Below are 71695 nucleotides of genomic sequence, written 5' to 3'. Positions count from 1 at the left end.
ATCCACAGGAGCTGGAGGTACAGGAGAACTGGCAGGGGGGGCTTGGGAGAAACAAGCGGAAGCTGCTCAGAAGATTGTGTTTCAGCACTGCCAGGACTGTCAGTGTATCTATTAAAGATGGAAAGAATGAAAAATTAAATACTAGATTAATTTAACTCATCAAGTTGAAATAAACTTGATCTGGATCTGAAGAGAAGCTGGAGAATGATCAGGAACTGTAGGATGGATGGATGGATGGATGGATGGATGTGGAAGTGTTATATCTATAGATGCATCCCAACTACAAAACAAACACTTCAGCATCCAGACAGCGGGAATCTGGGGTAGAGCTTCAGCTGCCAGACTTGTCTGAGAATCTGGGAGATGCACATGAAGCTCCCTGGCAAAAGGTAAAAACTGAGGCATCTAAAATAGGAGAAAATTCTGTTTAAGAAACTCCTTAAAGAAGCAGTAAAAATTATAAAAAACAGCATTGAAACATGAGCTGTGACTTACAAACCCCCAGTATCATTCTGCTTTAACATCTTCTTTCCTGCCTTCCTACTTATTTAACAAGTTTTCCATGTATAATAGTGCCTTTATACAAAGTTTCAATTCTTTTGCAGCAAGTGTTACTGACTTAATATAAAGATGCTCTTTGATAGAAGTTACTTTCATTTTCAGCACTTCTAAATAGTTCTGTTTTGACTTTGTGTGCTCCTTTCCCCCCAAAATCTGAGTCACAAAACTACTTCCTTCAGTCCCCAGTGGAAGCTTGTTTGTATTGGCTTTGATGTGAGCAGTGTTAGCTGCTTGGTTTAGTTTGTCCTTTCAGGTTTAATTTTAACCCTTTAAGAGTTTATTCAAAAATAATTACACAGCATGAAATCTTAAAAGGCACAGTGAGATGCTCATGGTAAAAATGTATAACAGGTCTGGTTGAGGAAAAATGTTACAGAACTGGTGTTCTCCTTGTCTAAAAAAGGAAGGTACAGATAGTATCTTTGTCAGTCTCCCCAGTGGAAATAATAGGCAAGATTTTAAAAGCTGGTTAACTGCTGCAGCTAAAGAAACTGGACTCTTATAGTCACACAAAAATCAAAAATACCAAAATAGTCTTAATTAAGAGCTGTATGTTCTTTAAAATTATAAAAATTAACATCATTTGGCTTCCCAAGAAGGTGCTAGAGACTTGAGGAGATAAAACCTCTGGGGCATCTACAGTGTGTGGGTAAATTAGGAAGCCCAGATGTAATGTTCAGAAATATGAGATGGATAGGTAAAGCCACTGGCCAGCTGGCTGCCACTGATCAGAAATGTCCTAAGCAGCAGAGAAGTAGAAAAAAACCTCGACTGCTTTGGCTCATACCAACAGAGAGAAACTGCAGCAGCAAGGAACTTGCAAAAGGAAATTAAAAGCTGTCAAGATTCCTTGACAGGGTCCATCCAGTATTCTAAATTTTCTTTTACTTTGGATACAGATGTCAGTTTTTATAGACCCCAAATTACTGCCATAAGAAAGAATGGAAGGCCATTACTATAAACGTCTAAATTTTCTAGAAGCACATCATCACTTGAGACTGAAGAATGATCTTGCTGCTCTTGCTTTGGGAACAATAAACTACAATACACCTCAAACATAAAGAGTTGGAGTGGGGATAGGAAAGATGGAAGCAATTGCTTTACCTTAAAATAGCTAAAAAAGGCAAATATTAGCTGTAGAGGAAAATGTCTTATTTCAGCATATAAGCAAAAGCCTTCCCTGAAGTTATAATCCCTGCCTTGCTACCAGCCAGATGTTCTCTATAAAGGAAAATTCACTAGCTCTTCAAGTACCACAGGTATATGAAAAGCCACTAATTTTATACTGGCTGATTAAGTTAAAATCATTCCATGAAGTCACTGTAATTTAACTCATCAATGCTCTAAAATGGCTGGGATGAGTAGGAGTACCAGTGCCAGATAAAACCCAGGAAGAAGGATGGAGACACTGAGTTTCTGTGCTTGTAAAGCCAGCCCCAGCCCACCAGATGGTGGCAGGAGAAGCTTCTGGAGTTGGTCACCATGTACAGTTTTTTTACTCTCCCTTATACAATGCAGTGCAACAGGTGATGATGTTTTAGGTTTCACTGGAGGCATCTATGGAGAGAAACTACATTGGGCTGAATATAATAATGAAAAACAGCACAATGTCTCCATGGGTCAGAACACATGGAAAAAAGTGCAATTTGTTGAACTGCAGTAACATGTCAGCTTTTTCTGAGAAGGCTGCAAAGATATGTAAAATTCAAACAGTAGGACAGTAGAATTAATTTGCTTTATAGTCAACATAAAGCCTCATGAGACAGGCAACCGAGAAAGGCTGGTTTAGTGCAAGGAGGGAGATTTGACAGCCTGTGCAGGAAGGAGTCTCTCAAATTGTGGTGGGTTTTTTGTGAAAAGCTGTGCATGGAGGAGGTTCTCAGAAGTGGCTGAATCCAAGCATTTGGAAATTTGTCTGTGAGGGGATGCCCCTTTGGCCTGAGTGCACAAGGGAATACCTGTGGTGTGGGCACCTGGCTCAAGGGCTGCCTCCCCTGGCCCCACGTAGTGTTTTGAGATGCAGGTGAGATGTCATCGCTGCTGTGGCTTTCAGTGGGACACATGTGTGTGCTCTAGGCATCCTCAGGGCTTTGGGGCTGCTGGTGATAGGGAGCTCAAACCCCTCTGGGCTCACACCACCTCTTTGTACACCCCTAAAAAACCCCAAATACTCCTGCAGCTGCAAGGATTGCTCAGTGTTACCTCGCCAGTAACACACAAGGCACATCCTCATTGACTTAAACTTATGCTCCAACCAGTATAAATATTTGCTAATCCAGGGCCCTTTCAGAGCTGTGTTACAGCTTTACCTGTGATCCTCATTGGGCAGAACTGCAGTTTGTGTCTGCTGTAACATCTGAAGCCCGCATTTTCCTGGAACATCTGTTTTCAGCTGGACAGGAGGGCGGGAGAAGAACACTGACTGACATTACTGTGCAGCTCAAACACTCTTCTGGCTCTCAGTGTCAGGGAAATGACAGTCCTCTGCCAGCCCGTGGCCTCTGGACTATGGGGCATGGGCTTGATCACAGGCTGCAGTCAGCTGCAAATTAATAGAAAAAATAATACTTTTTGTCCTGTGAACCACATTAGCCACAGAATTATGCCATTATTTCTTTCTTCAACTGCTTTTCTGGTTCAGTTCCAGTTCAGCTCTGCCTCAGCAGAATCCCAGCCAGGCTGAATATGAATTTCAGCTGAACCAGAATCTCTGCTGGTTACAATGTTCCTTTCTTGTTATGATACACAAATTAACTAGGAACCAGAATGCAATTAAGATTGATGAGTACAAGGATTTTTTTTTTTTTTACTTTCACAGCCATATCTGTTCCAGCTTCTGTCTTCCTGTCTATAGCAGCAAGAATGAGGGATGAGCAGAACATGTATTCTATATCAGCAAGTTACAACATCAGAAAGAGAGTAAACAACCCCTGCAAGCACCTCCTGCAAATCTAGGAAATGGATATTGCCCGTACCAGAGGCATGTGTAGAGACAAGAGTAGACACTACCAACTTTGGGTGTTTTAAAGCCAAAACACTACAATCTGACTGGAGCTCTGTGACTCAGATCTTCCTCTACCAAAGACAGGATTCATTTTGAAAATCTAACATGAGCTGAACCCCAATTTCAATTTACAAAAGGTGAATTTAGTTTTTCAACTACCATCCTGTCACACCAATAAAACTGGGAACAAATTAGCAATTACTAAAACACATAATGAAGTATCTTTTGAACAGGAAGAGGTCAACTTATGTTTTCCCAAGGGTCATTATACAACTTTATGGCACCAGACTATATATGATTTGAACACTGTATTTCTAAATGAAATGGTTTTGGAGTTCTCACATTTTATGTGGCTGTTTTTCTGCGAGAGAAAATGAACTGTAATGCTGATTTCCTCTCAGCTCTCTCAGTTTTCCATACACACACACCTGTACATATATACACACTGTAGTGTTAGTTCTTGGTACGTTAATGAAATGCCTAAGCCATAACAGCCTGTTTTAGTAAATTTGACCAGCAAGTCTACATTGGAGGATCTCTGCCCTGTAACTTTCCTTGGCATTTAACACTATCTGCAAAGTTAGTGAATAAATTCTGACAAAATCCTGTGGTGCAGAGGCAGGTATTGTTACTACTGCTATTAACATACTCTTCAGAACAAGGCAAAAGGAATTCACTTTGGTCAACCTGTACTACAGGAGTTACAGCACAGAGAGATTTGGGCCCACATTCTCCTCCATCCTTTGGACCTTGAAGCCTTTCTGCATGTAGTAATTTAGCAAAGGTTGTGATTCTGTGCTGTTGTCTGACTTCTGGGTCACCTGTGCCTGGACACGGCCAGCACGTGGCTGGATGAGAACCAGGCAGCCAACAGTGCCACAGTGTTCCTGGTGTAAATCCTCAGGCAGGGCATCGCTGCTCCCTGGGGAGGATGGCAGAGTATTTTGGACTGGGGTAAATTACAACCATGAACTTTGCTTGTGCCAACTAAAACAGCACAAAAAAATAAAATTCCCCCCCGCCCCCCCCCCGCACCCAGCAGTGGCGAGGCTTTCACCAGAGCTAGCACAGCCATCCAACTATAAATAGCAACTTCCCTAAAATTAGATGGAACTGGCAGGCTCTGGGCCATGAATGGGAGCACTGTTAATATGCTCATCAGGTACTGGAAGGGCTCCAAATCTGACAAGGCCTGCTACGGCACAAACGTTCTGTGCCTGGAAAAATGAGCAGGAACGGCTGAATGAATGGGGCCAGGGATGTTTTCCTAACTGGATAATAATGTCACAGACTGCCTGACGATGCTGGTTACATTTAAGGGAGTACTGCAAGTAGGGATATTTCTCCATATTTCTTACTGCTTTGCTTATGCTAACAGAAAATGCTGTTAAATCTAATGAATAAAGAAAGGTGGGAAGTCATTTAGGGGGACATTAATACTGAGATACTCACTGAAGTTACACCAAGCCTGGTAACAGTGTAAATTTTAGTATGTAGCTGCTTTTGGCTGTTTTCTTTCAGAAATGGCTAGGTCTTCTCTGCACTCCTCCATGGTGATTTTCTGAATAGTGGATAAAAACATGAGTCGATGGTACACCAGGTACTTGGTACTAATTGGCTGCTCCCCTGCTATGGAAACATCAAAAATGCTGTTTGGCTTTCTGCAGTCCAAAGCAGACCCCATAGCATAGAAGGTGCCATTGTGGTCCCAAAATGGCAGAGAAACTTCAACTGCACAGATGATGTATGCTGACCTTTTCTCTAGCGTAGCGCCACTGAAATCCAATCACTTCTGCACCTGCCATCAATCAGCCCACACTTCCCTATATAGTCTTTTTTTTGCCCCCTAAAAAAATTAAGTTACCTCATACAAAGGCACCTTGAGGGCACATTGCATTTCCACAAGAGAAGTTAGAGCACAGCAGCTGATGAATTGTGAATTTACACCGAGCTTATTGTACAGTGTCTCTCCCATGTTGATAAAACATTAGTTCACTTCAGTTTAATTCATTTTGAGCATGAATTAAGTTAAGGTAATTATGGCCAGCTGACTCCTAAATGAGTGTCCATAGAGAAATTATATATGCTCGAGTTATACTCACTTTAAATTCACATCTTTTTTTGTTAATTCACATTGACATCTTGTGCAGAACAAGTCATTGGGTATCTTGGGCTTCTGCCAGAGCACCTTGAAGGTAAGAAAGGAGATTTTGAACCAGTCAAAACAAAGGGCAGAAAAATCAGATTTTCAGAGTAGAAAAATATAGCAAAATTTTTTTGTTAAATAGAAAACATATAAGTGGCTCAAACATAATAAGATTTTTGCACATAACTATGATAATTTCGTGGTTTTTATGAGAAACATTAAAATTAAACAGCATAGCACCGTTTCTATGTCCTTCTCTACTCAGCACTTGTCAGCCATAAGGAAACCCCAAATTTACCCCACCATGCCACAGTTAATGTGATCATTTAAATGGGCTAAAGTATTTGCACAGCTTGTTGGTTTGGGGTTTTTTCTGAAATCAGCTCTTCATATCGCTGTATTGACTTGTTACTGATGTACAGAATTCTTTGAGTTTTACGTAGATTCATTTTCACCATGGCTTCAGGAAATGAGAGTGAAGTTACTCTAACTCCAGCTGGAAAATAATGATGCCATTGCTCCAGTCCTCCTGCAGCTTTGCCACTGTCACATTAGCAGGCTGTATTGGTGGCCTGAAGGCCTCACACAGCTGCAATGAAAAGTAGGTTTAACCACAGCTTCCAGACAACGGTTTTTGCTTAGGAGAAATTTTGTGTAAGCCAGCACTTTGAAATTTAATTCTACAGAGGCTAAAAACAACACTGTTTTTTCTCCATGAGGGGATTTAATATTTGGGTTAACCACTTGATTAGCAAGGTTATGACCTTTGTTTATGGAATAGCTGCTGTATTTTTAGCCCAATGGGAAGGAAAGCTTTGATGTCCAGAGTGCTGATAGTGAAGTGTGTATTTTCACTGGGGAAATGTTCTGTATCAGTGAGAAGCAGGAATGAAGTCTAATGAGGACTCAGATGGGCTTCTAGAATAATTGTGTGTGCATGGGGGGGAAACAACCAAAGTGACAAACTTACCAAAAGCTTTCTATATGAAGGTATTAAACCTGTTAGGATATTGCTGTAATTCTTCTGGAATACTGTGCACAGATTTCTTAAATGTAGTGATAAATGTGAAGAAAAGCTTCAGAAAGAGAAATGCCCTGGATTCTGAACCGAGATTTCAGTAGAAAAGATAATGAAACAAAAACTGACAAAGCAACTAATGGAAGTTCAGGCTCTACTTCATAGTTCTAGTTTACTCCATAATCCCTTTTTTCCTCGCATTTCCAGCTCTCTCCCTTCCCACCGAGCCCGGAGAGCTGCCACTAGAGGTCAGGTGTTTATCGCTCTCCTCACTGCCATCAATCACCTCTCTCTCGTGCTGCTTGGTTAGAAACCAGCCTGCCTGAAGACAAACTAGAAATCACAGCGAGGATGAACTGTGAATTTACACCACGGTTATATGTTCTTCACAAATCACAACATTTAAAATCTAGTTACGATTTCCTGTGAGAAATCTGCAGTACAAAGATGGGATTTCCCAACAGGCAAAGAAAACATTCATTGATTCAGGTGCTGCACAAAACCAATGGAAAAGCTATCAGTAATGGTGATGAAAATAATGGTTAGGTACAGTACATGTAGGTTTGGAATGGTATAGAGCAGGTTCTGCTGTGATTTTTACCAGTAATGATTATTCTTCTCATGCAATTAGTGTTTGCCTGACCGATTTTTTGGTCTCTGCAAAAGTGAGTGCCAGCTGGACAGGCAGCACGAGCTGGGGGGCAAATCAGCTACTTTGCCCCAAAACGAAGGATGCTGGGGGATATGTAGGGCTGGGTGCTCTTTTCAGTCTAGGGCTGAAAACAAAGGATGTGCGGCTAAAGGAACTGGGGGAGAGCTGAAGTTCCCATCACACAAAATGCTTGGGAAATCAGGTTTTGTTTGTTTCCTGGCACACATGCAATGTGTGTATTGCTAGGAATAGTTCTATTAATTTTTCCAACTTGCTCTCAAGCTCTTTAGTAACTACACAGTCAATATTACTGCCTTGTACCAAAATACAAATGTAAAATTTTATTGGGTTGAGTCTTTCCCAGTGAATGTAGTGAATAGTTATAGAAACTAACACAAGTAGAGCAATCATTCCAGGTCCAAATGTAGGCCCATTTCATCAATACTTATTTTTTTTATGGAGGATCATGATGATTTTCTGAGCAAGAGCCTAAGAAACAAGAGCCTAAGAAAAACCAAGAATTTAATTGCTTAAAATGAGGTGTTATTTAAATTAACTAAGCCAGCACAGGGTGGTGACATCAGAGAACCCCACTTAAGCTATTGCCTCCCAACTCCACATACCCACAGGGATGATGCATTAAATGAATTTATGGGGATGGATCCACAGGCCAAAGGCATGTGCAAAGGTATTTATCAAGCAGCAGTTGCAGTCTCCTGAAAACACAGCTCCAGAAACTCCAGCTCATTCATGGTGCTTCTGAAAGGCCCAAACCCAGCCCAGTCCGAGGAAGGAAACTTCCCCCTTATCCTTCTCTTTCACAAAGATGTTCCCATTACATGCCCCTGTTCCACAGATCCAAGCAAGAGTAGGGATTTTGCTTTCTGTAGAAGAGATAAAAAATCATCTGCTATCCTTCCTTTGTTAAATAAAAGAGTTGGGTTCAGTCTTCTGCCAGAAACCATTCAGTAGCAAAGAAATAGCTCTAGGCTATGTGGATGCAGCCCTGATCAGCCCCAAGCATCACAGCACTTGAAACTTCTGGTTTTGTAAGTTTTTCACTTGAGACACCTCCACAGAAAAGCCTGGAGAGTATCCAACTTCACTTTAAAATGTATTTCACCTGAGATACAGAACAGCTTGTGTAAGCCTCACTGGGATGATCTTCAAAGCCTGTTCTTCACTGCCTCTTTCAGAGTACAGCAAATTCTCTTACACAGATTTCTCTTTGGTACCCACAATCATTACATATGTCCCAGAGCACAGTCTTTTATTCATTGGCATCACTATGTTTTCAAAATATTTTCCAGGTGTGTTTGAAATAACTAATTTGAATTTGCTATTTAATCTGTCCCTCCGTGCCAAATTGCAGGGGACCTTCAGTCTTAATGTCTTAAAACTGTGACAGGGTGAGAGGTGGTATAAAATTTCATCATTGAAAAACTCAAAGCACATAAATTCCAAATTTTTTGAGAGATTTAACTTTATCAACAGCTGGAAAAACAAAATAATCTAAAATAAATAAGAGTAAAAATCTTGAAGTACCAGTCATACATTAGGAATAAGGAACAACTGTGTTTATTTAGGCTTGGGAGGGTAAGCTTTGGGGTTTTTTGGTAGAAGAAGTCTTTTTATCTTTGTTCAGAGGGTGAGTGGCTACTGTTCTAAGCAGCAGTATGGCAAGGGAACAAGTAGTTTTGCCTCAGGTGTTTTCTATTCTCTCCACCTTGTTTTTACACAGTGCAATCACCGGTACAGAAGTCCACAGTTACTCAATGTCCATTTACTGCATGCAAATATTTTTGTTGTGATAGAAACATTATTTTGGAGGATGGCACAATGGCCGTGTTACTATTTTAAACCAGCTGCTGGTAATATGAAACTACTTCCAGAGTACTTTAAACTGCTACTGTATGGTTTGCTAAAACTGCATTTAGGGTTTGTTTTGTGGCTTTGATGACTACATTTGCTCAGATCCTACTGTGCCTTGTGCTTTGTCTGCTCAGTAGACGGACTACAGCTTTTCTTTTCAACCAGAGAGAAATTTAAACAGCAAATATTTAATTTTTAGGCTTAAGTAATTTCCAGAGGGATATTCTTTATTATTTGTAGATACAAGGTTTTATAAGGATTAAAAAAAAAAAAAAAAGTTTATGGAAATGACCTATTTGTGTTCTTGTAATGCCATAAGACAAATGCAAGGAGAAATGTTTTTGAATGAGACAGGAATGGTTCTATCAAGCAAATGTGAAAATAAATTCAATAAGTAGGCCTTCATCCTCATTTTGCAGAGAAGTCATGTATATACCTTGAGTGTTAAAAGGTCAATCTAAAAGATCATCTGTTTTATCAAACTTTCACTAATTTGAGGGCAAAAGATCTGCACTCAGGTTGCAGCTGTTTTCTGCAGGGCTGAATTCTTACCAAATCTGATGATTCTACAGGGCCTGCACAGCTCTGGGTGCAGCCCTGCGAGGTTTCTGTGCCTGCTGACAAATAGGAAGAATAACTTTGTTAACACTGAGTGACTGCACTTTGTAAAGCTAAGCCACTGCAGGGGGTTATGAGGCCTTTCTTTTCTGAAAAGCAATGCTTTTAAAATGCATTTAATGCTGGAAGAGTTAGCATGCAGCAAGGTGTTCTCTGCTGCTGCCTTCATCTCTCTGCAAGTTCTGGCCCAGGTGTTTGGATTCACATCAGTCAAAGGTGAATATATACAAGGAATACATGCATCCATCCACTCCTGACAGAGGGATAATGTGACTGGTATATGTGCAGTGCAGGAGAACTGGCCTCCTATCAGATGCACTCTTGCTGTGTTGACCACTTACACTTTTTGTAGCAATACAAGAGGAAAGCAAGAATGCAATTTTGCTGTTTGTTAGGATTTTATTAAATAACTTTCTGGATGTGTCTCTCTTCTACACCAGTGAATCTGGCAAGACAAAAATAACCACATTATTCTCTCACAGCACCCCCCAAAAATAGGTAAAATGTGCTCACAAAGTGTGGGGTAGACAGGGCGCAGGATACTGATAGAGACAAAAGGGTGGAAACGTCAATAGCCATCCTGCCTCCCAGCTCCTCTCAGAGTTCTTCACCGTCAAAAAGTACAATTTGAAGGCCTCTGTTTCTTTCCTCCTCAATGTCTCTGCATTGGGTATGTCTCAGCAGTCCATTATTTTCCTTTTTTTAATACCAGCTTCCCACTCCTGAGCCTCAGAGTACCACCCATAAAAATTGATGAAGGTGCCAAGTCCAGCGTGGCATTTACAGAACAGAGATGCCACATAAGGCTTTCATTGTGACCTTTATTGTGACCCGTGTGTCCTCAGGTTCTCCCTGAGAGTTGGCTGCTGCTGTAGCACAAGCACCTCTGGAGGAGCTGGCCCTTTTTTTGCTGCAGAGCACTCTGCTCTCCATGAGGAACGAAAAATAACAGTGGTGGGTTCCAGTATGCACGGCATGAAGGATGTGGCTGCCAAGAACAAAGGCTTGATCCTCATGTTCCACAAAAAGAACAGCTCAGTATACTTAGCACATTGCTCCAAGTGATTAATCCAGGGAATAGAGGTGGGTTTTTTTCCTGAGGCACATGAATATTTTTTAAAAGTACAGTTTTATTCTCTTGGAGCAGCAGAGCATTAGAATGGAATAGCCTAGTTTCTACTAGTGCTATCATGACTTGTGATAAGAAATGGAAAAACAATATAAAATAGTAGCCTACTGTATCAAACATATTCGTTCAATAATCTTTTTGATATCCAGGAGCTTATCAGAAACCTTGTATCAGGTACAGACTGCACTGGGTACAACCTGCTGTTCTGCTGGAGCAGATGAAGGCAGATCAGCTATGCAAATTCAGAAAACTGCACATATTGCATGAAGCATTAGGTATTTTGATACATTTGTATTATCAACCTTTTCTTTTAATGTGGGGTTTGTCCCTTCACTCTGAAGTAACTCTACCTAGAGGCTATTTAGTGAAGAGCCTTGCTGGATTCAGGTCCACTGGAAACTATTTATCACTGTTTACAGAAGAGAAAAGCAGGGCCGCCAGATTAGCAACCAAATCTAAAACTGACTTTAAAGTACATTCTCCGATAGACCAATACACATCTTTCAAATTTATGGACATGAGTGGATAGCTGAGAAAAACATGAAATCATCATTTATCCAAAGACAGCCTGACTTTCATGAACCATGGGTACAAATAAAATGTGCATACCTTCCAGAAGCAAACGCTGTAGCCAGGTCTCAAAGGTAACTCAAATCTGCCTAGATTAATTTAACATCTGTTACTTGTATTTCTAAATCAAAGCATCATTAGTGTAATATACATACCAGCTGTAAAGTTTTTATTTCTGGAGTGAAAAACCAATGTAAGAACTAGAGACAGAAAAAACAACAAAACATAGTTGGTTGCTCTACTTGGACTCTCCAAGGATTTACAGAGTTTAGGAGAAAAAAAAATCATCATTGTATTTTATCAGAGATTCACTGGGTCTGGATTAAGTACATTTTGATACCAGTATTCCACTCTGTTTTTTTAATGTCTAGTTCACCTTTATTTGGGTAATAAATCATATTTTTCTGCATAGAGTTAGTGGGATTGATAGTGGGGTAATGACTGACTTGAGTCTTTCCTCTAAGAGCAAATCAAAGTTGCTAAAATGTCTTAGGATCTTTAGCTATGTACAGGCAAACAGCACTTTACAAAATTAAGAGGAATGGTAAGATTTAGCCCCAAAGAACTGAATAGTCAGGTAAACAGGAGCAAGAATTTAGTATAATTATGTTAGAAGTAGTCAATGAAGAGTTGGTCAATTGGAAAAAAAAGTTTGCAAAAGAAATAGGGCTTGAAGGACAGATGCAAGGAGAGTGGGCAAGGACAGTGTGTGCTTGTGGAGAGGGGCATTGACCCAATCAAGGGGTTTGAAGATGGGAGAAAGAAAAGAGGAATAAAACTGATACTGGTGCAATAGGAAACCAAACAACCCACCAGGGATTTCAACCACTCTTTGATCTGTTTTTTAATATCCAGAGAAAGTGGATATGGCCTTTACCACCTTCTTCCTAGGTATGGTTTAACAAACAAGTGAACTGGTGTAACACCTTACAGCTGCAGGGGGGAAGATCTCTCTTCCTTCTGCCCTCTCCCAGTGTCCTCTCCTCACCCTTGTGCCTGCTCTGGTGTTCTGTGGCTCCCAGCTGAGGCAACCAGGTCCCTAACCTACAGACAACTAGCCAGTCTTTTGGGGGGGTTGAAAAATGCCACGAATATTAAAGCCCAAAGAGGGTAAATGGTGGAGCCTATGCCTGAAAGAAGGGGTAGGAGAAGGGAGTGTGGTTTTCCATTTTCAGCAGCGCTGCATTGATATTACCCCAGAAGGCTCCTCTGCTGCTAGAACACTGTGGAATGCAGTTGTGTGACACCTGGCTTTGAGGATTTCTTCCTGACTCAGTTTCCAGTCAGAACACTTGCCTATGGCATTGAGCTTGACTAAAAAAAAAAAATATGCACTTTTTCACTTTGTGTTGTAATTAGAGTTTTACTGGGTCAAATAAAAAAAAAAAAAAAAAAGGAGGCTTGTGTTTGTTTTTACTTACAGCTCGTGCTGGAGCACAGTCATAGGTAATAGCTAATCTAACTGTAAAATCTGAGTGGAGACACAGCTCCTGGTAATTGCACAGCCAAGTAATCAGGTGATGTCAGCACACTCACACCCTGGGTTCGTCTAACCTCACTTACCCTGTGATAACATAACAGTGCTTGCCTGCCCCGTTTGCAGTGCTATGGGTGCCTCGCTCTGCACAGGGCATCTGAGGCTTTCTGTGCGTGTCCATGTGCCGTGACAAACCTGGTGACATGTGGGACAGTGACAGGGCACTTTACCTGCTGCACAGCTCCAAAAGGCAAACTCCCAGAATGTAAACATGAATGAGATGTACAGGGCAGGTATATTGACAAGATCTTTTTTCTTTCCAGATTAAATAGAAATAAATTGGAGGTATACTTAGATATCAGAAGCATTTGAAAATCCCAGCCTGGACATTAAACAAACATTTGTAATGCTGAACCCCAGGATAAACAGCAAATATTTTGTGTTCTCTAACAAATATTTGCAGAGTTGCACACAGATGAATTAGGTAATCAGAGCAACTGCTGTCAGATAGCAACTCAAAATGGGTGCAAAACTCTATGATACAGCTCTAATTAACCACTCTTGTATGATGGTTCTTGTTCTCAGAGGCTCCCAGAATGGCATAAGTGATCTGCCTGTCCTGTTGTCAGCATTTTCCAGAGGCTTGGGAATTTCTGGGGTCTTCAGCTATGGCTGTAGAAAGGGTGAAGCCAGACACTCAGTGTGTGTGCACCCTGAGAGGCAGGCAGCTGGCAGGAGACCATCTTTGGTGTATTTGCTGCTCTACATTCAAACCTTATGGATTTTGTCTGCCAGTTTCTAGACACAAAAGTACCTCAAGACATAAACAGGAGGTAAAAAGGGAGAAAGGGAGAAAATTATATTAAGATATGCAAAAGATAGTAACAATTTTTTTTTTAAATGGGGGAAGACCTATGAAATAATTCAGGAAGACCTATGAAAAAAACTAAATATCTGATAACACTAGTACACAGAAAAGCAGACTTCACAGGCTGCTCCTTAGACAAGTTCTTGTTCTTTCCTCTTTTAAACCATATATCCAAATTTTTCTTTAGCTCTTGCTACGTTTGTAGTGAATTAACTTATACGAGAAAGACAGTTTCTTCACATTTTTGGGGTTTTTTTTTAACTGGAAAGACATTAGCTTAGGGATTATTATGAGAAAAAAACTGTTTGGAAAATATGCTGGATATTGCAAATGTATAGCTTAGAAAACATGCTGGATTTTCGTCTAGTTCTGAACACAATTTCTATTTCTTGCAGGTTCAGCATCAAATCGTTTCCACAAGGTCATGAGGTTTTCAGAAGCAAATGGAGCATTTCAGGCTCAGTTTCACTAAAGAGAGATGGGTCTTGCTACACAAGGATCTGTCATGTGCAATTTTGTTTACTTGGGACTATTTGCTAACCTCCAGCTTCAATGAGTCACGGTATTTTTACTACCATGCTGTCCATTCCATAGGCTTTAACACACTCCTCCACTTAATTATTAACAAAGTCCAAAGGTATCCACCCCTCTCCCACACAGATCTTCCAGCTAAACACAGCTTTGAAACCTCTTCTTATTTAAAATTGTTCTTTACGGTTTGGATAAATACAGTGTTAACAGTTGATGCTTTCGTGTTGCTGCAATGACGTCCTTCCCCACGAAGGCTCCTGCTGCTGTTTACATTCCTGATGTCCAAACAAACCAGACTTGCCCACACTCCAACAGATATCCTCTGGACTGGCTCCTCGTGATCCAGCTGAAAATCACCTCCTTTCCCAGGGTTCCCTGAGTCACTGAAAGAAGCTCTTCCCTCTATTTCCTTATCCCTTATGTTCCCTGCCACAGTCACCTTTTCCATGTCCTTGGTGAGGGTTTGATGCCAGGCTGATTTCCAGGGTAGTGCAGAGGGCAGGAATTCAGCCAGTGCTCCTCCCAGATGTGAGGCACATGCCATGAATTAGATAATTAAATTATTCTATTTTCTCCTGCTATTTTATATTATTTTTCAGTGGAGCAGGCTCCCTGATCTGATTCACAGCAAAATAGTCCTGCAAAAAGCTGGAATTGAGAAGATTGAGGAGTGATGCAGCATGGCATGAGGACAATAAGGTGGTACTGGATGTTGGGATGTTTCTGAGGCCACAGGATCAGAAACCTGTGACCTTTCTCTTGCTGGCCTGGGGTAAGCCTCAATTTCTAGCCAATAATAAGCTTGTTAATCTGTTTTATAACAATGTGTTTTCAAGTCTCGTCTGACCTCCCTCTTCTACGGTTTTTAACATCCTGTTTACATATTATTTTAACAAACACTTTAAATAATTTTAGAAGTACAGTCTTGCTTTAAAAAAACCTGTCTAGGACTTAGTTACAAGCAGCTCCTATTCACACAGCAAAGCTGGTCAGTGTGAAGAGCAGTGAGAAGTACTTGAACAAGAATGTGCACAGTCAAAGTTTAAAGAAAAAACTGCTACCTACAAAGCATCAGCTCCATGTGCTTTTGTTTTGAAGTCTGACTTTTAGATGTGCAACAATTGAGCAGAGAGTCCCAAAATGAGCTGTGTGATTGTTCATCCCAAGGCAGCTGTGGCTGAGGCTCGGTCTATCTGTTGTGAGTGCTGGAAAAGGCTGGGTGTGTATCACAGAGGGTGTTAATCACGACCTGGAAACAGGGTAGGAAAACAATTTAAGCTCAATGGTTACTCAGCTAATTGCTTTGACTAAGTTTCACATTTACACACCCAAAGCACCCAAACTCAACATTTTTACTTGACAGTAGAAATACTTTCTTCCTCCGGGGGAGATAAGTACAAGCGGTACAAGGGAAAGAAACTGCTTGCATTAAGGAGAACTGCAAATCTGTGATTAGATGAGCTCCGGGAAATGCACTGGTGTGGACACACAGCACCACTACCATCCGGGAAATATCCTGCTGTGTGCCACACGCTGCCAGCTCCGGAAACGGCAGCAGCCTGTACTTTCCCTTTAATTGCCTCAGCTAAAACCGAACAAACCCAAATCAGCTTAGCTTTGAGCTCCCCTTCAGGAGCCACCGGACTTTGCACCAAAACAAGCACACATGCACGATTGGCGCCGCATCTCCTCAGGTGCTCTGGAAGTCGTACAATGTGTGCACAACCACTGCATCTCCTTGGGTGCTCCGGCAGCAGTACAACCTGTACAACCACCACATCTCCTTGCTAAAGGTGTGCTTACACCTCTGGTGCATGAGGTGTCATGGGTATGGAGGCAAACAGAAGCTGCAACTTCAGTTTTAATTTCTGCACTTGGACTGAATTATTTACAAAGTAAAGTTATTTAGGGCAAGCTGATATTTTCACACCAATTCCTTCTTGAAATCCGCATAAAACACGAGTGAAGGCCCAGAAACTTCTGCAACTTACATTAAGGCTACAACTAAAGCTAGACAAGGATAGATAAGCACTGATGCTGGGAAAATTGACCAGTGACAGCATAAGCTGATTGAGGCATGCAAGGGAATAAATACACACTGCAGAGGTGCATAGGAGGACACATTAAAAAGAAAACCAAGTAGCAATTGCTAATAATTGTATTAGGAAACACAATCCACCAAACATTCTGTCTTGTTTCTTTTTGTGCCGTGTCATGCTCATGTACAGACTGTGCAGGGAAGGAGCAGGTTTCCTGCAGGATTGGTAAAGGACAGTAGAGAGTGCACTGGAAATTACAGGAAAGAGGAGTTGGGAATTGGAAGCAGACATCAAAGGGGGTACAGAGCTGACGTAAATAGAAAAGAGACTTGAGAGGGGACAGTGAAAGTTAGCTTTAGCTGGAGACAGGGGAGAACGAGGGCCAAAAGATGTGTTGCAATAGCCACTGGTGAGTAAGATTTGAATCATAGTTATGGGGGGACAACAGGGACAGATTTTAAGTATATCACCCAAGAAGGGAATCTCAGTGAAATGGATAAAACACCGACTGGAAAACTGAGACTGGGGAACAGGGGGCAAGAAAGGCTTCACTGAGGCAACAATACAAAAGTAGGAACAAGTGGGAAACCTGGATCAGAAAGAAACTCTTTCCTTGAAACAGGAAACATTCAAATAGTGTTCAGTTCAAAGGACTGAAAATACAGGGATAAATAAATAAAAATGCATTGAACAACTAAATTAACAGTACAATTATTGCCAAGGATAATAGGAAAAAATCTGCCAAAAAAGGAGGAAACTTTTTCCCTGTCACACTGAGGGAAAGTACAACATTCATCAAAGAAAGGAAGGAGCAATCCACCCCAGAATGAGAACAACAAAACTTCTCCCCAGTTCAAGATACCAAGCAGTTATTTGTTTTCTAAAAATGTATACGTTTATTATATTAAGCTTAGGTGATTTTTAGCAGTTCTCAGAGACCAAAAACAAAATACACAAACAAACCTGCTAAATCCTGCTGAATCTGGTAATGCTGTGTCCAGCACAAAAATAAATGTATAGAAAAGGAATATTACACCGGAGAAAGAAATTATTCAGAGGAGAAGGTAGGGCAAATTTGGGAAAGAATAGCCACGGCTGAGTTTTAAGAGTAATTGCTCATTGCCATAAGGTGTTTTCAAGTCAGTAATTTTCCCTCTGCTTCCTCCCATCCAGCACAGACTCCCCCTCAGAATAAAGATTTGGGACATCCTATTTTATTGTAAGAAAGGTGCTTTCTCTGCTAATAGTTTTCTTTAAAGAACTTTTTTTTTATTAAAACAAAGAAATAAAACACACTAGCTGTAATAATAATGAGGGCATAAACACTAAAAAAAATTTAATTTACCAGTTCTCAACCTGGCTAGAAATCTTGTAGTGAAAACCCATAGCAACAATGACAGCACCAGCATAAAGAGTAATGAGAGGAATTCTAAACATTTTGGCTTAAGAAGGGTTAATAAGTTTAAAGCACCATGATCTTACTTGCAACTGTTCTGAAGTCTTTTTGACACAGGAAGAGATGTATGGATACTTGCAATGTTTGGTCTTGATGCTCTGACAAGTTATGAATTGTTTTAGTAAGTGAAGAGTAATGAGCAAAGTAACTTTCAAACATGAAAAGAAATTATCTGAATGACCAAGGCTATATCTTATATAGATGGGGTGGCATGGTAAACATCTCTAACGTACATTAAATGTAAGTAACAGCTTCATTGCTTATTTTGATGGGAAATATAATCTCATCTTAGATTTTTTAAATTGAATTTCTGAATAGTTTTATGGAAGAGTAGGCTTGTGTAAACGTGTAAGTTGCATCCTGCTTCCACCTGTCATAGTAAAATGAGGCAGATAAGTCTCATGTGACTTATCTAAATGTTTTAATTTATCACCTTTAGCCTTAGAGCTTTGTTCTAATCCAGGAGAGAGACATGCATCTAATAACAACCAGCCCTCAAATCCAGCCTGACCTAAAACCAACAGCAAAACAAAGCAGCACAGATATTTCTGTACCCGGAATGCTATGCTGAGAGAGAGCTTCATAAGGAAAGCTCAGGGTGGATACATCTCACTGTCTCCTCTGCTTCACCAGTTTTCTTGGCTGTTGTTTGGGTTTTTTTAAGGGGTTTGATTTAATGAGAGAGAATTGTACTTCTAACAATGATTAGCATACTGTATATGTTAAATAAATCAGATATAATCCTCTCCTATTCATTAGCATGTGGGACTTTTGGCTTTGACATATTTTGACCAGGCACAAAGAGACAGGATCCAGCATGCACAAAGTTATACAGAAAAAGAATCAAATTACACTCTGACAGTTTTCTAGAGTTCTGCTAGTGACCTCTGCTCATAAAACTTATTGCTTTGTGATTGTCCAGCCTCTTCTATTCTTTTAATAAGAATGATCCAAAGATTAATGTAATTAATTTTCCATTAGTACATGTTAGTTCTGTAAGGCTTCAGTCGGCACTCACAGAAAAACAGAAGCCTATGTATGCTATTTCAGCTGATAAAGTGCTGGCTCTGATACCGGGTCTCTGCAGTTCCCACTTCAAATAAATACTCAAATGGGAAGGCTCCATGGCTCTATCGACTTTGTAGTGGAAGTATTTCACCATGACCCAGCAAAAACAAGGCCCATTGTCTGTTAAAATCTCTACCATCAAATCAGCAAGAGAAACCACAGCAAATACTTGAGTGCAGGATCAGCCCACTTCCTGCATTCTATGCGTAGCTGGAGGAGGTGGTGAAGACGCTGCCAATTTTCCCTGGTATGGTCTGTCCTCCCAGACTTGTGAATGAGTCTGTGCTCACTGGGAGCTGCTCATCTGCTCCCACAGAATTGTTATGAGAGACTCCATATCTGGCTTTTAAATAAATGAAAAGGCATTTCTCTTTTGCAAATGAAAATGTTTTGTGATAGAAATGCTGCGCATGGCTGTGCAGGCCTCTGACAAAGCCAGCTGGCTACTGGAAAGATGGAAAATCAACAACTGCACAAATCTGGCTGCTTCTTCCACAACTGTCGAGCTGTTAGGCAATTGTAATAAGGTTATTGCATATTAATAGAATATAACACTAATTGAAGGTTATTCCAGCTAAAACCTAGTAAATAATCTAACTTTTGATTTCTAAAAGCTTGCACATTTAAATAGCTAATGGATTTTTATATTTAGTATGGGATTAAGATTTTAACTGTGATACAAATCTACACAATCCAATCAGTAATCTACACTTTAAAAACTCTTTCAGTAGAAAAGGAATTGCTACAGTCTCCTGTGCAAATATTTTAAGCGTGGAATAGATGCTTCTCCTTTACCACTTTCTGCAACACCAGTCATTTTTGTGAACAAAATGTTTCCAAGTTCTTCAAATGAATCATTTCCAGAACAGGGGTTAAGAGAGCTCTCCTCCATGCCTGGAGTAACACAGCCCTCCTTGCTGCAGACGGAGCTTGCTACGTTTGGTGTGGGCTGAGGAGCCCGCAGCTCACAAACAGGAAACAACCCACAACTCATTTTGAATTCCAATAAATATTTTGTGTTTGACTGCTTTTGGGACAGCGCTTGTGCGTGAGTCAGGACAAGATGAGGTGCGGATAAAAGCTGAGTCAGCCTGGCATGCCTCTCACTGGCAGTGTGGCAAGTCCCTCAAAACGTGCACGTTCCCCGGGCAAAAGCCTGCATCCATTCCAACATCTTACTCTAGAAAATTGTACTGCAGCACCTGCATCATGTCACCTCACCTGTGGTGAAATGTGTGGGTGTTAAACCTGGGAATTAACCTGCTAAATCAACTGATTCTTGTGGCATTGGGTGTTGGCCCAGCTTGGGACAGAATGTGGAGCAGCTCTAGTGGTTGAGAAGTTGAACTGTGACCGGAACCAGTCCGAAATGCTTTAAATCAATATAAGGCTTTTAATTAGCTTCTGTTTTCCATGGTCAATATTGCCTTTTGCTGGCTGGTCCTCAGCCATTCCTTTGGGGGCTTTTCAGCCTCTGCTGTTGCTGTTGTTTCTGCACTGAGGGCTCTGGTGTCTAGGGCCATGTCCTAAACCCAAATGTATGAGAAATTTATGGAATTAAGTGTAATGCTCACCGAGGTATGGACCAAACCCCCAAAACAGTGTTCTCTTCCCTTTCTAGGCCTTATTTAACTTCCCATTGGAAACAACTGAAGTGAGTCTTGTTTTATCATCCCGGTACTATGCCATTGACTACTAGCTCAGTAATTAAGTGGGTTTCCTGATTAAATTTTGTGGTTGGTTGGTTGGTTGGTTGGTTGGGATTTTTTTTCCCCGCATGGAATGCAAACGTGAAGGCAAACGCGCATTTATATGATTTCGAGAAGTTTCGTAGAGCGATGGATGGGCACAGTCACGGCCCCTCCTCGCCGGCCCTCAGGCAGGCGGCGCTCACCGTGCCCGCGGCAGCCGGGCCGCCCCTCCTGCCGGCGGGCTTTATGCGCCCCTGACCGAACGTCCCGGGGTCTCAGGCTCGAACCCTCAGCCCCGTGTCCCGGTAAAAATGCGGGTGCACGGAGGGAACCGAGGCCGGGGGGTTGTGAAGGGAGTGAGAATTCTGAAGCGTGTGAAGGGAGTGAAGGCAATGAGGAGTTTGAGGGCAATGAGGAATGTGAGGGCAGTGAACGGAGTGAAGGCAGTGAAGAGTGCGAAGGAAATGAGGAGTGTGGGGAGTGTGAGGGGTGTGAGGGGCATGAGGGCAATGAACAGAATGAAAGCAATGAAGAGTGCGAAGGCAGTGAGGGGTGTGAGGGCAGTGGACGGAGTGAAGGCAACGAAGAGTGCGAAGGAAATGAGGAGTGCGGGGGGTGTGAGGGCAGTGAGGGGTGTGAGGGGAGCGGGGCCGCCCCCGCCCCGCCAATGGCGCGCGGCCGCGGCGGGAGGTGTGTGCCGACCTCACTTCCGGGACCTGTCACCGGCCGCTCCCGCCCCGCTCCCGCTCCCGTTCCCTCCCCGCTCCTTCCCCGCTCCCGTTCCTTCCCCGCCGGCAGCCGGGGACGCGGCTCGGCCCGGCCCTGCCCTGCGCAGCCCGTGGCAGCGATGCACGGTACTGCCTCAGGGGCGGCCTCTGCCCACGCGGTGACCGTGTCCCGGCCGGGGCGCCGGCAGGAGGCGGGAGCGCCCGCCCGGGGTTGGGTGACGCCCCCGGCTCGCTAACGCGGCGGCGGCTTTGCTAATGACCTGTCCTTTCTTCTCCTCCCCTCCCTTGCTATTCGCTATTACTTATCTCTCCGGCCCCGCGGTGTGAAGCCCTCGGCGGAGCGGCGGCAGGAGGAGGAAGCCGGCCCGGGGAGATGCTGTAGCGGCTCCCGCTGCTCGCTCGGAGCGGCGCCCGCCAACGGCTGCGGGAACGGGGCCGAGGGGCTGCGGGACGGGCAGAGCCGGCCCGGCGCAGGTAAAGAGAAGCCCCGGGGGAGCGGGATTTCAGGGCGCTGAGGTGGGAAGAGAGAAGGGGGTGAAGCCGGGGGCTGTCACACGAGGGGCTGGTTGGCAGCTGTCATGTGTCCTAAATGGAACATCTGGATTGCCCTTAACCTGGAATGAACTCGGGCACCGGGCAGAAAGAGCGTGCTTGGAGGCTGCCGCTGTTGGCTTGGCTCAGTCGGGCGGGTTGTGCTGTTCCCGGGCGGCTGGTCAGAGGAGGGTCCTCTGTCCCGAGAGCGAGGAGCAGGTCACCGGGAACGCCTCCGGGGCTTGCTTTTGTGGTTTGCCGCCTTCTTGGTTGTCCCCGTGGGGCTGGATACTTGGTTTTCCAAAAGCATTCCAGAAGTAACAAAGGAAAGGAGTGCGAAAAGGTGTTGCCTTGTATTCATATTAAGATTGGCCCAGTCTCACTCAATAACACGGGAAGCTGTCCTGAGCTCTCTGATGGAAGTAGTATGAGCACAGGATTCGTCACACAGGATTATCTGGAATGATAATGTTTGGCACTTTTGGCATTGGGTGTCTTAGTAGTACTTAGTAGCACTAATAAAGGTGTTGCATAAGTTTTGTTGTGAAGGAAAATCGTGGTCAAACTCCTTGTATTACAGAACATGCACAGACTTTCTCATTGGCAACTGGCACTGCTCACCTATTAAAATTTGCTTTGCAGGCAGCAAAATGGATCAGCTGTAAAAACGATTTCCTTTGTAAATCCTGAATCATTGACTTAGCATTGAGGCTGCTACCTGGTCTCGTGCTGGAACTGAGGCACTTGTGGTTCATGTGATGTGGTCACACGTCTGCTAAACCTAAACCAGTATCAAAACTTTTGTTGGCTGGCTTGAGCTACTGAGCAGCCATCAACTCGTAGTGACTTTGAGTGGCAACTTTGGGAATTTCAAGTAATACAATGTAGTGTGTTGGAAGGATGAGAGTATGCAGACCTTATCAGAACTCCCAGACATCATGCTTGCTGTCTTTTCCCATGTTTGGAAGGAACTCTTAGCATGGTCCAAAAAAACATTCTTATGAAGCTGTTGGTGCCTTATATTGACTGTCATCCTCTACAGTCAGGTGCATGGGGAGTTTTGGCTACCTATTGGAAACACCTTGTGGGTTTGTCACTTGCTTTTCAGTACTGCTTTAGTGTCCTCATTTTCTGTTAATACTGTAGTCTTCATAAAGGGTGTAATGAATTTTAAACCATGGAGAGAGGGTTACACTTCAGTTGTGATTTTGTGTTGTTATGCTTTTAATATTTCATGTGCAGAGTGTTATAAAAATATAAGGGACAACAATGTCCTACAGGAGAGTAGGATATATGGCCTAAGATACTAATCTTGTTCTAAAAAATGGATTATAATGCTCACTGTTGTCCCAAAGTGGGCAAGGAAACATAACTTTTCTCATTTTTTCAGAAGCAGCTTGTACTTCAAAATTGAAAACATCTCTATTCGTGTCCTTACTTTTCCATAGTTTCCTGATGAGATTTGGGTTCTGACTTCTGCTTCTATTGCACATGTCATATTTTTGCAAGGGAGAAAAGCAGAGAACACCATACTTATCTTGGAAAATAAATGAAGTTGAATTCATATTTATTAAATGTACAACCATATTTTCTTAATAATTCTGGAATTTAAACTTTTTTTAATCCACTTTTTCAAAATCTCTCTGCATCTCTAATTTGTTTGATATTTTTTAGCTATGTATGCTTTTTTAATATATGTAGGCCTTATAAAGTATATAAAACCAAAATCTCTACTTTTGAGATTTAAATCCTCAAAATAAAGGTCAGTTGCAAAGACATCTCATGGGGCTGTGTGTGCACCTCGGAAACTATAACTATTCTAAAAGTGTCCACAGAAAGACTTTGTGAGAATGCTCTTTAGGAGTAAATTATTTTACGCTATAACAGATAATTGAAATAGCACAGGGCTGTCACTACAGTGTTCTCAGTTGAATGGTTTTGAATTCTTTCAGTATGAAGGAAAAAGATCCAAATTATATTGGGATATACCAGTTATATTTCCTAGTTAGCTAGATGTCAGTGTGGTCCTGCTGTAAAACTAGAGACATAGTAAAAAATTCAGTCATTTAAAAAATTATCTTAGCCCAAGTGAAATGAAAGCTTTTTATTTTTTCAGAAGAAGCATAAAGAAATATTTTTCTTAAGTTATATTACATCATAGCTATGTAAAATAAGTATTATAAGCCCTGGGAAATTTGGGAAATTTGATTGATTTTTTTTTTTTTTTTTTTTTTTTTTTTTTTAGAATGTCAGCAGCTTTTTATTGATGAAGAACTGCTTGTTATCACCAATCTGCACATGAAATGGAAGGGGAAGAGATTCTGGAAAACTACTTCTGTTTCAGCCTTGCAAGATGCTGCTTGAAGGGGTAAGTACCTACATGGACTGGGCATAGAATCTCTGTGAAGAGTGATTAATGTATAGTCAAATGACAAGGAAAGAAATCTGAGCGTGTAATAGCAAAAAAATAATTGATAAACAGAAAATAGTAGCACAATCAGGAGAACAAAGTAAAACTTCCTTATAGTTTGTTATCTACTGCTGTCTTAGGTGCTAGTCAGTAGAATTCTGAATTCTTAATATTTTAGAAGTAGAGTGCACAGCATTTCAAAGGACCAGGTCTTTTAAATTAAATATTGAATGACGTTTTATGAAGTAGAAGGCTGAATTTTTCACTGAAGTAGAAAGCCTGGTAAGGTTAGGCTCTTAATCATCACAACCCTCAAAACTAAAATCTTTCCAGGAGTGTGATATTTGACATGTTTTAAAGATACTCAAGTAATATGAGGAGACTGTTGTGTGACCAGATTGCATGTGGCATTGAGATGTTGCCAAATCTGACTCCACTTCCTCATACCACTTCTCATAGTTTCTGCTTATGAAACAATATTTATTTATAAGTGCATTGCATGTGTCTTTAAATATCTAAGAAGTGTAATTTCTGTGTCCAGTGAAGGACTTCTCATGCACAGATTACTATAAATTATAAACCACAACTCATTGGCACTCTAATCCTGACTGAGGCTTGAGTTGTTACGTGACTGCTTTGTGTGCATCTTTGCTAAGTCTTAAAATGTGTGTATGGTGTTAAAATATTTTATACTTTGGAAAGATGTAAACTACCAAAGAGGCATAGTTTGTTCTGTGGTGCTGTATTTATCTAAATTTATTGTTTTAAGTTCAAGTTGGCTCGTGCCTGTGGAACACTAAGAGTGGGAGAGGTTGGCAAGCATTTGGCAGATTACCTATCCCTTTCTAAAAATAGATACAGTGATAGTACACTGTCATGGTTTTTAAAATATGCATAAACTGAGAAATTATTCACTAAATCTTTCCAAATAGTAAAAGAAACTTGTTCCAAAATGTGTCTGCCTTGAGGAACTTAGAGCAGTGAGCTGAAGTTGTACTGAGGTAGTACAGCTCTTTGGCCTGTTTCCAGGCAGATGAAATACATGTGAAAGAAAGTTAGTCCAATATTTTCATATTTCATATTTTTGTATCTCATTAGTTTGTTTTCATTTTGTTGAGAAGTACACAGAAGGAAACCAGAGCTGCTGTTTGGGGTGTTTGGTTGAACAAATCCTTACCCATTTTTGGGTGTGTAACATCCTGGAGCTGAGAGAAGTTCTCGTGGTGAATGGTTTAGAGTTTGATGTATTATAAATGGAAAAATAAGACTGCAGTGACTTAATATTATTTACATTTAACAACAACAAAAAATCATAAAAGTGGATCATTTGATACTATTCTACAGCCTGTGATTAAGATTTGGAGGCAGGTCTTACTGTTTTGTTGTATATCCATGTATATTTTGTTGTATATCCATGCATCCAGCACTGTTTTGCTAAGTTCTATTACCTGAATATAGGCTGGTATTGCTATTCTTTGTTTTGTTTTGTTACGCAAATAAGTGCCACACGCCTGTTTTGTTTTAAAAATTATTTACAGGAAATTATTGATATAACAAATCACAGAACAAACCACTGAACATGAATGTTCAGGAGGTAAGAACAGCTCATGTCTTATTTGCAAAACCTTACTTGAAAGTGAAGACTTGACTTACTGATGATTGCTAACCTGCTGTCAGTGTTACTGCTTCAGGAAGAATGGTACAAAGTACCTGACACTGGAGTCATGGGGCAGGCTCCCATTAAACAAAAACCAAACAAAGCCAAACCAAACTCTCTGGCATCTTTATTCAACACATATGGAAAATGTTCCCTGGAGTAGTAAGGCTGAAGAATATAATGTGGAACCAATTGGATCTGCAGGGGAGGAGGAGGGAGAAGGTGGGTGTTGTGTCAGGAGACTGCTTTGGAGCTCTTGTTTATTAGTGCCTGGTGGCATTCTGTCCAACAGAGCAGAGGAATCCTCCAGTACAGCTGTCAATTAATTCCTACTCTCTGATGTTAAAATACAATTAATTGCAGCCCACGGGTCATGGTGAGTGCTGTTGCCTCGTTGACAGTTTTCAGTGGAAGATTACAAAATAGCTGTATATATGTGTGTATATAAAACAAGTGAAGTTTTACATTCTTGCCCACCTCAAGGTAAAGGACATGCTGTGTGCAGTTAAGCAGGCCAGTGTGATCAAATCAGGCAGCAGCTTTGGTACCCATGTAAGTAAGAGACAAGCTTTAGTGCCTGGATAAGTAAGAGACAAGCAGCACAGGGTTACTGCCTCGGAACAAAGCAGCAGTTGTACCTGTTGTTCTGTGCTGGAGATGTACAGATGAAACTGTGCATAAACAGGCCAGTATTTTCAAACAGCTGTCAAATTTTCAGCATAAATGTATGTTCTGGGCATCTGATTTTCAGCATAGTGAGCTGCTGTCATTCTAACCAAATTTACAAGGAATTGCATTTTCTCAAGATTATAAATCCTGTAATAAATCCCTTGGAAATGTAATAGTGATTATCCTCTATGAACATAGAATTGTTCCGTTTGCAGCTATCATTCCTTTTATTTCTCTTTTACATGGCAAGGGGGAGTGTGTGTGTATGACTGAACACATAAATGCAAAAAAGAAAGGGATGTCCTCTGTCAGTGGTGCCCGACAGCCCTGCATAGACAGGCTACAGCAAGAAGTGTGGCTACACATCAGGGCTGGGTCTGATCTGGGTTCCTTCTTTCCCTCTCCCATCCATACTCCTCTATCCATCCTGTTTGCTGCCCTCAGTGGGTCTGTCCATCTCTCTGTAGCTGTCTGTGGTTTTCCTGTGTTACCGATTCAGTGAATGGAATTGTTTCACCGAGGCTGTGTCTGCGATGGGGAGTAAAACTGGCCAGGGCCTGTTCCCGGGAGCTGGCTCGGAGTGTCGGGATCGCAGGGAGGCAGAGCAGCCTGCAGTGCCCTGGGCTGGACGCTCTCCTGGGAGCCTGTCAGGCTGCCCCGGGCCAGAGCTGTGTCGGGGAGACTCCGGGGCAGCTCTGGCCCGGGTCAGTCACGGTGCCAGAGGTGGCCAGCGGGATCCGGCAGCGCCAGAGCCAGCGCAGGCACCGAGGAGCAGCGTGGCTGGAAGGACAGACGGAGAGGGAAGGTGCGGGGCCGGCAGTGCCAGGGAGCTACTGGCATCCTTTTGGTGCATGTTACTTAAGCTGACTCCTCTAGATACCCTTAAGGTAACGTTATTTCGCAACCAGTAACTCAGCTGTGCTTCAGAGAGGGACTGTGCTGTGTCCCCATAACTGCTCTTTCAATGTCTGATTGAAGGCAGCTGAAATGCCTTACAAAGTGAAGTAAAACTGGAATATGAAAGTACATATGTGGCTTTTTAAAGAGGTTATCTTTTCCTGGTTGTTTCACTGGACTCATATTCTTCCTCCACCTTTCTGCAGTTCAGAAACTTTCTTGGTTAAAAGGAGTGGGGTGGCAGGTGTGCAGCAGTGCTGGTATTGCTGTTAAACTGGGCACAAGATACCCTTCACGTCATAGAGGATGAGCAGGGAAAACATGGCAGGAAAATAATTGGTTATAGTTTGTCACTTTTGATCACACAGGAGTGTGAGGCTTGTGATCTGTATACTGTAGTGAGTGACCTGATTTAGAGCTGTGAAGTCATGTGTCCCAAGTATATCCTCTATCTGACACGTCAGGAGCTTGCAAGTACAAGTACTTGATGTCCATTTGCCAAAAAATGTAGATTAATTGCATTCATGCCTGTTGCCAAGGCTCCTGTCAGTAACACTAACTCAGTGTAAACTTTGTTTTTGTGTGATACATCTATCACAGAGAAAAACTTTTAAAGGTAGGGATGTCTGAATTGTCAGAATAAAACTGAAGGCCTTTTTCTTAACAGAAAAAAGATAAAAACGGAAAACCAAACCAACACCAACAAAAAAACCCAGCAATAAAAAGTGAAAGAATTTTGTTTCGCATTCCACTCTGAGTTGTGGCATGACATTAAATTGAAGTTAGTTTATTTTTAGCAGGTTTCATTTGTTTATTTACTTAAACGTAATAGCTGAGCAACAAGAGCCTGTAAAAACATTTCTAATGAATGAGTAAAATTGTGGCACAATAAAGAAGAACTAAACTGCACAACTTCAGGTGCTAGTTACAGAAGACATTGGATTTTTATGTGCAGGTAGAAGAGTATAAAAACTGGCCCATTGGAATTACTCAATTTTCAAAAATACACTTGCAAGCAGAAGAGGCCTAAATCTGTAATATTTTGCCTGAAGGTCATTATTTTTTAAAGGATATAAATCTCTCTGTTTAGCTGAATTTAATTTATCAAATAAGTCATGTTGTTATGCCTGCACAAGGGAATAAAGTTTATCAGTGAAATAAAACCACTGAAAATACACAGTGGTGGTGTTCTCTGCTAAGAAGGCGAATTCAGGCTTCTTGAATGTCTTCCAGAAACAGATGTAAATTCCACTGTAGCTTTTCAAACAGTGAATAATCCTGGTCTGTTATGTTTGGTGATGAATCATGCGAGGAGTTGCAGATGGTGAGGCGGGTGCAGCTGTGCACATGCTGGAGGAACTGAGATAGGAGACTGGAGGACCAAGGGGGTGAAGGAGGTGATTTGGGGCTGGGTTGATATGGGTGATAGAGGAGATGGATAAGAGCTGAAAGAATATTAAGAATATTGAAAAGGACTGTAACCTGAGATTTGGGATAGGGAGTGAGCTGGTGACTGAAAAGAGGTATTCTTGAGGAAGAAACATATTTTTTGTTGTTATTGATCTTGGAAGCAAAAATTGCAGTATCAGATACTAAAGCAACTGGTCTTTTGTCCTGAGCCAAAACAATAAGGAGCCCAAGGTAGAAGTTTAAACTATAAATGGAAAGAGAAAACTAAGAGACTTCATGTCTCTTTTAAAGGAATACTGGTCTTAAGTAGGAGAGCTTTTGTAGGAAAAGGTACAAAGTTGTGGGCTTTTTTTATTTCTACTTTTCTGAGCAGGACATGTGTAATGAAATCAGTGTGGCAAAATTTGGGAGTTTGTCAGATGGAGAAGTTGTATCTGTCTAAGTCAAAATCCAGTCAAAATTTAGTCCCACTAAAAATGGGAGGTTGCAAGGCCTAATCATTAAATGGCAGGTAAGACTCAAATGTAACTTTTCACAGTCTTAAATCAATATGCTAAACACGACTTTCAAATTTTGCATTAAGTAATTTTAATTTATCTTTTTCTTTTTTCCTTCTCCTTTTAGATTGACGGTTTTGTTCCAAAACAATAGCTCTTTATTCAGGAAGAATGTTGCCATTAAGATGTCTGCAAGAATTAGGGGGTAGTGCAGGCAAATGTCCAGATCAGTCTTGGAAGAGAGTTTTGCTCCAAAACTGAGAGCAATTTTCAGGATTGTTTTCTCACATTTTCTGGTCTAGTTACCTGTCAGGTATATGCAGTATATACCTGGGGTCAGGTCTGCTGTCCTGTGACCCCAGCCAAGTAATTCTGAACCTGCAAATCTTCTCAAAGTAGAGAGAGCAGTAATGGCTGCAAAGGCGTTAAAGTTCTGTCATTTTCATGGAAGTTGGTGGGAAGAGGAAAGGAAAACACATTATTGACCCTGCTGAGGAAGTGATGCAATATGAATTCAGCAATTGTGTGTTCTGTTTGGCCTGTCAGTTTCCTGCCAGCACAGGAGGACAAGCGAGCTCAGGCTGAAGCGGCCACAGTGTGTTTGTGATGTTTTGGGGGTGCCATGTGGGCAGGGGGCAATAGTAAACACCTGTGTGAATGGTAGTTCTCAAATCTGGGTACTGCCTCTTTTATTGTGCTATTTAAAATCACAAAACCATATGCAGCTGCAAAAATTTCCTTGCCAGTCAATAAACTCAAAATTAATCAGTATCTGTCAATTATGATGTGTGGCCTTGAATGAGGTTGCGTGCAGCTGGAGTATTTATGTCATAGGAGCAATCCTTTGCTCTTCTACTGAAGAATAAGCAAGGTTGAAATACTGCAAGAAGGTTAAATATGCTCAGAAAACAAAAGATTATGTCATTATTTCTTATCCTTCTTTTATGACATTTCAGCTAAAGACAAGTATTTTTATTTGTAACACAGCATGGATTCTAATTTCTAAAGAGTATGTTACTGCTATATGTTATGTTATAATATATATATATGATATATATATTATGATAACATACTAAAGAATATGTTATTCTCAAGAATATATACCACTTGCTATCACACATAGAGGTCTGCAGTTAGAAAAAAAAGGAATTCCTATATCCTGTTTTCTAAGAACACATTTGAAGTTATCTGTACTTACACATCAACCTTAGATATTGTTGAAATACCATCAGTTTCAGAAAGTGAATGCAAGTGATTTTTTGACTTTAAGTCAGTGGCAATTGGCTTTTTCTTTTCATAAATATAGTATGTCTGAATTTTCACCTTTGCAAGGTAGAGTTACTAGACAGTTATGCTTGCAAAAGTCATGATGTTTTTCTTGACAAAACAGTCATGTATGTTATGTCTTTGTGGGTTTATTTGGTTTTGGGTGTTTTTATCAAGCATGTGAGCAAGTAAATCTTCTGATTGGGAGTTTTACGTAGCAGCACCATCAATATGCCAAAAATTTTGCTTTGCACTGCATCTGTGTGTATTAGATTATAATTTTAATTGACAATTTCAGTTGCACAGATGTCTTTAATTTGTTACCTTATGAAGTTTATTTTTACCATATGTAGTGAAAATGTATTCTGCAGGAGACTTAGCAAGGGGCTTACATTTTATTTACTTCAGGAATTGATTATATTGGAGATAATCATTTAGGCACCACTCTAAAATGCAATTTCTATTTGCCTGTTGCCCTCTGATGTCTGTGTCCTTCAACAAATGAGGTCTCTGTGGAATATCAGGGTATAGTTAGAAAATTGTTGAGCACGCGCTTTTCATAATCTGAGATGCAGTAATCACATGTATAAGGAAACAATTGCAGCATTCCAATTTGGTCCTAAGGATCTGGTTCCCAGTGAGCAGCATGTTGGGGCAAATGCATGGGCTGTTTGTAAGTGCTGTACATGTTGTAATCAACTTCACCACTCAAACTTACTGTTACCTATTAATTTTAGAAAAAAAAAAAAAACACCTGACAATGGCTTAGGACGTCTAATCTATGCCTGCAGTTCATAAGATGCAGTTTTTGTGGGATTTTTGCTTTGTTTCTTTTTCTTAATTCTCTTAATTCCAGCCATACCATGCAACCGGATTTAGCCTCAATCTGAGCTCTGATCTCTGAAATTAAGGTGTCCCTAATTGTTAATCAATTCAAAACCCTGGCTTATGTAATTAGCTCATCAGATATTTATATAGTATTGCAAAACTTAGAAAAACCTGGCAACTTCCAAGTAAATGGGCAAGGAGTTTTTGGGACACACCAAATAAATGGGTAAGGAGTTTTTGGGACACATGAAGAAAGTAAAATAACTTTAAGTTGATCAACGGGGTAATAAAAATAAAGCAAATACTCAGATGACAAATTTGTGTGAACGTGACCTTGGCTCTTGGATCAAATAGCAAATATATGTATGTGGTGTTTGAATGTGACCTCTCCTTGGTTCAAATGTCAATCATAAATCAAACCCCAGCTTTTGATGTACATGCAGCAGGAGCAGCCTCTTAGATGATGCACCACATCTCCATTTCTCAGCAGTTGTGGTCTCCACATGTCAGTGTTCAGCACACACAACCCAGCATGTGTGTCAGTGTGTTCTGTCAGCTTCATGGCCTGCCAGGTGTTGTCACACAGGCTTTAGAATCTGTAGAACTTTGAAGCACAAACTGTTGTGGTTAGCACATGTAATCTTTTGAATCTTCCTCAAGCATGGAATAATTTGACTGGAATGTGGCAGTGACTTGAAGAGAAACTGACATTGAAATGGATTGGATAAAGAGCAAAACCTGGGGATTCATTTGGGAGAGTAAAGGAAAAGGGGTAGTGTGTTGCAAGTGCAAAGCTGTAAATGGAACAGTGGAGAGGGATTTTCATTAGAAGTTCTGGTGAGCTGTGGGCAGTATTGGTGGAACTGTACTGAAACTAAGAGACAGCACGTGGCACAGACTATAACATAGAGGTGACTAAGATGATGCCATGGCTTAGTTTCTTGCAGAAAATAAATTCTTAATGTCCTTTTGAATCTCTTGTTAATAAAATATACTTTCTTCAGTGGTTGTGCCTCAAAATACTGGATATTATGAACTGCAATATGAATATTTGCTTTAAGTGCATTAACAGCTAGTGTAATAAACTGGATAATCTTCCCTCATACTGCTTTACAGGCTGATTTTTTTTGAAACCATATTAACCATCAAGTAGTATCTTGATTCTATAGATTAGGCTGATGGTTTGATTATAAAAATGGAAACAGGTGCTATTACGAATGGAGAAGTTTTCAGGTCTTCCACATACCTGGACTATGAAAGTTGAAGCAAGACAAGACTTTTTTAACACAAAATTTTTCACTTGAGTCTTTGGCAGTGCCTGCTTGGGCTTGGTACTGTCTAAATTTCAGACTGAATTATAATGTAGTTAAAAAATACAAAAACCTAGGAACTCAAAATACGCAAAGCAACCAACCAAAAAAAATCCTCAAAGCCCCACAAACAAACAAAAACCCCAAAGCAACAAAGACCCCTCCAAAAACACTTCTTGAAGAAAACAGTAAATTGAAGGAAAACATTACAGGTTTTTCAATAACCCTGAGTATAGTAATATATGGTTTGTTAATTTATATTACTCTTGACTTATTCTGAAGTCCTGAGTAGACAGCTTTTTAAAGGATTCAGCAGACACAGATTTAAAAGAGATTTGAAAGCTTTACTTTGACATACAGCTATTTCTGACTTCAGTTTCAGTTCAGCATTCACTAGACAGAAAAGTCAAGTCTTCCTATTCCCAGTTACTTAAATCTCCAAAGCATTTACTTTTTGGATGTGAAAACTCACATTTAGAAGACAAAAAAACCAAACCAAACAACCAAAAAAATCTCAGTCATGCTGGCATTCTATGCAGACTTGAACCTCTTTGAGCTTGAAGGCAGTTCAAACAACACCTCAATCTCCACTCTTTGCAGTATGGGATTTTCCTTTTATCAGAAGGGCCTTGATGCAAATTTGATTAATGCCATGTTTGATACATCCATTTATGTGGAAGAAAGCAAGCATGATTGCAGATAGGTGTAAACTTGAGGTGATAGACCTGTAAGTCTTGTCTTTGGAGCCTGGAGGCAAAGGTTGCAAAACCTTCCTGTCCTGTTGCTGATGAAACCAAATCTGGCTCCTGCTGCCAAGGGGATTGCAGGGGCTCCTTTAAACACAGGCTTCAGATCTCACTGCGCCCATACCCGCGAGCTGCGGTCTTTCCTTACGTCTGCAGCTGAGCTGTCTGATGCAGGCTGACTGGTCTCATGGTGTGGATGAAATATGGTGAAATTTTCTTGTCTAATGTGAAGTCAGTGTAAATATGAAGTGTTCTGAACAGAGTTCCTAGTTACCAGGATCTTGAGGGGCTTGTTGAATTCAAAATTCTCCTTTAGAAAGCCGTTTTGTGCTAGGATGTTGCTTTATTCTTTACAAGCAGCTGAAGTCTTTCTTTCAGCTAGATTCTACTCTCAGCTTGAGTTTCCAGCATTGGAACTTTAATTTCAGTTTTGTTGTTTATTTATTGGAGCATGTTGTGTCACCTCAGAGTAAATGCCTGGATCTTCAGGCATTACTGGATTTCAGTGGCAATTTTACTGCTGGAAGGTGAGTATCTATGGGATGTGCACATAGCAGCCTGCATGACAGTTCCATAGCCCTGCCAAAAGATGGTAATACCCCTTAATCTAATAGAGGTGCTGTCTGATGTGTAAAGCAGTTTTCACCTCCCACAGGAGACCAAAGAGGCATTGGCTTCTTCACCTCAGGCAGTGCAAGTGCCTGGTCTGCAGACCCAGCCTATCCACACAGTCACTGGATTCTGCAGAGGAGATTCAGGCTGCACATGCAGTTATATTTTGGCCATGCAGCACGTGTATCCCTCTTCCCAGCTGCTTATTTCTACTCTCTCCATTGAGCCAGCACTAATATTTGTAAGGCTTTGCAGTGAACTGTATCAGGGAGGTGGTTGGATTGAGAAGTACCATGTTTTTAGTGTGTAATCATGGCCTCGAAGATCAGTCATGGCTCTGGAAATTCCATTGAGCTCCATTCACCCCAAACATGTTAAGTGAGCTGTTTGACGTTAGGTGAGATGAATTGCCTCTCTTATTTCTGTTTGCTGAAAATTAATTTCCTCTTTGTAGTTTTTTCTCCATTAGTGACTGCATCTGTTGTGTAAAAGTGAAAGAGTATGATATTTGAAAGAAATAGTTTCATTATCTCCTGAATAATTTTGTTGCTGCCCTGTTATTAGTTACTTCTTAAACAGTAATCTTGGCAAAACAAACTTTTAAAACTATTTAGTGTATAATAAATATGTTATATAAGTGAAAAAGCATTGGGGGAAATAGTGGATATATAGTCTTGAAAGTCTAGAAAGCAGCTGAATTGTTTAAAGCAGGACAGTCAGTCACATTGAAAAGGAGGAAAGGAGGGTTGAATGGTCCTGTTCAGAGACACTGATCTGTAACATACACTAGCCAATGTAATTTAAAGTCCAGTGGGACAGAAAATCCTGTGTCCAAAGAAACACAGCTTCCTAGCTCACTAAGTTCTCCTTAAGTTTGGCTGAGCAATATAAACCAAAAAAAAAAAAAAAAAAAAAAAAAAATCCATTTTGTTTTTGTTATTTTGTCTGGGCTTAACCCCAGGAGGCAACCAAGCCCCACTTGCTCACTCACCTGCCATGGGGCTGGGGAAAGAATTCAAATCAAGGTTGCATAGAATTTTTCCTTATGTGACTTTTAAGATCCTGACTTTACAACTTTGCTGTCATTTTTCAAAATTAGAGTATGTGAATTTTGATTTTTTTTAAAGGCAAGGATACCTATAAGTTGTGTATGGTATCTTGGAGTACAGCTGAGTAAAGGGAAGAAAGATGACATTTTTCTGGGTGAGTTTTTGGAGAGGGGGTGTGCAACTGTCAGTCTTGATGAAGGGGTAGCTTATGAAATTTTTTCATCACATGCATAGAAAATGTTCTGTGACTTATTAATACTTTTTAAAATAAAAAATAATACAAGTATGTAAAGTTACAAACTATGAAAACGGAATCAATTGTCACATGATAAATTAGCAAATATGCATCCTTTGCCATGTGGAAGTCTGGGTGTCACACTGTAGGTACCAAATCCTGTTTTCCATTCTTTTTTGTGTTGAATCAGGATTTTGGAAATATTTTACAGCTTACATATTCAAGGCTCTTCCTATCCAGGGAAGTTTTCTAAAAATACCTATTGCAATCACGAGTTTACGTGTGCTGTTTTCAGCCCCAGGATTCTCAAAATGACCTAGAGGTAATGCCTGTTTCAACTTTAACCCTGGTATTTGCAAGCAAGCCCTTTACACGATCAATTTGTTTATGCAGTAAGATCAGACTTTGTTACTGCTTCCCAGAGACCTTTGCATCTCAGAGACCTGTTTCCTTACAGAGATTGTCCCTGGTGTGGCAAGTATTAAATGGGGAAGGGCTGGAGGTTTAGTATCCCTCCATCCCTTGCCAAAAATGAAGTGAGTAACTGATAGCTGCATGTTGAGGTGTTTTTCTTTAATAATCTGACTGATTTCTTTGGGACTGATTTCAAGTTTATAGGTAAGTTACTCAGTGGGTATTCACAGTGAGGTGGTGGGAAAAGAATTCTTGTGAAAATAGACATATTTCAGAGATAACAGGATGTGAGAGAGTAAAACCTGTTTGACCTTAAAACCATAATTACATTAAATGGTGTCCTTATTCTTCTATGTTCTAGTCACTTTTTTTCAGTTTGTGTGTGTTGGTACTTGGGGATAAGAAAGGGGTTATGGAGACTAAAGTATTGTATGGGAAACTGAAAAAATCCTCTGCCAATGTCTTTGTGGCACAGAATTTTTGTAAATACTTAGAAGACACAGATCTTTGAGTGGAATCATCATGCTGCATCTACTACAGCTGCTGTTGTAACATGTACAGGGCTTTTTGTAAAGCAAAATTCTCTCTGTGAATATTAAATGAGCTTCATACTCATTACCCTTTTAAATTTAGGAGCTTTTTTTCATTCAAGCAAGGATCAATGCGAATATTATGGCAGTGAAAGCACATGCATGTGTAAACATGCACGGAACACAAGAGAAGCCAGAAGGCAGCTTACTGCTTAAATACTAGGAATATTACTTATAGATTTTCTGTGCTTATAAAAAAAAAATTGTCAGTATTGTGAATATTAGTATGAGTCTTCAGAAATTATGTTGTTGCCATGCTTGCTTAAGTACCAGTTAATCATTGACAAGAGTGCTAATGATTAAGCAGCTGTAATTTAATTGTAGTGTTTGAAAGTACAAAAGGGTATGTAATTTAATAGGTAAAACAAGAAGCACTCCGTTTATGTTTCACTAGCTGTTGGGTTGTTTTTACAGAAATTTAGCTAAAAAGGCTGCTGAATTTTATGTATTTATTGTAAACGTGGAAAGGTATGGTGTGGTTTGGGCGATACCAGGCAGCTGTTGCCGTGTTCAGAGGTCAGCTCTCAAGCCTTTCTTGAGAGATTTGCTTTCCTGACAGATAATGCCTATTTTGGTTGAGGATAGACTTTAATATTCACTTAATCTTTTAAAAGTATGTGTGCTTGATGAAGAAGTGGTACTTGGAGAGATGTATATGTGATTCAGCAGGGACCAGTGGGTGCAAGAAGCTCGGTGCCTACTGGAACCTCCCCAGCTATCCTGGGGCTGAGTGTCTGCAGAGGAATACAGTCCTTCTGCGCTGGGAACAACTGGTTTAGCCCAGGAGAGCTTCATGGAGAGCGCACTGGAGGAGCAGTGCCAATCATATGCTCTGCCATTCCTCTCTTCTTTTTGCTAATGGCTCCTTAGGGAGACAAATTTGGTAGTCTCTTTTGGGTTGCTGGAGGTTTCTCTATACTTTTCCCCCACCACCAAATAGATATATCACAGAGATAGGATTTTAACTTTATTTTCACAAATTACATACAAGGGATTTCTCTTTTCTGGGTCTGAGTATGTACTGGTTATGTCAGGGACGTGAGTAGATAACTAAGAGCAAACAGCACAGTTAGTTGCAGGTGTTACTGGGCTTATCCCTGCTGTGTGTCCAGCTCTCACCCACCAGCACAGTGGGTACAGTAAAGTCCCTGTTGTCTGTAACTGGAAATCATGGATAAATTCCCATACTTACTATCCTACATATTCCTGCTTGCTGCACTCTGTGACATCGAAATTATTTTCCTTTTCTGGTTAAAACTATCCTGTTTCAGAGAAATTGGGCAAATAGATCTGTACTAATGGTATTTGTAGAATGAGATGGCAACTTAGTGACAGCATCACCTTTATTTTTCCTGCTCAAGAAGAGTCAGTAGAATATTGATGTTTGTTATAAGTTTTGGTGGGAAGTGCATAATTCCTTCTGTAGAAACACTTTTCTCAGCAATGGAGAGAAAACAACCATCTACAGATTGACCGTGTCATAACTTTCATTCATCTTGAAGCCTTTTGGGCAATTTTCCCCACCCTGTGCTCTTGATGATTCATGTTGCATAAAGCTTCCAGAGCAATAGAATGTTGTATAATATTTCACTTTTGGATTAGAAATCCTGTATTCAGTGTGCTGCAACTGGTTCAAAAATTTTTTTTTAATATCTGATTTTTTTTTATTATTCTTTCACCAGTATAAAGAAGTTTAAGTGACTGCTCTACTTGATCAAAATGGTGGACACTGAAAATCAGCTCTATCCCCTTACTCCCTTGGAGGAGGAGGATATAGACAGCCCTTTGTCTGGAGAGTTCCTGCAAGATATGGAGAACATTCAAGACCTGTCCCAGTCTCTAGGTGATGATAGTTCTGGAGCTTTAAGTTTAACAGAATTCCAGTCACTGGGAAATGGTCCAGGATCTGATGGATCAGTTATAACAGGTAAGAGTTTGGTTTACCATAAAACTTTCTTTTATAAATAGAATGGTAGAAATTAATAACTACTTTAATGCAATAATTATTGTTTATGATGACGTGACACTAGAAATATATAAGCTCATTATGGCATGGTCTTAAAATACTTGAGGCTAAAGTTAATATATTAGACAAATGTTACTGAAGAATGACTGTAATGTGGAATTACATAGTCTTTAGTCAGAGGCTTTGGGAGATCAGAATGGGAATCATTGCAGTGCTGTGGGACACTGGAGTCCTCAATAAAGTTTTCCTGTTGAATCTGTGTGTTTGCAAGTCTTTTAGCAGGAGAGGCATTTGAAGTAGTTTACTGTTAACCTTTTGCTTGGTTTGCATTATGTTTTATTTTGGGGGGTTCTTCCTTTAGATCAATTCCCAGTTTGTGATCCCTATTTCACCTTGGAATAATAGAACTGAGGCAGTTGAAATGAACAGTGTGGGTTTGAAGGGAATGGGGAGAGCTGCCTTCTGGCACTATGGACTGAAGGAATGTTTCTAGAACTATGATTTTGTTCCCTTTTGGTTGCAGATCTTCTCATGAGAGAGATGCTTTATACAGGAAAAGTTATGATGTGCTTTATGTATCTGTGTACTTGTTTATAACGTGGTCCTTCAGAGGCAGGAGGCTTTACAATTATTTGAGTGTAGGTGTGTACAAGGCCTACAATAATTTAGATCGGCTTCTACTGTCACCTTCTCATGGAGTATTCAGTGCTCACTGCAAAATGTTCTGGTTTCGCGGCCAGAGAACATGCAAAATGTAAACTTGCAAGGCTCAAATTCCATAAGGCAAGTAAAATGAAATAGCTTTTAAAAAATCCTGGGGTTTAGGCTGTTCTTGATGACTCTGATGCCTGTGGGCTTGGCAGCACTGGCAATGGAGACTCTGAGTTCCGTGCCAAGTTTTTTTTCCAACATAATACTTGCTGACCTACATTCATGAGTGTTTCTTAATCTGTCTGTTAAAAAAACACACCCATTAATTTGCTGAAGTCTTGTGGTGCAAGTTGCAAGATGGAAGATAAAAGAAATTCTGGCCTCAGAAAATATTTTCCTCAAACAAGGTGGAAATATTAATTGAAATAATTAAGGTTGGAACGTGTTAGTTTTGTAATGTGTTCATCTGCTGGTGGCACGTCTGGCAATTTTATTTCGTTGTACAATTCAGAAATGCTTTGCCCATTAGAAGAAAAACACAAAATATCTGAGCCAGGCTGTCTTAGAGGCAGGCATTTATGTTACCTTCCTTTTAACATCTGTTCAGCCTTTCTGCTGATGTGCAGGACTCATCCATATGCTTTTCAGCCCTGAGTTTAGATTCTCATTTAAAATTATGATTAGCTTTTCAAAGGTCAGGGGTCCTTATATGTATCTGAAGTGTATCTCTGTGAGGTAAGAATGTGTCTCTTGTGGTGCTGCAACGAGAGATGCCCTGCTCATCCCTGCAGCTCAAGAGATGGAAGATGCAAAGCCAAGATGAGCTGTTCACAACCTTTCTGCAAAGAGCAGTAGTGTGGTGTGTATTTATTGGGTCCATTATCACCCAAAAAGTTCTTGTTGCCAGAGTCATTTCAGTAAGGCCTTTTCCTTCTTGACATCCCATGTCACATCAGAATTAGCAAGGTACACCCTGTATTTTGTGTGTGTTTGCACTGGAAATATGAATTATTTTTCAAAGAGTTATGATCAAACTGTTAGTTCACTTAATGACTATTAACCCAAGATTTTTTTTAGATTAAGCTAATTTTTGTGTGGTTGTTAGTATAGAAACTGTATCAATCTTGATAGTATAGTATTTATGAAGTGTTCCTTTTTTTTTTTAGACACCCTTTCACCAGCATCCAGTCCTTCATCCATTAATTTTGCCACGGCTCCAGGTAGCATAGATGAATCACCCAGTGGAGCACTAAACATTGAATGTAGAATTTGTGGGGATAAAGCCTCAGGCTACCATTACGGAGTACATGCTTGTGAAGGTTGTAAGGTACAGTCATAATTTTCTTCTTAAGAACATAAATCATGTTACTTTACTTATGGGGTAATATGAAGATAAACATTTGCTGCATAAATGTTTCATTGCTATAGCTCTAGCCATTACAGTTCTATCTGTGGTCTTTTTTCTGAAGTAAGTCATCCAGATACCATAACTCAGACCTTCATCAAGCAGGAGCAATTCACAGTGATAATTTTAATACTGCCTTTCTGCATGTAGTTAGGGAAATACTAAAACAAAACACTAAACTGTGATAAAAAAAAATAAAATCAAAGCCTTCTTGCTCCACTAGCATTTTATTTGTGTTGGGAGGATGCCTAGGAGGAGTACGCCACATTCCTGTTACAACAGCAACAAATCCCAAATTTCTCACCTCCCCCACATGCTGCCTGAATCCCTTAGTCCTGTACCTCTTGCAGTTTTGGGGCCAGGGCATGTCTCTGGCACAAATTACTCTTATAATTAATGCATAATTCTTGAGATTATATGACCCATGAACTATAAGATTATTTTCTTTTTCCTCTAAATTTTTAGATTTCAATCTTTTTTCTATATTAGAAGGTAACAGGAGAGACATAACACTCTTTGTGTACAGCTTTCTTTCATGCATCATGTCAGTAATGATCATTTGAATGTAAATCTTATGGAATAATGCAGAATATCTATTAGAGAGGGGGAACCTGTTCCTGGCCAGGTGTGTCCCACAGCCTAAATGACATGTTGCTCTGTGATGTGACACAGAATGTTGAGATGGCTCTGGATTTGCTGTCCCTGTGGTTGGGCAGTGTGTGAGCAACCTTGCATTGCAGACTGGAGACATCCTGGAAAGAGCAGCTGAGCTAGAGGCTGTTCTACAATAAATGGTAAAAGAAAAAAAAAAATTGCCTGTATGATTGAAGCTTAGTAGTCAACATTCATTAACATTATGTATTGTTTTTTTCAAACTTTTTATAGGGCTTTTTTAGAAGAACAATTCGTTTAAAACTCATCTATGATAAATGTGATCGCAACTGCAAAATTCAGAAAAAAAATCGTAATAAGTGCCAATACTGTCGTTTTCAAAAGTGCCTTTCAGTTGGAATGTCACATAATGGTAGGTAAGAGTGCCCTTAATTTGTTTGTTCCTAGCCAGAGTCTGCTGCTGGAGGCAGGCACTTGGATAGCATTTTTACTCACACACATGAATTGAACCTCAGATTTTTTACAGGATAGGTCGCTGTGGGGGATGCCAGTTTCCCTGGTGGGTTCATGTGGTTGATACAGAGCTGCCAAATGTGCTGTTATGAGCTTTACACAGTCCTGCTACATCTCACTTTGTCCATATGAATGCTCATTTATTTGCTTTCTTCACCCCAGAACTTTGGCACCTGTACTCCCATTGAAACAAATTTCAATACTGGAAGAATTCTGATTGAGGATTTTGTAGAAGAGTAGGAGGAGAACAACTGCTTTCATTGTGAGGGGGAGTGATGTAGGATAGAAATCTTTAGGAAAGCAGCCTTCATTATTTTTCAGGTTACAGTGCAACAGCTCTTGGGCAGATGATTCAGAAAGTGGGGAGGGAGGGCAAAGGTCTATGCTGACTGTGCAACAGGAATCTGGTAGGTTGTTTGTTAAACAGAATGGTTTAAAATTCAGAGCATTTAGATATCCAGTTTAAAAGTTATGTTGTTGTTTGTGCTAGTGATTTAAGATAAGGATGGTAAGCTTGTGGCTTACAGACCAATTTCAGCCCACGAGGCAGTTCTCTGTGCAGGACACAGCTTGCTGAGCAGCACTGGTGAAGAGGGAGAGGTCAAACCATGAGAAAGCACATCTCATCTGGCCAGATGACAATAGATTTCCCTGCTTGGTTCAGGCTGAACTTGGGGGCAGGCACAATGTGAAAGTAGGTAAAAACAATGGGATAAGTGAAAAGCTGTGGGTTAGGAGACAAATTTCCTAAGGAAACTATGCAGTCAGGATAAACAGAATGGGAATGTGACTGGGAAAGCTGCATTGTAGTCTAGAGTCCCAACAGGAGGCATTGTGAAAGTTTACCTTCTGGTTCTGCAGAAGAACCAGAAAGAAAGAAAGAAACCAGAGTTTACTTTCTGGTTCTGCAGAAGCCTGGCTCTCTTTAGTGAGCCTTGATTGAGGTGCATTGGGAGTGGGTTGGTAGTCTCTGCAAAACTGGGGATAACCATCCTCAAAAAGTGTGCTGGACAACAAGGTGACATCTCAGGTTGGGAGCTGAGCAGGGAGCCATGCTGGTTGGCAGGAACTGACATCCATGTGAAGCTGTTTCATCCTACTAAAAACACTGTGGCCACCTGTGCTGCAGTTGAAGGGAATAGCCACAGTTTTATTGCAGCAAACGTGTGGGAGGCAGCCGGGGAAAGGGATGACTGCTAACTTGCTGGCAATACTTCTCAGGAAAAGTGCTACAACTAAATTTACACCCATGATCTTAAAACTGTAAGTTTTAGTTTAGAGCAGGTATTCTTCCACTTTTTTCATAGGTTGGTGTGACCACCCACCCTTAAGGGGAAGGCAGTACCTAAGGCAGATTCCAAACAGGCTTTCCTTGTTGGACTTCCACTGAAGTGCACAACTGTATTTCAGATCATGCCTAGAGTCACCTCCTTATGTCATGAGAAGACCCCTGGGCACGTTGAAGGGCTGATGGTGTTCATGCCTTGAATTGCTCAGTGCAGGCAGTGAGGTCCTGTCCTCATGGGTTGGATGCTGAAATGCAGTACAAGCACCTGACTGTATGAGCCATCTCAAACCCTTGCACACCTCCCAAGGGTAAAATGGGGCTGGCTTAGCTTGAAACTGAAACTGAAGAAGGATGTGGATGTGCCCATGAATGTCAAGACCACTTGCCCAAAAACCAGGAGACCTCCATACCCAGAGGGGTTTCACACTTGCATCTTCTGCCTCTCAGAAGAATATCCCAATGGCTAGATTAGGTATTCAGACTGTTCTCCTCTCCAGTCTTCAAGGGCTAGTCTGTTGAGAAAGCAGTATGGAGTGCTGGGGGTAGAGGAGATTTTGTTGCCTCCAGCCTTTGAGCTGTAAATGCAGGTCTTTGGGCTGGGGTTCCCACTGGCATTACAGATGTGCTGAATGGAGAGCTGGATGCCCCTGCAGGTTCTGAGGCAGCAGTGGGATTCAGGCCTGACTCTGCTGCAGCTCTCCAGCTTGTGTGTGTGGTTTCTGCCAAGCTCCTGTCATGAGTTTATTTAGTGTTTTAAGAGCTCCCAAGGTGGACTTTGAGTTTCACACTGGCAGCTATAGAACTCAGTAAGGAGAAAACAAAATACAAGTATATTTAGGTAATACAGAAGGGAAAAGGAATGTGTTCTAGCCCACTGCAGATAACACTTTGTGTTCTGAAACACCTGATTTCCTTCAGTCTAGCATATTAGTCACTGACTGTGTTGGGAAGGGGGCGATGTCTTCACCTCTACCTCAGTTTTTCTCGACAGAAAAATCTTACTGCTCTGATCAGCAATGGTAAAAGGCTTAAGTTCTTGTATAATTTGTGTTTGTTTTACAATTATGTCTTCCCATCAGCAATACGTTTTGGACGAATGCCGAGGTCTGAGAAGGCCAAGCTCAAAGCAGAAATTCTAACAGGTGAAAATTATGTAGAAGATTCAGAAATGGCAGATCTCAAATCACTTGCCAAAAGAATTCATGATGCCTACCTGAAAAACTTCAATATGAACAAAGTTAAAGCCAGAATCATCCTTGCAGGGAAAACCAATAACAATCCAGTAAGTACTTTTTCTGTTACTTTAAAATAAAACTAACAGGTATGTAAGGTGATTGTAATAATTTGGTAGACACTTTAGCAAATCTTTTAGAAAATAAATATCATGGTAATGCAGATGTGAAATATTCAAAGCAAATATCTGTAGCAAATATGGTTGCTTTTAACCACTATCAGAATAGTAAGAAGCTTTAGGAAAATCAGGTGATTACCTTGTGAATGGAAACTCATAACCCAAATTATTGTTCTTAAGCAAAAATGAAGTGATATCTGAATGTGAATACCTCTTGATATGGGGAAAACAGTTCAAAATTATTTCCCTAAATAGTTCAAAATTATTTCCCTAAACAGTTCAAAATTATTATGACAGTGAAAAAAAATGCATTTTTCTGTCAAAAATGCCAGGATAAGTACTATTAGTTTGTAGGGTGTATAGGTGCTCTGCATGACTTTTCCTTTAATCAGAATAATATTTATACCAGGAGGGGAAAGAAAACTTGAGTTTGTAATTTTTTGTTTACAGTGCTGGCCATTTCTCCACCCAGTCTTCCTGGTCTTTTCTGTATGGTTCCTTTGAAAGGCAGAAGCAAGCAAGGTTGTGAAGACACATTTGCTGTAGAAGTTATTTTTCTTTCAGGGTAATTTAGCCAAGGTCTACCTAATTTGATCAACTGCTTTTCTTTAGTAGCACATGGGAGAGTATAATCGATGTAAGGACTCACTTGTTTCACTTTATGCATATTTATTTAAGCTGTGATTTTTGTTACTTTTATGTAGAAGATAAGTATCTTATTTTATCAGCAACTTCAGTTTCAGTAAAAATTTGCAGGGAAGAAACTCTACATGTGCCATAATGAAATAAGTGTGGGGATGAGTGTTATCAAAATGGTAAGCAAGCTGTCTTCTGCATGATGGAATTTGGCATATAATAGTCTCGTCTAGTCTAGTCCAGCTTTCTGAATTAGAAGAGAGACACATGAATTATCCCAGTCTTTTTCATTGCACTAAAGAGGTGTGTAAAATGAGGCACAGGCTTAAACATTTTAGGAGTACAGGCTGATGTGAGCCTACAGTAAATACCACCTTTAGCTTCCCAGTGAGTTGGCTTCTGCAGAAAATCAATTTTGTGCTTGTTACCCTGTGTCAGAACCATAAGCCACAGCTTGTGTCACATGCAGGGATGGATCCCAGAGCACTTAATCCCAGTTCTTGGATTTGAATGTGTCCCACAGCCACGGGACTGACCAGCCAACAGTGACCAGCACGTGTGTGCCTGGCTGAATATGCACATGAAAATTAATGAAGAATCAGCCCTAGCATATTGCAAACAGGCTGCTATCATTTTTTTCCATATGCAGGGAAGAACAAAGGGGTTTTAGGCTATTTCATCATCTCTTAAGAAAAGAAACATTTTAATTTTCTTTTGACTTTTCAGCAGAAAAGCAAATTTTTAAAAAAGGGATTTTTTGATTGTAATCAGCAACCCACCTGTTTCAGAACTGTGTATTAACAGCTAATTTCAGTGAATCCTAATTTTTGGCACCACTACAATTAATTTCAGAATGAATGAGCATTTTTCATGATGACACAGTGTTACTTTTTAATTTAGCTCCCAAGTCCTTAGCCATGCCTCTTTTCTGCATGCTGAAATGATGTTAATTTTTTTTTTTTTTTAAAGTGCATAAGATAGTGTACATTTTTTAAAGGTTTAGACATGTGTTGTGTTTCTTGCTTTGCCACTTTCCACTCATCCACCTTCCCATGGAAAGTTCTTCTCTTTGTAACTGTGCTGGAGTGAGATGGAATGTGCAGTAGCCATAAACATTTTAAAATGGAAAACCATGGGAACCTGACCTGTTGGACAGTTTTCTGAAGGAAGCAATTGAATCCTATGAGTTCCTGACAGAACACTCTGTGTTCCCCATGCTATTTAATCTGAGCTGAGCAAAGCAGCACAAGGAAGGTGCTTGGTGTGTATGGAACTAAGTTTCTGTTCAAGGTCAGTTGCTGTGAGTTTGCTAGGCTGGGAAGCACTGGGGTTTGTTGTTTTTCTTTAGTGGATTGTACTTCATTTTGGTTGTTGACCTGCAGGTATGTATCAAAATATTTTTTACTTCTGATTGTTCATAAGAAAGTCTGAATGCTGCTTTTGATAAGTATGTTTTAAAAGAGCTGCTCATTTGTTTGTAAAACATGTACCTTTCAAAACAAATGGGATTATGGAAAAGACCAAATTTTGTGCTTGGCATTCTAGTGGAATTCTCTGTTTAGAGATGACTCAGCACCAAATGCAGCTAGAAAGTTGGGACAGCTGGGGCATTGTCTATGACAATCTGATAATAAAACACAAGAGAAGTGCAGGGTTCACATTCTTATGCAAATATGCTGCCCTGTATTGAAATTACTGTCTGTATTCCCCCTAGGGTACTTCAGGAAAGCATCTTGATGTGCATCAAGTGTAGTTAGTTTAGGAATCAATAGGAGAGTAGGCAGAATAACCTGGACTTCTGGAGAAGGTAACACAAGTCTTTTGTGAACCCTCTGGGACTGGCTCTGAGATGGATTTGTGCATCCCAAGCACAGGAGTGCTGGAGCTTTGCTGTAACTATTAGATAAAATTAAATTAAAGATATGCCGTACATCTTTACATCTGACTATTTGCATTGCTGTTTGCAGAGCAGACTTGTTAGGTATTGCAGTTTGTCAAACACTGTTTGTCTTGATGAGAAGTATGGAAGAACTCAGGATTTATTGATAGTTGAGGACTGATTAGCATGGAAGTTAAAGTTTAGCAAAATTCTTATTTTTTAGGAAGAGAACTATTAATAACCATTATTTAGTGACTGAACTAGTGGGTTTTTTTCTCTGTAGCCATTTGTTATACATGATATGGATACCTTATGTATGGCAGAGAAGACCCTGGTGGCAAAACTGGTAGCCAATGGGATTCAGAACAAGGAAGCAGAAGTTCGAATCTTCCACTGCTGCCAGTGCACGTCTGTGGAGACTGTCACAGAACTCACGGAATTTGCCAAATCCATCCCTGGCTTCTCCAACCTGGACTTGAACGATCAGGTGACACTACTGAAGTATGGGGTGTATGAAGCCATATTTGCCATGCTGGCCTCTGTGATGAACAAGGACGGGATGCTGGTGGCTTATGGGAATGGATTCATTACCCGGGAGTTCCTGAAGAGCCTGAGAAAGCCATTCTGTGATATAATGGAGCCAAAATTTGATTTTGCAATGAAATTCAATGCACTGGATTTGGATGATAGCGATATATCCCTTTTTGTTGCTGCCATTATTTGCTGTGGAGGTAAGCACTACCCATTACCCATTAGTTCTCTAAGGTAGTAAATTTTATTTCCTTCTCATGAATTAAAAATTTTAATGGAAAAGCTTCTATCCTCTGGAAGATTCAGTTCTACCACTAACTACACTTTGAGGAATCATTATAAAATTATGACATGTATTCTTTTGCTTGTTTTGAGAACAGATCGTCCTGGTCTTGTAAATGTAGGACACATTGAAAAAATGCAGGAGAGCATTGTGCATGTACTGAAACTTCACTTGCAAAACAACCATCCTGATGACACCTTCCTCTTCCCAAAACTTCTCCAAAAAATGGCTGACCTCCGACAGCTGGTCACAGAGCATGCTCAGCTTGTTCAGATAATCAAGAAGACTGAATCTGATGCACATTTACACCCTTTACTACAGGAAATCTACAGGGATATGTATTGAGGACTTTTAGTATTTTTTTTCCACAATATTTAAAGACAGAGAAATACAGATGGGAGCAAAACTACTTGTACAGTCTTGGGCTGTTCACTCAGCCCAGAGCAGGAAAAATCTAAAACTGGGGAACTGGAGTGTTACACTTCTTTTGGTTTGGGATCTTTTCTCTTTTGAAAAAGTGCTGCAGAAAAATACTGGTCAGAGTGCTCAATGAAGTGTCTTACAATGGTTATTTTATTTGGAAATTTGAAGATTGGTAAGGAATACATATTTGTATAATAAATCAGAATGTTAAGTAACAGAATGAACAAAATTGTATTTCCTCTTGGTTTAGTCGTTATAGTATTAATATAACAAATTCAGCACCTTCCTTCCAGGTATCTGCACAATCAGAAAGACAATGCACTTTTGCCTAATGGTAACTACTGAGAACCAGCTAACACTTTTTCTTAAAGCATTCAGTCTAGGTGTAGCAAATGGCTGGATATTACTGTCCATACACTTCAAAAAATTTGGAAAGATCTTTGATCCATTGTTGCTTTAATTCCATGAAATTATGTACAGCTTCATCTAGTGTTACATTGGCATACTTAGGGTTAGCATGTTTAAAAGACAGTTCTTTTATGAAATTAAACAAAATCCAAAGAGTTATCTAAAACACAGCAGAGATACTCCAATAGGTGTGTCTTGAAGAGTAAACATGATAAACTGATGGGACCTTTTTGTTTCAGAAGTCTGTTAAGGAAATGTCAAAATATCACTGATGAAAAAGGTGTTGTGTACCCTGTATTTTTGTAGAACTTGTAATAGCTCAGGATGCAGTTTTGACATAAAAATACTTTTTTGAATTAGCAAGAGTTTTGGAGAGACTGAAAAATCTGATCCTACCCCAGAATAAAAAAAAAGAATTTTAACTTTCTAGCAATGATACTGTACTCTACTGCAGTGACAGATGACTCCAAAGGAATGATTGGATAGGAAAGGCACCGGCTTCCTCTAAGTCTCTTGGCAGTATAGCTGTTTGGACCTGTTTGCTTTGCTGATGAACACACTGCTTCATTTTTTACCCACTTGGATATATTTCTATTCCTTCTTCGGCCTCATGGATAGAAGTATTTGATAGTTGTTTTCACCAGATTTTGTCCTTGTGGGTAAGGTGACAGTAATACCAAGAGCAGTGTTTGTAGGTGTCAGACTGTCATAGAAAGGAAGGCAGCACAGCTGAGAGTTTATTGTGTTCCTAGGAGTAAACTGATTTTTACAACAGCACTTGCTGTTCTCCTGCTGCAAAAGAAGCCACAATGAAATGGCTTCCTGACTTTGCCACTTCATGGGCTCTTTTCTCAGAAAGCTGCCCAGAAGTGCCAGCTGCATGCAAGGCACTCTGCTGTTTCTCTTTCATTTCTTTGATACTGTAACTTCACATTATTACCTCCTTATTTTACTTTCTGTTTCACAAGAATGAGGCCTCAGGAGCAATCCCAGCATTTTCACTACAGTTAAGCTTTCAGTGGCACAGGAGGACACTTTGGACTTGTTTTATTGTAGCACATTTGAAGGCACCAGAATCTTCACTGCAAGGGTTGAGTGATGAAGTGAGAACATCACACCGTCATTCCTATTTCAGTGGCAATGCTTGTTTCTGTCCAGGCCCACAGGCACAGCTGGACACTGGAAAAATTACAGGTTTAAAGGCAACTTGGGGTTTATCTGGGCAATGATTGTGGCAGAAGTTATAGATAACTACAGATATATTTAGTGTAAAATATTGAAGCACAGGCCTCAAATTTGATGAGCATCTAGTGCAGGATAGAAATAGTAACTGCATGGCACAAAACTTCCTCCCCTTCCCTGCTGCCAGCAGGAAGAACACTCAAACACTCAGAGAGGAATGTTGGTCTTGCCAGGAGCCCTCAGATGAGAAATGGGCTGCCTTTTGTGTCCCAGAACAGCACACAGTGTGCCCTCAGAAACAGAGGATTTTAGGAATGCTGCTGCTTTATTCTTCCAGCCAACCCTGTTTCACTGAGGAGCTGTGGGGTTTGGGCCATGGAAAAAATTGATCTGCAATATTGCTGATGCAAGAAGTTGTCAAAACTTGGGATGGTGTTCTGAGACTGGAGGAGCCAGTTAGTTTATCCTCTAAAGAAAAGATAACTTGAATTTTTTCCCCCCAAAGGTCAGATTTTTTGCAAAGGGCAAATTGCAAAGTTGTATTTCAAAGTTGTATTCCATAGTCTAGGTGTACTGTAGGTTCTCAGGAAAAATCAGACACAGTCAGTGTGCATAACTATTTTTCCAGCTCTTGTTCCCAAAAGTGGCTAAAACACTTTAGTAACACTTTAAAACATGGAAAAATAATAATAAATACTTAAATTCTCAGCAAAGCTCTAAAGAATTGCAAATAGAGTAACTCAGTGAAAGACATAATATTTTAGTAGCTGCTTGTAACAAGGTCCTGTTATTAGCATGAGAAAAGTGCATAATTTTTTTTGTTATTTGAAAACCAGCAAGAAATTTTTGACTACTTCCTTGGACATTAAAGATTTTATTTCTGTTTTAAATTAAATTGCAGATCCTTAATGAAAAAAAAAAAAAAAAAAAAAAAAGAAAGGAAAAGAACACATCTCTGAATTACAGAAATATGAATAAGATGTTAACACAGCCTAAAATTCTGGATGGATTCCACTGCCCACACTGCTGTCCCATGCACATTCCCACAGTCACTTCAAAGAGTGGCACAGGGCAGACAATTCCCTTCCCAAGAATTAGTGGGCAAAAGAATTTCTCATTTTCTACATTACGCTTTTAAGGAACTACATTTGCTCCTTCAGGAGATGACTACAGCAGGTTTTGGCCAAGGAGATTTTAAAGTCATTCAGTTTATGTCCATTTTTTTTTTTTTAATTTGGAATCCAAACTAGTCTCAGATCTATTTCTGATTGACTACTTCAGCATCTTCCCTATGTGCAGATAAACTAATACTTTAAAATACCCCATCTATGGAGGGAAGCAAAGTGATCAGATTTTAGGATTAAAATGGCATTAAAGATTTACTGGCTCATCAGGTACAGTTTGGATCTGATTCTTGCCAACATAACTCATTTTACTGTCATAGCATGGAAGAACTCTGGTTAGCAACCAGACCCCACAAACAGCTCAAGGCAAGAGAAAGCAGATGGATAGAGAAATATCCTGGGAAACAATGGTATGGCTTCCTTAAGTTTTCAGCAAACCTACAAATTACTCATTTTTTAGCATTTTTTGGGGGGTAAAATTTTATTTATTTATTTATTCTGGTGCCCTAGGTACTTTTTGTCAAAGGGGAAGGGGGAAGAAAAGGAAGGTTTTGTGCCAAGTATTAGGGAAATCTGAGGTTCATTCTTCTCTCCTCCTTAAATATTTCCCTTAAAGCTGCTGTTTAAAAAAATTAGTTACCTTTCAAAATTTCCAATCCCACTTTCCCTTTAAACACAAACTGACACCTGATAGGAAAGTTTCCACTTACAGAAACTACATCTTCCATTGCATTTAAAGAACCCACATTTTGTGTCAACTGCCATTTCCATGTGCCTTTGTGCTCTGGTTCCAGCAGCTGCTGCAGAGCTGAAGTGCTGCCAGCGAGCAGAGTTCGGCATTATTCCTGCCCTGTGCAGATCTCGGAAATACCAGCAGTTGCACTAAGCCCGTTCTCATGAGAGAGCTGGCACAAGGCTGCACATCAGAGAGCTTATAATAAGCATCTAAACATTTGTTTGTTTATTCAAACTGCTAAAACTTGGGGAGATTTATTCATCACGAGAGCTGGGTCACATACGATTGAGTCTGAATTTCCTCATTTCTGATGGAAAGCCTGCACAAACTTGGGCCCCATCTGAGGCAGAGCAGCTGGGGGATATCCTGCTGTGGCTGCAGAGGAACAGTTTCAGTCTCTCCTAAAAAGCTCCCTGTGACTTAACTGAAAATCTGCAACTGCATTTGACAAATGCATTTGCAGCTGTCACGGTACTGTTTAAGCATAAGGTCTGCAAATAATGGTCCCTCTCAGAAACCCCTCGTCCTTTAGGAAGTGTTGGAATGTAAGGTGGAGCGTGGTATCCGTGCTTGCTTATGTCCCAAGTGCTTTCCTGATAATCAGTTGCATATAATTTTTGTATTTAGGTTTAATCAGCTTTATTATCCTTCTTTTACTGGAGATTTAAATAATATGTGGGTTTGATCTAAGATTATTGATCTTGTTATGTGTTGTGGGATTTTTTTTAATTTAATGTAATACCATTTCTTGATGTTTCAATTTATAAAATACAAGAATATAAAAGCAAGGTATAAAATTTCACTAAATTAATTACAGAGGTGCTTAAAGAAAAATGTGTAAATTATTTAATTTAAATATTTGTTACATACTTTATCTTGTGAACCCTTTGTACAGTGAGGAAGTAGTTCCTTTTATGGGTTAAGGATGAAGGGGCTGATGTCAAAGACAATTTGCTATTTATTCCTGTCTGGTCTTTATTGCTGTATCATTTGTGAAGAACTATCACAAGTTCTTCAGAGTTATCAGTGTTTGGTGTTGATGACTATAACAAAACTTTAAAATATATTTTCACATAGAACACAGACTTCCTTTTATTTAATTTTAATAAAAGCAAGTCTAGTTGAGGAGTAGCTGCAATCCCAAAATCAAGTTTTTAACTCAAGTTCACCAATAGGAAAAATAGTGCGTAGAACTGAGTTGTTCTTTGTTTTGCAGCATGGTCACTCATTTTCCTTTGAAAAGAGCTAAAAATAAGCTGCATTCGGTTCATGCACCAGTGCTGGTGTTTTCTGTGGAACTGACTTGTGGCTCACTGGGAATAACAACATGTACTCAGGATTATTCCCTGCCATCTGCCCTGAGGGCGACCTGCTGTTTTATAGATGTATTTCAAACGTGATTTGGCAGCACAGAACAAAACGTTGAAATGGCATTATTGGCTTCCCTACAGGAGGAGCTTTAAACAGAATTCAGTCTGCTCGTAGGGATTCTGTGTCTGGTGCATGCAGGTGTGACAGTCTGTGCCTACAGCATCCTTCCAAGGAAATCTGATATAGGGAAAAAGGTACCTTTCAAAGGTATCTACCTTTTATTTTGCTGTGTGAATCACCAAATACAGTAGGTATCACAAGCACAATCTATTACAAATGTTCTAGCTATCACTTGTACTTACTGTTTTTTATTTGTAACATATAACATTTCATTTCCTTAAATTGCTGCAACTTGGCATTTTCACTTCATCAGTGTCACCACACAGGTATGTTGTCTCCCCAGGTGTTTGTGTCATGTCTGCAAAAGCTCTGCTGGACTTCCCTGTGCTAACCTGCAGCCACTTCCTTTATCCTGTCACTTCATATGACACAAACCCGCTGTGTAACTGAGCCCCCCCTAAGGAAGGCTGTTTCCTCCTTTCTTTTTTTTCCATTGTGCTCACAGGTTTTTTAAATCTTTTTCTGCCTCTGAAGCTGGGGTGTGTTTTTTCTTGAGCTCCTTTATTGCATCAGTCTTGTCAGATTCCATTGCTGTGGATGTTTCGAAACAGAATTCCTGTTGCGAGGACCTCAATTTCAGATGAGCTGCCTCTGCCAGGGGATGGGCAGCATGCACAAGAGACTGATCTGATCACAGGCTGGACCTTAAATAAGGACTGCAAGATCAAGCATGAGGTACTTGAAGTAGTTTCACTACTTGAAGTAGTAGTAATGTTTTGGTATATTTTCTCACGTTGGGTATGCAGGTAATCCCCCTTGTGGAAAAGACATCTGCCAGGAGTTTTGTGGCATTTTTTCCACTTGAAAGAAAAAAGATTGGCAGGATGGGGAAGTCCTGAGCCACTGAAATCCCGGTGGCACACCAGTCCTGCGTGGTACTCCGGGTGTGTAGGAGTGCAGTGTCACCAGGCAGCCTGTGTGGGACGTGCTGCAGAGCTGGGAGCAGGTCACCACCCTCCTGCAGGTGACTCACAGCCACCCCTGCTCACCCGGCCCATGCAGGGGCTCATCCCCACACACAGCAGCTCTCTCCATGGAATCACAGTGCCCTGGCTTTGGGCAGAGCAGGAGCGTGCACGGTTCAGTTGCTGCTTTAGTAGTAATGAACCTACCCAACGTTTCAGTGCTATCGGCGTGCTCCAGAACCCCCTCTGAGTGGTTTGACAAGTCTGGTTTAGCAGCTTCTCGGGGGACCTGCTTCCTGAGCAGCTCCTGCTGTTCCACAGCTCTTACAAACAGTTGCTCAGAATTATCTCGAGGAATGCAGCACCACAGCTAAAGTGGCCCAGGATGATGAAGCCCTCCTTCACGTCTTAAATGGTCTGTTATCTGGTAGGATTCAAAAAAAGTACAGTGTTGTTAATGCTGCCAAACCCTAATCAATAGAGCTAACAAGTGTTTCAGTGAATCAATATATCAATATTAAAGAGAAAACAAAATAGCTTATTGTTTCCAGTCAGCTGTTTTGGGTACATTTTACTTCAGTAAATACAGAACGTAGAATGAGCACATTTCTTGCAAGGAGTAGTCAAACCTAATTCTCATGGAATGCTTGTTTCCCAGTAAAAACCACTAATGCAAGCCAAGTTCCCAAGTTTCCTTCTGTTAGAACAATGCAAATGACACTTCCAAGGATGAATGGCTGCCCTGGTCTCGCAGGGATTTTTAGGAAGGACAACGTATCTTGCACTTGTGAATGTTACAGTCACATCTAGCTACACACAATGATGCATTCTCAAACGTTACCAGCCTACTGATCTAGGATGAAAAAACTTGAACTAAACATGTTTTTCTTTTTTTACATTCTGATTTTTTCTGCCTTCTTTAAAAGCAAGAGGTTGAATTCACAGCATTTGTATAGAGACTGGTAGGAACCTATGTGCTTTAATCCTTTCAGACTGAATGTAAACCAACTTAATTTGAAACACGGTTTTGCCTTAATGGTTTTAAAAAAATAAAATATTTTTAAAAGTTAATTTAATGACATGTGCTGATCTTTTATCTCCAGGAAGGGAACTCACTGCAATGTGACATTCAAAAAGCAGCCTATTTGAAGCATCTTCAAGTACTGATGCTTCCCTGTGTACTGTTAGATGCCTTTTGAAGCAGGAGTGGGTGTGTCACACAACCCAGAGACATTGCATATACATTTATTTATATATATGACCTAAGTTTGGTGCTGACCCACCACCCAGCTCTGATCTTTCATATTCTCATGGGGTGTATGGCTGGTTTGAGACATCCATGGAATTCAACAAGTGCACTTCTGTGTGAAATGCACCACTGACTAATTCAATGAGCACATCTTCAATTAAATCAGTCAGGGAAGTATGTCACAGGTTTCCTTCCAGAATCTGGGGATATTTTAAGCTGGTAAAGAGTGCTGAAGTGGAAATTACAGCAGAGGAAAAAGACTCTGGTTTCTTCATCAGCTGTGCTCAGGAGCATGGAAGATCTGATGTTGAGCAGCAGAAAGTACTTGAAGACCCCAATGAAAACAACCTGTAAAGGCTGTGCATCCATGAAGAGCAGGAAAAGCTGGGCATGGTATCATTCAGGCTGTGAAATCACATATATATTAAAATATTATGGTACTGAGACCATAATGATCATGTTCGGTGGAAATACAAGAATGTGGAATAACTAAATTCTAAGAGCTGGGCACAGATAATAATCCATTGTCATTCCAGGAAATACCAAGTGGCATGTAGGACAGTCTCCTTTCCCTAAAGCACAGACCAGAGATGCCAGAACACATCTGCTGTCCCTCTGTGGTACCTGCTGGCTTTTCTGCACCTACCAGGTCTTCACAGCCAGGTAACTGTGTAGCAGAGGCATCCCTGACTTGGTTTTTCCTGCTGTAAAATAAATAACTGAGCTGTACTGAGCCAAATTAAATCTTAGGTAGTTTTGCTCTGAGGTTCTGCTCCCTTTTAACACTGAGTCTTTTCCCCCTTCAGTTCAACATAACAAGTACTTAAAGGCATGAAGATTTCTGAGGGCTTAAAATGACTCCTCAGTCATATTGTAAAGGCAAAGATAATGGTTATGAATAAATGAGATAACTGCTTTTGTCTTAAAAGGGCACAGAACAAGCTGAGCAGGAGGGAGAACAGGTCAGACAGATGAGATCCCAGTCTTACTGACAACAGAACTGCACTAGGCAGGCTTTTAAAACCTGCTTTTAAGAATACAATCTGTCATGAACAATGGGAAATTCAGCAAAAAACATATTTCAAGGTATGTTTGCTGGTGTAAACATATCCTGTGATCTCACACAACCATGTTGCTTTGGCAGCTTGATTATAACACTACAATTCCAAGGTGGGAAAGTGCTTTCTTCAGTTGTGGGTTTAGCACAGGACGTGCCTCTAATGTTTATAAGGAACAGACACAGACACACCACAACTTTTAAACAGTGTTCCTAACATGAAACTGAAATATAATACCACCATCTTACATAAGTTTAGTATCACTTTCCCTGAAAGTGTAGTCTTTTGTAACTGCAAAAAGGAATCTGAAATGTTGCCTCCTAACTTGGGTCTTTTTTTCCACATTTAGAGGCATACATATATTTTATTTATTAAAGCACTTAGGGCTTGAAAAGGCTACTAATAGGTCCATTATTGCTCCTCCACTACAAGAAATTTCAGTCCTGAACGGAGGGCACCAATATAGTAAGTTCATTAAAAATAAAGATTTTAGGATACTTCAATGTCCTAAACAACTCCTTGAAATACTGTTGATTTCTTTTAACAAACACAGGTTCATTCTACTGAAATGATTTTTGATGTTGTCCTATTACAAGTTATATGGATGGAAGTGTTGGGAAAAAGAGATGTTCACCAAAGCACTAACATGTTCTGAAGCAAGGACCAGCAGTAACTTGAGTAAAAAAGGTGATTTTGTGATTAGGGAGCATTCTAGACGTATCTTTAAGGCATGTGACTCAGGTTTTACATAAAAGCCACCTAAATCTTAAGGCAGTCAAAACAGATAACTGAAGAAGCTAATTTTTGAGCTAAACAAACTGCTGTTTCCATTGATCTTCTTACCTTTTTTACCTGAAACTGTGTTTCTGACATCCCTATTACAACTGCAGTTTATTTGTCTGGTTCAGGAAAGACTTGAGTGTATTAATGGAACTTTTCTATTTCCAGATTAACTGCTTTGAAAGTGAAAAAGAAGTCACCTTTATTGTAAAGCATAAGCCAGATGTATTCAGGGTCCTCTTGAGCTGCTGTGCTGACATGGACTGGAAGGTTAAGTGAAAAGTGACTGCAAGTGCAAGGGACTTGTAAATACTTTTATTGATTGCAGAAGCACCAACCTTCAAAGTCTCAAGCCACAACGCTGTGATAGCTTTAAGATATTGAGAAATTTAGGTATTATATTTATGACATTTTCTCACAGCACTTTTAGTTTAGACTTAAAACTAAAGCTTTAAATTCCCTGCCTTATGTAATCTTACAGGACAGCACTGCCAGTTTAACAATTGGTGTACACTGACCTGCTTGGGTATATTCTGAATTAAGCCAGATCAATCTGTTTTGGAATTTCATAACACTGCAGGGAGTGTCAAGAACAACACAAAGCACTAAAATAGCAAATGTGGAAATCTGGACACTGTTCCTATGCTCTGTGCTGTGTGGTTTCTTACTGCAAGCATTTCACACGGTGACAGCAGGCTCATCTGCCTTCTTTTCTGGCTCCTCAGCACCTCGGAGCCGCTCCCTGGCGCGGCCGGCGCTGCACGGGGATGTCTGAACCCAGGCCAAGGGCAAGGAAATGTGCTGCTCTCTCTGGTAGTAGTGAGCTGATGAAGGTCACTTCTTTAAAAGGAGCAACATGATAGTCTCCAAGCAGAGAGAGGAGAAACCCCAGCCAAAGAACTGTCGCTCTTGGACCTTCAGGATTTATGCTTTGTATCCGTTTTTTTGCAGGATTTCTGCTGGGGCTTCCTTTTATCCATGTCTTCTTGTATTTCCAAAGGAAAGGCCTTTAGCTTTTCTTTCACACAGGGGAGGCAGAAGCTTTTGGAGTAGAACAGACTACAGTCCTGTAAAGAAAATAATATTACTAGCAGGATACACAAAATGGAAATGCTTACATTCCAGTCTCATTAAACTACATTTATATTTAGAATTCTTCTAAAATGAATTCTTCTTCTTCTAGGCTGAAATATTCCAGCAATTTAACTTTTTCTTACTCAATAATTCTAACATCTGGTTAGAGCCAACTGGGTGAAAAATCAAACTCCCAAATCAACTGTCCCACTGCTCCTGTTAAAGTGACCTTCACCAGCTCCCTGCTCCAGGGAATAGCAACATCCCTCCTTCAGCTGCTTTCTCCTTCCAGCACCATGCATGGGTTTCCTGGCCTGCTCACTGAATTCCAAATGGGATTTCATGGGTAAGCTGCAGCTGGTGTTGCTAATGGATTATACCTGGAGAGTGAATAAAGGTGTAAGAGATTCCATGGATTTTACTGAAACAGCAAAGTTTTCCTCCAAGTCTTGCTTGATGAAGATTTCTAGCTCCTGGGAGGATCTTCCAAATTCCTGCAGTGGTGTGTGAGAATTGGAGCCTCAGCACACTCTTCCTCACCAATCTCCACAAAAATGGCCTCAAGGCCCACACAAGTACCAAGTACTGGAGGCTCTCACAACAGACCATCTTTTCCACAATGCCCAAAAAAACTATTCTTACTTCCATTAAGCCATGCACTTGTACTGTCCTAGGAGACTATTAAAAAGTATCACTATTATATCAGTATCACAGAGGTGTCCAATAACTGGAGTAGTTAATGAACTCAATTCATCTGAGACAATTCAAATGAGATTTCATCCCTTACCCTCAATAAATGTACTCACTGGTTAAAACCTAGAACCACACCTGGTACTAAAGCTTGAGCTAATGTCTCTCCTCTGAACTCTTGATAGCAAAGTATAAAAGCTGTTGAGCACAAAGAAGGTATTTTTGCTATCCCTGTTCTGTTCACAGGTCATACAGACCCAATATTTATTTTTTTCCCAGGAGCTGTAACCAGATGTTAGTAATTGAATAGAAAGAAGCAAAACTGACGGAACATTTTAATGTATTTGCAATATAGAGTTTGAACAACTGGAAGAGAAACTAATTAATGTATTATTCCTTTGCTCTGCAGCGAGACTTGACATCCCTGGTTCTCTTGATGTGCTGATCACCAAATTCCAAATAGGATTTCATGGGTAAGCTGGAATTGATGTTGCTGATGGATTATTCTTGGAGATTTAAAAATGAATAAAGACATCAGTTTAGATAGAACTGGACAAATGGAATCCCTGGGTCTTACCTAAATAGTAAAGTATTCCCCTTGCCATGGTCATTTGCAGCTGGCCTTTCTCGGGGAGCTAGGCTTGGCTATTCCTGTGTTCCTCTCCTTGTTTTGTTTCTATGTCACTATCTGGGCTTTAGCAGCAGATTCAGATGATAATTACATCAAAATCACAATCATCCTGCTTCCATGTGACTTGGAAGCTTGGGGAACAACTTGTCTTCATCCATTGTCCTTTTCTGCATTGACTGCCAGGCCCCTTCACGCTCAGGAATGAGTGCGAGGCCTTAGTCTCTGCAAAGCCCTGCAAGTGGATTTCAGTTGCACAACCTCCAGAGCCTATTGCTTTTTGTCTCTTGGTATCCTTAATACCTTAAGCTGCCAGTTTAAAAGGGGAGATTAGAGTTTCAGTTGGCCTGGCCATTGTTGCTTGCATTGCCAAATGGCACACAGCCCCCCAGCTCCTAGGCTCAGTGCTCCCAAAGGTGGCCACTGGGCCATGGCAAAGGAGGGGAGAGGCTGTTCCTGCAGGTGGGATCCCCAATGTCAAAATGCAGCTCCTCACAGGTAGAACAGGTGCTCAACTTGCATTCTTTCGGCTGAAATGAGTTGCTAGTGCAGATTTTGGCCAACAGAAACTGGGGAAATCATGACTATGAACCACTGCACCCCTGAGCATGTACCTGTAGTCCTGCTCTCTCAGTCCTGGGATTTTCAGCCTAACCTTTCTTTCAATGCCCTACAAATTAAACTTATCATGTAGAGTCAAGCCCTTCTTTTGAACCTTTATCCTGATACAGTTCTGTGTTTAATCAGATGATTCTTTAATGTGTTTTCTCCCTTCCATGACCAAGGCAGGAGGGGGGCCATTTCAATTCCAAATTTAATAGTCCAATTCAGGCAAAACAGCTGCCAAAGCATGCTGCCATAGTTTATTTCTGTTTTGACATGAATCATGTCTGAAAGTAATATATATATGGGGATGGTATCTTTACCACAATATGTAAAGGAAAGGCTCTGCCCATCCCTATCCAGGACTGACCCTGCATGACTGGAAGCAGAGTGGGAAGCAGCTGTAGTATTACATTTATCACTTAATGCCTACAATCATGTCTGAGGTCAGTGCTCAGTCACCTTCTGCTGAGGTGAGCAACAAGGGATGAAACTTGCTCCCTTCCCTCCTTTCTTCTCCAAGAGCCACCTTTTTTCCTTGTCTTTAGAAAGTGTTGCAATAAAACAGAAGTAACTATTTTAAATTACTAATATGGTCAGATTATATAATTTCCTCTCCCCTTTTCTGAAAGGGTAATAGGAAGAAGGGCACTCAACCTGCCCAAAGACTTTTAAAAGCATTTCTATTATCTTCGTTTTTGTGTGGTTTTGACATGTTTTAAGACATTACAGATAATAATTGGAATTATTCCCAGTTGGATCAGAACTAACGGCACTTACCAAGGCACTCTGATAAAAGACTTGAGCAGGGTGATACAAGTTACAAAATGATTAAAGTAAATTAATCACTGAGTGAAACTTCAGAGGATATTTGGAGATATTTAAGTTTATGAACACTATACAGAACAGCTCTAACTCATGACTTTCATTGGCACAATAAAAGGAAATACACTTCAGCTAGCATGGGTTGTCTCATGAAAACCCTAAAATCTGATCTGTCTCTCAAATCCCCTTAGGTCCCCCAAAGCTAGCTAAAATCCCTTTGCCAAATCCCAGGTAAGAAAAGTCTTAATTTTGCCACACATTAGCCTAATACTATTCTGAATTACCAGAATTTAAAAAGCAGTCTGTCACTAAAACCTTTCCAATTGGTCCAGCTTCTTTGCAAAGAGGCCCAAGAAAGTATGATTTTCTTCAGCTTCAATTCCTATGTTTTAACATTTAACTCAGCTCAGGAGTGAATTGATATATTTGGGTCAAGCACAGCCAATACAGAGATATTATTCTACCTTTGTCTCTCCATATTGCCTTAGATTAGTTTTTACTTCTTTGGACTTTAATTTTCCCTACATGAAGAGGAATAGTATGTGTTTACTTACTTTGTGGTGTGGGTGTTTAAAGCACTAATTATCATTTCTGCAGATCTCTTTCAATGTTACCTAAGCAGTATTGCTAAATTCATTTTGAAACCATAGTCATAGGTGTGATTCACTATCTGGCCTGGCCAGTTTGGTAAGAAATTTATTCTCAATTATTTACAATCAATGTTTTACTTTGGGTGATACCATCAGGGGAATCTTGAAAACTCAGATAACAAGCAGTAAATGACTGACAGATTTCCACAACAGGCAAAATAAGCAGGACTTTCAAAAAGACTAGAAGCTTCCATTAGCTCACTGCAAGTATCTTCTATTCATTGCCAAGGCCTGGGTTAACTGAAACAAACACATCTTTTCAAAGAAAAAGCGCCACCTTCATTCAGAAAAGCACAGTGTGCGCAAAGACCCTGAGAGGCTGAAATGCTCTATTTCTGACAGCTCAAACTGCCACACATGGAAATATCTGCTGAATCCTTCCTAAATTAAGACACTTGATTTGGGAATGAAAATAGTTAAATGTGCTCAAGTTTGTCCCAAATGTGTCTGTGTTGCCAATCCTCTGCTGTTAGAAAGGAAGGATAAACCTGGCGTGTCAGGGCAGGAATTGAGCCCCTAAGCCCAAACTCTGAGTAGCTGCTCTTGGCTCCTGGCTGGGCTGCGTGGAAGGGAGTCAGCCCCTGCCACAGCAGGGACAGCAGGGAAGATCCTGCTCATGTCAGCTTGGCCTCCACACAACTGCCCTGAGCAACCTGGCTGTGGAAACTTGAGCCCAGCCACCACAGCCACAACCAGAAAGTGCTGGCACTTCACCTAGTCAGAGCCTGCTTGTAACTTCAGAATAGAAATTAATAAACCAAACCCTCTGAGCTGCAATCACTTTTGGTGACTTTCAGTCATTTAAATGTCAAAAGAGCCTTCAGAGATAGGATGCAGAGAAATACTCCCAGTGCAGGTAGCTGGGTGTGCAAGCTCCCATGTCAGCTGCACATTGTGCCATGGATAGTATGAAACAACTGGAGCCCCCAGCAACAAGCCAGGAACAGGCACAGATCCTTTTCCTAACAAAGGGCTCAGGGCCCTGCATCACAGTCTGGGAGAGGACTGGTCACCCTGAGACTCTGCAGGAGCCAGTGAACAGCAGGAAGACCCCAGACCCAAAATTCCCCATGGGAACAGATGCACAGACTGTAGGGGTATAAAAGCTCAGGGGTTTCTTTATTCGGGGCCCCTTCCAGAGGAAGCAGCCTGAGCTGTTCCTGCTGCTGCAAAATTCAATTATTAAACCTTTTTTCCTGAAATTGGATCCCTGACAAACCTGAGTAAGAAGTTTCTTTAACAAGGAAATAAACCCAATCAGGAGAAAGATGTTACTGCATGCTCCTCTTAGCCCATCCTTGGTGCTGACTGCCACAAGTCAGAATAGCAACTGAACTGAGCCAAGTGTGCCAGTATGCTTCTGGCTGTGTCTGCCCAACTCCCAAAATCTGAGATTCACAGCAAACAAAGGGGCCAGCTCTTCACTGAGAAGAAGGAATTAAGACAAGTAATTTTACTCCACCTTTCTGGACTGCACTCAGATTTCATAGTTTAAGGTTGCCTTCCAGCTGCTACTTAAATTCATTCTTCCTCAGAGAGCAAGCATGGCATGGTACAACTCTCTTCCCTGCTCACTTTAAACATTAATTTTTGCAAATAGGATGATAGCCCTGTGCTGCGAATGCAAAACTAACAATTCATGGATATTTATATTCCCTTTACAGAAAAAAACCTGACCTACTATTGTGTGTGATTTATATTGCCCTTGCACTTCCTGGTGCTAAGAATGTAGAAAAGAGCACTCCTTGTGCTTGAGAGGCTGGACTGTGCCTACCTGTAAGTAGAACATTCACGGTTGCTGATCATTTTAATTTAATACTGAGAGCTTCATCTGGTGGAATCCACAAGAACATCCAACTAGGTACAATTAACATATATGTAGTGGTAGGACAAGGGGGAATGGTTTGCTTTAAAATGGATTGTTTGGGATTTTGCTGCTTGATCTTTCTCTGACAGGTCACCAGGACTGGAACAAAAAGAAATTATTGAAGCAGCTTGTTTTGCTTGTTACTTACTGTACCAACACACACTGCTCTCTACACAAACTGCAACAAGATCTAATGATGAGGAATTTGTCCTTGTCAGGGGTGAAAGGATCCCTCATGACATATGCTTCTTCCAAAAGCCAGCAAAAGAATAATTTCAGGCTTTTAAGTGTATACTTCACTGTAGGGGATGTTTAAGAGGGGGAAATTGTAGAGGCTGAAAAGTTATCAGCCCTTTGTACTTGATTTGCTCATCTTACTCTTGTGTATGTGGTAATGCAGCAGCTCTGCAGCTCCTTTTCAAAACCTTCAGCTCTGCAGCTGCCTTCAGTCCTATACTGTACTTCCTATCTCTCTTCCAAAAGTAGAGCAACTGGTGAGTCTCTCAGTGTCATCTTACTAAGTTTTTCTCAATGCTTTACCTTAACCATCTTCCATTTATTATAACAGGCATCCCTTAGCATGGCAATCTTCAGTCCCTTCAGCACCTTGTCAAGTCACCATTTCAATTGCACAGCTTTTAATCAGAAGTTCTCTTCCAAAGCTGCATGCGAGTATGAAATACAAAGGTTTTACTGCTCTTGGTTGTGTTGCTGCTGTAAAGCTGAGGTCCCCAGCTCCTGAAAGCAGGAGCTACCAGCAGAGAGCCCTGCAGTTACCTCCAGTGTGCTTACTTTATGTCACAGACTGTACTGCTTGCTCCAGGGTGTTGAGGGAGTGCATTTAATAATAATTTTGCAACCTGCTTGGGAAAAACTAAAGCCTTATTTTTTCTGGGAGCTCCAGGCAAAAGAACACAGAAGCCAGTTGAGCATCTGTCTGCCTAGGGCATGCAGCAAGGGCACCTGGCTTACTCCTGGGCTTAGGTAAAATTTGGATTATGGGATAATATGGATAAAAGGTATTCTGTCAGCTTGTACTGCCTTCTCCTTGCCTCCACACACACAAAAGTGCGTGCAGGAGTGTGTCCAGCACTGTGTTCCTCTCTCCTTTTTCTGTCCACTCAAACAGAAAATGATTTGGCCAGAGCTTTCCACTGTTAGGAAAGATCAGGGATCTTATCATGACAGATCACCCTGTCAACAAGTCCCTGGGATACAAAGACAGGATTGTGTCTGCAAAGCTCCCCTTGCAGGATTCCCAGCCCTCATCAGTGCAGAGCCATTCAACAGGGCCCCCTGTCCAGCACATTTCCTGCAGCACTGCATTTGGGACACATGAGCAAGCCAAGAAAGATGGGATGTGAAGCTGTTTCTTAAAAGCATCTATAGAAGTGTGATGCTTCAGCATTATTCTTTTGTTTTTGGCACTTGAGCAATCCAAATAAAGCTGGGGTGTTAACTCTGATATTGGATAACCTAAATTAAGAGTCACATTCAGACTCTTCAGGAATGGACCTGATCAAAGGTGAGCCATTGCTCTGATGAGTGGAAGAGGGAAAACCAGCAGCACTGTGGGGTTTGGTATGATAAAAAGACAGCTGCCAAAGGACAACAGCCCCAGCAGCTGGTGATTAACAGCTGTTTCTATTCTTTAAGAAACTGAGCAGTCTTATTGGAGTGAAATGCTGAGTACATGCCTGACTTCCAGCTCCAGAGAGTTCCTGAACATGTCTGCCTGATGAATTTGTTGACCATGACGGCCTCCACAAAGCTACTCTTGCATTTCAAGCAAAGTGCTTTATTTTATGGGGAGTTTCATGTCTGCAGACAAAGCTGTAACTGCATAATTCCTGGTCAAACTATCCCTACTTTGCAGAGAGAGAAAAGGCTTTGGTCTGAAAATATAAATACACAGTGAGCATCCACACACCCTGATGTTGCACGGTCTGACAAAGGATTGTCCAATCCACACAAAAAAGCACTGCTATTCAAAACTCCACATCATGCCAGATAGCTCTTAAGAAGTGTTTTTGCCATATATATTTCATTCATGCTGTGTGTATGTATTGCTCAGCTGAGGGAGGCTACAGTGAGGGAAGAGCTATTCCCAGAAATACCAGGCTGGCAGTCAGCAGTATTCTTGCAAGAAAATATTGGTACAGTAGAGTAGTCAGTGGGGCTAGGAAATAGGTTAAATACAGATTTTTGCATGGTATTGAAGCAGGGCACAAAAACTGATTGTTGTTTTTCCTACCAGCACTGACAATTTTTAACACTCATTCCCTTTGGAAAAAAGGACATCACTTTAAGTGCCAAGCCTCATGTTCAGTATCAGTAGAGCACATTGTTGGGCTCATGCAGTGCACTCTGCAAGGATTCCAATGCTCATAGCAGAAATTAAGTCTGTGATCTCAGAAGGCACTTGCACAATCAAGTGTGAGTTTGGTGACATCCACCCATAATATGTGCACAAGGCTGATAACTCACACAGCTCATATTTGAACTCTCCTGGTGTCTGAACTTCTTTGGGAGCATCCATTTTTAAGCTACCTGCAAGAAACCCACCCAAAAAAATCTTCTAGCTTCAAAATGCAATGCTGGGAACATATCTGCAAGAAGATTAAAGTGACCTGAGACATCTGGCTTTGCAAATTAAAACCCAAAGGAAAACTGACAATTGCAGACCTTGATGAATAAATATTTTCTCCCAAATCAAGTTTGTTTCCCATGTTCCAGTTAAATTTTCAAATTCCTTAGACAGGTCTATAAACTGCAGACTGGGAGCCTAACAATAAAGTTCACCTATTAATTTGGAACATCCATGAAATAACCCAGGTGACAAAGCACATGGCTGTGATCTTGAAAACCCTCTGCTCAACTGAGGTCTATACTCCCTAAGTGCTTCCTAGGACAATGTTCCCTACCTGCTGCTATGCAGAATTCCAATCCAGTTCTGCAATGCCCATCTCCTCCCTCAAACTGGAGCCATGAAAGGGTTTGGGACCTCACTCAGGAGGCAGGTACCAGTTAAGTTAAGTGTTGCAAAGAAAAGACTGTGCCTTTTTCTTTGCTTCTGGTTCACCTTGGAATAGAGTTTTGGAAGCTTATCCCTGACTCCCTGTTCCCATCTGCCTTTCTATGGAAATGAGGACAATGGAATTACCCTATACCTTGATAAAGTGTTGGCCCATTCCAGCCACATGGGACAAAGGAGCAGACACCTTTAAAAAAGTTTAGGTACTGTAACTTTTATGAAAATAGGCAGAAGGGGAAGACTCTACTTTATGCTCCTGGAGAATACCCATATATTTCTATAAATAGGAGAATCTGCACATAGGACATTATTGTCCATCCTTCTGACAGACTTCAGGCCCCACTACAAAGGTATGGCCATCAGTCCCAAGATACAACACATAGGAAGTCATGTTGCATCAGCTTTGCTGCTAACAGATTACTTGTTTAAAATCCTGGCCATTGATTCACATTTTGGGAGCTTGCTCTTCACTAATATCACTAATATTAGTTCAGAGTCACACCCTCAGCTTTTTCCAAAAGTATGGTGTGGCAAGCAGGCTTTTAGGATTGATTTTTGTCTGTATCAACAATCCTATCAAGCACAGCTAACCATGTGCATGCCCAAAAATTGCACCAATCCATGAAAGAAACTTGGTTGCTTGTTTGCAAACTGGGTATCTTTGCTCACCTGCACCATTTTCTTGTACAGACAATTCACCTTGCAATTATCAAAACTACAGCTTTTAGCTAAAAACCCTCATGCTTTTCATGGTACAGTGTTCTGCTGCAAACCAGTCAGCTTTTGGAAGACAAGCAGGGGTGGTGTCAGGCTATGAAGAGGTGAGCACCAGGAACCTGGGTTTGGGTGGTATCTCCGCAGGTAGGTTATGTGTGCTCCCAGCTGAGCACATCCACAGCATTCCCACTCTTCCAGCAGGGCATTCCCACTCTTCCAGCTCTGCAGCCAGACCCCTTCCCTGCAGAGATGATTCAGTTCACTAAGGCCACATCCCTAATTATGCTTCAGCTCAGGGGGTTTCTTTGGGAACAAATTGCCTGACTGTCCCCTCCTTACCACATAGGTTTGCACCACAGAGCAGTCTCAGAGCACATAAACCAGAGGGTCTCAGAAAAAAATAATCCAAAAGTTGTGCTCCGGAAGCACCTAACATGCTCCAACCTGAATGCCCAGCTGGTGGCCATGCAGCATACAGGCTGGCACCAGAAGTGATCTAAAACATCCCAGAACACAGAGAATGGGCAGCTGGTATCCAACACCCAACACCTCGGTCCATGGTTTGTCTTACTAAATCGCACTAGCTACTAATGCAGCAACAAAATTTTTTTTTTCATTTTCTTCTTCCAATATTTTTTCTTTATTGCTTTTAATGAACTAAATTGGCTTGCAGAGGAATCCAACAGCTGCTAACAGTAGCACAAGGTAAGAGGCAGAACTGCAGCACTAGCAGAAAGGCAGGGCTGAGATGAGGGACCTGCACATCCCTCTTTTGGTGACAGTAAGCTGCTACTTCTGCTTGCCCAACAGAGTGAAACTGAATCCTCAGAGACATCTGCTGACAAGGTGAACCAGGGGCAAGGTGAAGCAGAGCTGGGACTACTTGTCATCTAATGTTCCAGAAGAACAGGGAGATCCTCAGGGGCAACAGAGGCTTCATGACAGACATCCAATTCTGATAGTCCTAGCCTGTTAAACCCTGAAACCTAATTTTGGAAATAATCTCCCTTACCTCATCACTCCTTTACCACCAGCCTTTCCACAGCCATTCCTGGCATTTCAGTAGCAGAGAATTCTTCAGATGTAACACAGATGGGGCTGGACACTGCATTTATAAATAAATTCACCTTGAGAACACTTTAGGAAGCTATTTTTTCACAAATTGTATGACCCTTAGGTATGATGTGTTTTCCCTACCTCACAGGGATGATTGAGAACATTTAATTAACTCAAGTGCTTTCAGATTTGTCAGTTAGTCGTACAGCATGTACATGCTACCCCTTTCTCCCTGTACATTGTAATTTGGATTCTTCACACTATGAGCTAACTCAGCTAAAAAGTCTGCTTTTTGAACCCTGCATTTTAGGATTGCCAGTCAGGTCCCCCTGACATACCTAACTTTACTTTTTCTGCTACCCAGCAGCAACACCAACACACCCACTCGACTGAATGAGATTCAGATCAACACTTGTATGCAATTTTTTGTAATCAGTCTTCCTTAAAAAGGAGAAATCATTAACCCCAAAGAAGTAGAGTACGGAAAGTCACTTGAATCAAATTTACTATAATGCTGACTTTTTCTTTAAAACAGTGCAAAACACCAAGAACCACAACAACAAAAAAGAAGTATTTATGGCAGTGAGGGTCATAGACTTTGGAATGAATATGTCCTGATCCCAAGTTAAAATAACAGCTCTGGGTTCAGAGCTGAAGTACGTTAGATATAGAAACACCTGCTCTCTCACAGACCATCGGCATGTAGAACAGAATCTGTTCAATGCCTACCACTGGGAAGGAATGATATCTATGTACAAACACATTTTTGGCTATGCCAGTTGAAAAGCATATGATCCTGCCTGCAAGACACAGATGAATTTATGATGCTTTCCATCTTGCTCCCAGCTTACAAGTCACTGGTAGCAGCTGTACCAAGTTTTATTTCACTGGGAACATCATTTGTCCTGAGAGCTTGTCTACACATCAGCACTTGGGAAAGTTAAGGTTCCTAACTAAAAGAGTGAGGTCAATGAATACACAGATTTCAGAGTGAATGCTCCCATTCAGAAGTAAAGTTTGCTATACAACAAAGTCAAGCTATTTATCTCTGAATAAAGAATGTCAAGTTTATGCATGTGCTTCACACCTTTAGTCTAAATTGCCAAGCAGACAAGTCCCGAGATGCACTTTCTCTCAAAGAGTCACTTCCAAAAAGTTCCTTTGCTTTGAATAACCATGGCTTTATGCCATAAACCCAGCTGAGCCAGACAAAGGTTTATCACATTGGTCAGCTCATTGGTTTGGCACTACATGCCATCTTAGCAGGATGCGACAATGTGCCAGGTGTTTGTCTGCCCTCCAGACACGTGAAGCAGAGTGAGAACTCATTTCTCTCTAGCAAACCAGCAGCAGGATAAAGGACCTCTTGAGGAGAATGTCTAGGGCACTAATCCCTTCTTAATAATGACAGACAAATTTGTGGCCACGAGCAGCCCAAACCATCACCAGGTGCTACCACTATTTTTTTTTTTTACCTTAGAATGTTCTGAAGCAGCACCGTTTCCCAGTAACACATCACAAGTCTGTCTGGCTGACACATGCTGAACAGGTCTTGGACAACAGCTTGTCTAGAACTGAATTCTGCCCAAGCACTTTCCACTCTGAAAGCCACAGGGTATTTTAACACATCTTTACTTGACACACATGCCCAGCTCTTCTGGAAAGAACTCAGTTATCTACGTGCTTGGGTAACCACTGAACTAACACGCTCTACAGAAGCCTGCTAGGTCAAGCCTAGAGTGCTGCAGGATGTGTGTGAGGTTGGCTCACATGTCCTGACAAAAGGTGAAGCACACAGATTTCAGCTCCATAGTAAGGAAATAACTGCAGTTAAAAAAGTTAAAAAAGTTAACTGCAGTTAAAAAAGAAAGGCACGAGTTAGGTAGTGCTGAAAGAGTGTTTCTCCGTGCTGTCTGCAACTGATACCTGATATAGACATGGGGAAATGGCTCTCAGTCCAGTTCTCTGGAGACTCCTAAAGACTTCAGGGTAATTCTGATTGGAACACTCTGCTAAGAGGCCTGGAAGGCATGCCAGAAATCATAAATCACCCTTAAATTGTCAGGGTCAGTGGCAAAGTAGTAGCACAGATAAGTAATCTGATTTTCTTTGCTTCAAACCTCATTAGCACAAGTATTTACAATGCATAGGTTAAGCCCTTCTTAATACTCCACAGCAGACTCCTGTATTTCTGAGTCACTGATAAACTAGAGAAACCATACAAGAAACAAAGTACCTATAAACAGATGCAGACTTTGATTTGAAAGGCTGTCAGATAAAACCAACATTGACACACCCTTAATCCTCTCCTACAAAACCCTTGTTTCTTTTACCTGCCAGGATTTTCCTGCAGTATTCACTGTTGATTACAATAATCTATTAAAATATTCACAGCTCGATTTTCTACAGGGAGGAGTGCTCTCCAGTAGAAGGGCAGTTCATACCCTGGCATGTGCCAGTGTTTGGTGTGACAGATATTTAAACACCCTTCAGCACCAGCAGCTTGCCTTCTTCAGAAAAGCAATCTGCTGCTTAACTGATCAAGCAGTAGATAAAACAGCAGAACTTTCTGACTTGCTAGTTAATCCCCAGGTGAACAACTTTCTTCCTCCTGCTCCTTCGTGCTACAGCCCTGAAGGCATGTTCAGGTCACCTGTGGCTGCCTCCCTGCTCTTCCTTTGAGGTGACTTACCTTGGCTCCAGCATGAATTAACCCAGGACTGCAATTTCACAAGGCGTGAACAATCAGAACTTTCATCCTTACTCACTCTCCCAAAGATCACTTGATTGAATTAAACCTTGATTTGTTGCAGCACCCTTTTCCCCCAGGCTGGGGGGTTGTGCTGGCATTGCTATGCTTTCTCTGCTTGGAAGGAACAGAGATCCCTGCAGGCTTCCTTCTAGCCACAGGTCACAGAGCAGGGCCCAAGCCCTGCTCCTGAACAACAGCTTCCATGGATTCCCCATGGCAGCAGCAGGATAAACAGTCTAGGTGGTCACAGATGTGAAAGTCACTGTGTTTTCTGAACAGCTGTAGGGACAGAGGAGTAACACGGACAGGCAAATCAAACCCCTTCCTTAGGTAAAAAGGCTTTCTGAACACACAATGAATCTCAAAAAGTCATCTATATCTAAGATCCATGATTTAACAAAGCGAAGAAACCAACACTCAACGAAAACTAAGCCCAAGTGCCCCTTACTCAGAGATGCCTGCTCTAAATTAGGCAGCATTTAGTAAGAATCTTAAATTAGGTGGGAATGTAAAGGTTCACACGGGAAGGCTGCACAAGTCATCATCTACCCGTAACACAAGAAATCTAAACACTGAAGTGTTGCTGAAGTGATCATCAATTCTGGATCACAGAACTGTTATTGTTTGCGAAAATGGAAAAACCAGACCTGAGGTCAGATTTCATTAAATCTCCTTCTGGCTCAACCACAATAAAAAAATCAACCTACAGCAATAGTAACCCTCTGTTCTGAACTCATTTTGTTTCCCTTCCAAACTGCAGCTCCCTATTAGAAATTTGT

General features: G+C 40.8%; 2 protein-coding genes across 6 annotated transcripts; one reads left to right on the top strand and one right to left on the bottom strand.

Moving 5' to 3' along the window:
• The first annotated feature begins 21418 nt into the window (after nt 1-21418).
• Nucleotides 21419-63323, top strand: PPARA (peroxisome proliferator activated receptor alpha). 5 transcript variants are annotated; one of them, XM_041486024.1, is made up of 9 exons: nt 21419-21554; nt 21758-21902; nt 24205-24327; nt 38232-38476; nt 40333-40493; nt 41457-41595; nt 44064-44266; nt 47134-47581; nt 47762-53667. In XM_041486024.1, the coding sequence occupies exons 4-9, from the start codon at nt 38269-38271 to the stop codon at nt 48007-48009; spliced, it is 1407 nt and encodes a 468-aa protein (XP_041341958.1). In that variant the 5' UTR covers nt 21419-21554; nt 21758-21902; nt 24205-24327; nt 38232-38268; the 3' UTR covers nt 48010-53667. The 5 variants fall into 5 exon arrangements, with proteins under 5 accessions (XP_041341958.1, XP_041341960.1, XP_041341959.1 ...); XM_041486026.1 differs by lacking the exon at nt 47762-53667 and adding exons at nt 59194-59257; nt 63155-63323 and having other exon boundaries at nt 21430-21902; XM_041486025.1 differs by having other exon boundaries at nt 21433-21902; nt 38239-38476.
• Nucleotides 57192-66207, bottom strand: CDPF1 (cysteine rich DPF motif domain containing 1). The gene is made up of 4 exons (XM_041486028.1): nt 65784-66207; nt 63515-63616; nt 60008-60014; nt 57192-58087 (listed from the first exon to the last, which is right to left on the bottom strand). Exons 1-4 carry the CDS (start codon nt 65894-65896, stop codon nt 57938-57940), a joined length of 372 nt encoding a protein of 123 aa, XP_041341962.1. The 5' UTR covers nt 65897-66207; the 3' UTR covers nt 57192-57937.
• Nucleotides 66208-71695: the final 5488 nt, after the last annotated feature.

The sequence above is a fragment of the Pyrgilauda ruficollis genome, unplaced genomic scaffold, assembly GCF_017590135.1.
Source record: "Pyrgilauda ruficollis isolate IOZ18807 unplaced genomic scaffold, ASM1759013v1 scaffold73, whole genome shotgun sequence".
NCBI classification, from domain to species: domain Eukaryota; kingdom Metazoa; phylum Chordata; class Aves; order Passeriformes; family Passeridae; genus Pyrgilauda; species Pyrgilauda ruficollis.
This window is presented reverse-complemented; position numbering and strand designations above follow the sequence as displayed.

What these genes read in the sequence shown, in the direction of transcription:
- CDPF1 (XM_041486028.1), bottom strand. Translation starts at nt 65,896, where the DNA reads ATGGATGCTCCCAAAGAAGTTCAGACACCAGGAGAGTTCAAATATGAG. An exon ending in CCAAACTCACACTTGATTGT is followed by an intron (nt 63,617 to 65,783) that starts GCAAGTGCCTTC and finishes ATTCTTTTGCTG; the next exon opens with GCTTTTGGAAGAAGCATATG.
- PPARA (XM_041486024.1), top strand. Translation starts at nt 38,269, where the DNA reads ATGGTGGACACTGAAAATCAGCTCTATCCCCTTACTCCCTTGGAGGAG. An exon ending in AGTTGGAATGTCACATAATG is followed by an intron (nt 41,596 to 44,063) that starts GTAGGTAAGAGT and finishes TCTTCCCATCAG; the next exon opens with CAATACGTTTTGGACGAATG. An exon ending in TGCCATTATTTGCTGTGGAG is followed by an intron (nt 47,582 to 47,761) that starts GTAAGCACTACC and finishes TTTTGAGAACAG; the next exon opens with ATCGTCCTGGTCTTGTAAAT.